Source organism: Homarus americanus, unplaced genomic scaffold (assembly GCF_018991925.1).
Source record: "Homarus americanus isolate GMGI-L3 unplaced genomic scaffold, GMGI_Hamer_2.0 scaffold22017, whole genome shotgun sequence".
Classification (NCBI taxonomy): domain Eukaryota; kingdom Metazoa; phylum Arthropoda; class Malacostraca; order Decapoda; family Nephropidae; genus Homarus; species Homarus americanus.
Window position 1 is genome coordinate 1 of NW_024717507.1, and position 54,721 is coordinate 54,721.

Below are 54,721 nucleotides of genomic sequence, written 5' to 3' on the forward strand. Positions count from 1 at the left end.
CCTGAGTTTTTTAAAACATAACCTAACCTTATGTAAGTGTTAAACCTTGATTTCTTCTAACCTAACCTTACGTAAGTGTTAAACCTTGATTTTTCCTAACCTAACCTTAGGTAAGTGTTAAACCTTGATTTTTTTCTAACCTAACTTGACGTACGTGTTAAACCTTGATTTTTCTTTTCCCTGGTACAGTATATTATTCTCTTATTGATATTTCTCTTCTATATTATGTGTGTGTGCATACCATCATAAAGTTAAGATGTTATTTTTACTACAACGTGCGTATTGTGTCGGGAAAAAGATGAGTTTGGGGGTCGGCCCAGTCTCTATTTCAATTAATCCCATATGTTCTGTTGGTCCATTTACGTGTTTCCCGTTTTACTCGGGCCTCCGCGAGTTCAATTGACCGCGTAATTCGGGGTATATATATACAGTAATACCCCGATTTACGCGGTCAAGTGAACCCACAGAGGTCTGTGTAAAACTAGAAATGATTAAATGGAATAACAGAACATATGGGATTAATTGAAATAGAGACTGGGCCGACTCCCAAACTCCAGTTTTTCCGACACAATACCTATGTTCTAGTAAAAATAACATCTTAATTTTATGATGGTAAGCACACACAATTAATATTTAAGAGAAATACAGTCGCCAGGTTAGTGTCCATTCAAATAATGGACTCAACTCCCCCCCTCTTCCCACACTCACTGGCTCCTCCCTCTCTGAGAAATGTTTGGGTGAAAACACTAGATTTTAAGGTATAGTAATAAATAATACCTCAAACTAAATTTAGGATAATTTCATTGACATTGCTGGATTCCTTGCAAGACCAGGAATATCGCGAATATACACGTCATATATTTTGCACAAAAGATAACATATTTGCTCTGAGTAAACAAAATACTTACATTAGATCTAAAATTTGTATGTCTAATGCAAAATCTATGATGTTTATATTCAAAATGATCATCAAATTGTAAGAATTCCAGCAATGCAAATTATATTGTGGCCGGGTAATTTGTATGAATTTTATGAGCAAAATAAAAAAAATTATACTTCACCCGAGTATATGAGTAGATGCACCTTGTAAAGTGGGAATTCCGGTTCTGGCAGGGTACAGCGTAAATGTAGAAACGAGTAAAAAAAGTAAAAAACAAAAACAAAAAACCATGTAAAGCGGTATTACTGTGTCTGTCTGTGTGTGTGTGTGTGTGTGTGTGTGTGTGTGTGTGTGTGTGTGATAATAATAATAATAATAATAATTAACGGTTTATTGAAAGAGCTTGGCAGCCAGAAGGCTGAAAATATACAGTTACATATTTGGGGAATGGGTTACGAATTACAAATAATATACAAGTAACATAAGTGACACAAATAAGACATATAATAACTTAGATGGGGAAAAGCTCAAACTACAGTTCATTTCAACATAGTGACAGTGTAAGGAGCAGTGTTTACTGGGAGTGAATACACTGATTTATTACAAGTTATTGATAATTTTTACAATGGTTGGGACTGGGCTGTTCTTATAGTGATCAGTTCGTGCACGTATGGGCTGGATGCGGTTGTGGTGTCGAACAGCAATTCTCGGACAAGGGATCTCAGGTGGTAGTAGGAGCCGGTGTCGGGGATGGTGTAGAAGCTTCTTACCAAATTTGCAGATGAGGTCGTGGTGATGGTCAGTGAGAGTCGAAAGGGTCAGTGTGTTGAGCGCTTCTTGATATGTGGAGTAGGAAGGGGAGAGAATAATCTTGCATGCCCTCTTTTGCACTTTTTCTAGGTGTTTACGTTGTGTGGCATTTAGAGAGGAAGACCAGGTGGGGGAGGCATAGGTGAGCTTGGGAAGTATGAATGTTGTGTAAACACTGAGGAGCTCGTGTGCAGGAACTCCGAGGGACTTGAGTCGGCGGAGGAGGTGGAGACGGAAACTGGAGGATTTGACAACTTCACTGACGTGTGGTTCCCAATTTAGTTTGTTGTCTATGGTGACGCCGAGGAGCTTCGTGGAATCTACCACCTGGAGTGTGTTCGAACCTAGAGGAATGGAAGGAGGTGGGACAATGTCGGAGGAGAGGTTGATGTGCATAACCATGGTCTTGGTATGGTTGATGGTGACATGGTTGTTGGTGGCCCAGTTTTGGAGACTGTTCAATAAATCCTGAAGGGCGGTATAGTTGGGAGCAGAATTGTTGACGCTGATCCCAATGGTGGAGTCGTCGACATATTTCCAGCGAGCAGGGGTTTCTCTTAGGGCATCATTGATGAGCATAAGGAAGCAGAGTGGTCCCATCTTGGTGCCTTGGGGGACACCACAGGTGAGTGACTGAAAGGTGGAGACAGCCCCTCGGAAGCGTACAGCTTGTCGTCGGTCACTGAGGAAGTCTGTAAGCCATGGTATGAGACTTCTCCGAAGCCCAGGTCAATAGCTTTGTTGATGATTATATTGTGGTCGACTAGGTCGAACGCTTTAGTGAAATCAATGAAGGCGACAGCTACAGACGTTTTTCGTTTCTCGAGATGGCGGTATATGTAATCGAGAAAGCTGACAAGACAGTGAGTGGTGGAGGAAGTTTTCATGTTGCCAAATTGCTGAGGGTCTACGACTCCTGCAATATCAGCATAAGCCCAGTCAAACACAAAACTTTCACAGATTAGGCTGGGTATTGGGGTGATTGCAATAGGTCGTAGCTGATTTAAGGATTGTGGGCTGGTTGACTTGGGCACTGGTGATACATAAGAGGTCTTCCAGTCAGCTGGGCATCTGGCTTGACTGAGAGAAGCATTGATGATGGAGCAGAGGGGTTTAGCAAGCTCCGGGGAAAACTCCTTGAAGAGTTTCATTGGTAAGTCAATGGGGGTGGTAGAGTGCTTTAATTTCAGTTTGTCCAAGCGTTTTGCTACTTCAAATTCTTCTACTAAGTCAGTGGGAAGGGGGGCTGGTAGGTAAGCAGGGAGAGTGGTTGTGTCAAGTCGGGGAGCGTCTGGCATATAGTAGCGAAATGGTTATTTGTTTGCTCAGCTGCGTCAACATTAGTGAGATGGTTAAGGAAGGGGAGGGAGTGTGTCTTATTGTTTAGTCCACAGAGTTCTTTAAGCTTACCATACCATTGACTGATGTTGGTCTGCTTCAGGTGTTGTAATTTGGTTGGGTAGTGGGACTTCTTTGCAGTGCGTAATTCGCGGATGACTCGGTTGCGAAGGGACCTGTAGCGGATGTGGTCATTGAGATGAAAGGCTCTGTCTCTCTGTTGCATAAGTCTTTTGATCCGAGGTGTGATCCAGGGCAAGTCAGCTGGGTGAGATCTGACGGACTTCTCGGGGAAGAAGTGGTGGTGAGCTTCCGTGGTGGTGTTGGTATAATTTATCCATTTGGTTTCCACGTCATCCACGCTAAGTACTTCAGTCCAGGGATGGTGAACTATCCACTGCCCGAAGAGGCGCACTGCAGAGTCAGTAATCGGCCTGTAGGTCTTGATGTAGGGTCTCTGTACTTGAGTGGGAGTGGCAGCTGGGGACCAGAGCACTGATAAGTGTGTGCTACACCCGATAGGAGGCATTGGTTGAGGTGGTTGGTACTGGTCCGCTAAGTCAGTTAAGATAAGGTCAAGGGTGTTTTGACCGTGTGTGGGGAAGGTCACAACTTGTGATAGTGATAGCTGGTCCTGGATATCAGTGGTGTCAATTTCATTTAAATCCCCACATAATACTAACTTGGCACATGGGTACCTAACTCTGAGGTGGTCTGAGGTGGTGATGAGATGATTGATAAGAGTGTCTCTGGTGGGTGATCGAGGCGGATGGTATGCCACACAGATTATAATGGAAGCAGTGTTGCGTGGGTGGGCCCGGAGCACGACACGTACCCATAATGCTTCCACATCTGCTGGGACTTGAACATCCAGGCGTGACGGGCGTAGGTCATCTTGACAGAAGAGGGCAACGCCCCCTCCGCGTCTTTGTGAACGAAGGTGATGAAAGAGTTGATATCCCTCAATATGACACGTTTCAGGTACAATTTGCCAAGCCTCACATATGGCAACGACGCTCGAGGCGGTTGACCTGACTGTAGTTGCCAGCTCGTCGAACTTGTTAGCTAGGGAAGTGACGTTGGATAGCAGTAAAGACGGGAGATCATACCATATCAGTGGAACTTCAGTGTGGTGGTATGGTCTGTCAGGGGTGGGTTTCTCCGGTTTCCTAGTGGAGGTTACGGTTCTAATGGGCTTATGTGCATGACGGCCTTGTCTACGGCTCCGCGCGTGGAATATGTTCAGTGACTTGAGTAGCGCGATAACACTGCCATCAGGATAACCGTTCCCACGCTTTAGATGGTACAGAGTGCGTCGGGAGTAAGTGATTGGTGGCCATCTGTTGAAATCTGTTGTGGGCGGACGGAAGTGTTTGTCACTGGCGGCACTTTGAGGGACACTGACACTGGTAGACATCTGTTAATATTTGTCAGTCGTAAAGACCTTGGGTCTTTGTCCCTGGTGCTTGGGGTTGCCGACACAGTTTTCACGATATATGTAAACACCGCGGTGGTCCTTGTCACTGGCACTTTAGAGGTGACCGATAAAGTGCCCACTGTCTGACTTTTCCTTGGGGTGCACTATCGAGCACTGTATGTTAATCACTTATTGCACTGATGACTAGTGTGTGTGTGTGTGCTTGGGGATTGGGTCGGTCCGGATTTTCGGATTTTCCGGATTCTCAGGCAGTACTTTTAAAATTCAAATTTAATGAAGAATAAAGAAGAAATGAACAGGTACATTTTGATAGTTTATTCATTTGCAAATATAGCATGCTTCATTTATCAAAACGAGCAGTTTTAATGAAAAAGCTGTGAATTCTAAATTTTATTCTTTGCCTTTTATATATCATAAATTGTAGACTTTCCAATGTCGTTTGTTTCCATTAGAACAGTATTGCTCACACCACGATTTAGTTTCTTAATTATTTCAAGTTTGTCACTCAATTTCAATGTGTTCTTCTTTCTCTTCACACAACGAAGTTTATCTACTTTAGGAGCCATTATTATGGGCTTGTACAGTACTCTGTAAATGGAAAGAGTAGGACTCAAAATATTGTTATATTACAATGGTATTCTATTCATACTGTGCTTGATATAATGCATTCACGGAAATGTAATATTTTTGCTGAACATACGTATTACAGTGGAAAGTGGGATAAAATCGTGATGAAAACAATGACTCGCTTTCTTTCGTTCAAAATATGTTACCGTAATCGCTTTTCGAATGGTTTTCAGTTCAAAAACTGTTGTATTACAATAATATTCTATCCTAATTGACTTGAATAAATACTACGATACCATATTTCTGAATATTTTCATTAAAATCCATCAAAATCATTTTCCTTGTCATCGTCTGCAGCACCAAACAGCTTCTCCCAGTCCTCTCTTTGAACAGGGCTAGAGGGTACGTGTTTTTCGAATCGTTTTCAGTTAAAAACTATTACATCACTCGTCTATTTTACCTAAACTGCGCCTGAATGAATATATTCTCGGAGATAAATAGTAGTTTTGCTGAAACGTGACGTATTTCAATGTAAAATAGGATAAAATACATGACGAAAACAAAAGACTTTATCTAAGCTTCCGATGTTCTTGAGATGTTACTCGTTTTTTTAATAGTTTTCGGTAAAAATTCTGATATATTACAATGATATTCTATTCATACTGTGCTTGATATAATACATTCACGGAAATGTAATATTTTTCCTGAAATTACATACGTATTACAGTGGAAAGTGGGATAAAATCATGACGAAAACAATGACTTTCGCTTTCTTTCGTTCAAAAGATGTTACCGTAATTGCTTTTCGAATGGTTTAGTTTAAAAACTGTTGTATTTCAATAATATTCCCTCCTAATTGACTTGAATAAATACTTGAATGGAAATATACAATATTTTTGTTGAAACTACCCGGGTTTCAGTGTAAAGTGTCGTAATAATAAATGGTAAACAATTTGCCTTCAGCACTTGTGTTTCATGCACGGAGAGCCTCAGTTTATAGGACGTAGAGCGTTTTTAGTGGTTTTGTTGTTCCATTACCCTCAAAAACGTGGGTGGAACTATAAACGAGGAATATCATAAATTAACGATTTCTTGGTCAAAAAATCAGGGTCGACTGATAACGAGGGGGGTTATAGACTAGTATATACGGTATGTTGTCACAGTTTGATTGCCCATTTTAAAGTGGCGACCACGTGGTCGCTTGTTGTCGCTGTGCAGCTGTGGCGCTCACGCATGCGCACATGCACACAAATGCCCGCTAAAAAAAAATCGTTTTTGAAAAGTCCGGATTCTCGGGTGGTCCGGATTTCTGGCATCCGGATTTTTGGACTTTTACTGTGTATATATATATATATATATATATATATATATATATATATATATATATACACATACACTTAGACTCGATTTATTTACTACATGGGACTTCACGACCGTCCGGGACTTACGTCACGCCTCAGATATAGATATATAAAAAAAAAAAAAAAAAAAATTTAAATGACACACATTTTCTATACCGAAACGTTTCCAGTTAATGTAGTCTCCATGTATAATTAGAAAATTATGGGGGCCCCATGTGCATTCAGCTGACTACATTAAAGGTTAAGTGCTCAGTCACACTGTATCCATTCATCATTATTCATTACTTTTACTGTACTGTATTTCATTGTAGATTTTTTATTAAAAAAAAAAAATAATAATTTTTTTTATTTTTTTTTATCTATGTCGGACTTACGACCATGTCGGACTTACGACCTGGATTTGGGTCCCTAACCCTTGTCAAATATATAATATATATATATATATATATATATATATATATATATATATATATATATATATATATATATATATATATATATATATATATATATATATATATATACACACACACACACACACACACACACACACAGACAGTAATATATTCGCCATGCCAGTCAATTGAACCCACAGGGTACTGCGGAAAGTGAAAACCTCGTTAAGTGAACAACGGAACATATGGGATTAATTCCAATAGAGACTGGCCCAACCCCCAAACTCCACCTTTTCAGACACAATACCTACGTTGTAGTAAAAATAACATCTTAATTTTATGATGGTATGCACACGCAATTAATAATTAAGAGAAACATCAATGATATTAGGTTTTTTAACACTTACATTAGTAGAAAAGATGGCTGGGCACACAGGGATGGGGGGTTGGTTCCGTGGCAGAGGGCAGATTATTGGCCCTCACCTGTATCACTTGTATCAATTGTATCACTATCCACCACATAGGCTTGCAGGGCCTCTTTGTCAAACCCCTCAAAGTCCATATAAGTCCATATCCTCACTATCACTAACTTGGGCCGGCTGTGGTGGGTGGCGGGTGAAGAACTCGGTAATGTTTTGATGACTGGGCGACCTTGTGCGCATCCTGCCCGCGCCGCTTCCCTCGTATATGAGTAGATGAACCGCGTAAAGTGAAAATCCGGTTCTGGCGAGGTTACTGCGTAAATGTAGAATTTCGTAAAGCGAAACCGCGTAAAGTGGGGTATATATATATATATATATATATATATATATATATATATATATATATATATATATATATATATATATATATAATATATATATATTCCAACCCCGATTTCATTTAATTATACTGACTATTATCCAATGGTACTTCATTACTTGCTTTGACCGTATCGTTCATACGGGACATACGACGTGATCGATTGCACGTAATTTTTTCAAATGACTAAGATTTTCTATATCAAACGTCGTCCCGGAGGAGAGGGAGGATGGCTTGGTCGCTCATGGCTGCACTAATTCCACTCAGTGGAGCTCAGTGGAGCGCTTTGTTTGTGTTTGGCTATCGTATCCTATACTGATCGCGCTGTGAACTTTAGTTATTATTGTATTTAATTGACTTTATAATGACTGGAAAGCATAAAAGTGAGAGTGCTGGTGGTACTCCAAGGAAAAGGAGACAGGCAATTACTTTTGAGATGAAACTGAAGATAATAACACAGTATGAGAATGGAAAAACAGTAGCAACAATCTCACGCGACCTAGGTTTCTCACACTCGACTATATCCACTATTCTGAAGGACAAGGAACGTATTCGTGAAGTAGTGAAAGGAACAACACCTATAAAGGGAACTATAATAACAAAGAAAAGACAAGGTCCTATCCACGATATGGAAAAATTATTGGTGATATGGATAGAAGACCAGATACAGAAGCGTGTACCCTTAAGTGTTCTAACCATACAGGCTAAAGCAAGAAGCCTGTTCCAAAGCCTGAAGGAGCAGGCAGGAGATGAATGTGATCAAACCTTTACAGGAAGTCAAGGGTGGTTTGATAGATTTAAAAAACGCTACAGTCTACACAGTGTTAAGGTGAGTGGAGAGGCAGCTAGTGCCGATGTTGGTGCTGCCGAAGCTTTTAAGGAGGAGTTAGATGATGTGATTGTGGAAGGGAATTATTTGCCAGAGCAAATATTCAATGTGGATGAGACTGGATTATTGTGGAAACGCATGCCTGACCGGACATACATCCACAAAGAGGCAAAAAAAATGCCCGGATTCAAGGCATTCAAGGACAGAATTACACTTCTGTTGGGGGGGAATGTTGCTGGTTTCAAGCTAAAGCCCTTCATGATCTATCATTCAGAGAACCCCAGGGCTTTTAAACATGTCAGCAAGCACACACTGCCAGTGTTTTATCGCAGTAACAAGAAAGCCTGGATGACCCTAGTACTATTTGAGGATTGGTTCATGACTTGTTTCATTCCACGAGCCAAGGAGTATTGTCTGCAACAAAGGATTCCATTCAAGATTTTACTGATTTTGGATAATGCTCCGGGACACCCACCACACCTGGACGACATGCACCCTGATGTTAAGGTAGTCTACATGCCACCTAACACTACCTCTATCATCCAACCCATGGATCAAGGTGCTATTTCTGCCTTTAAAGCATATTATTTACGCACGACCTTCGCTCAGGCTGTTGCTGCTACTGAAGGTGAGAAAACGCTCAGACAGTTTTGGAAGGAGTACAACATTTTGTCATGTATAAAGAACATTAGTGCAGCATGGGATCAGGTTACAAAACATTGCATGAATGGAATATGGAAGAAAATCCTGAAAAGATATGTGAACAGTTTCAAAGGATTTAATGAAAGTGAAGTTATTTTGGATATTAGTAACAAGATAGTGGACTTAGGTAAACAGCTGGAGTTAGAAATTGATACTGAAGATGTTGGACAGTTGGTTGAAAGTGTAGCAGAAGAGCTCAGTAACGAGGATCTTATTGAACTAGATGCACAGAAAGTTGCAGAGGAAGAAGAGAGACAAAATGTAGAAGAAGAGCCTGCACCCCCCAAAAAGTTTTCAGTGAAACATATGGCAGAGGCATTTGCTACAATTAATAAAGGAATGCAAATGTTTGATGGCATGGATCAAAATTATGAGCGTTATGCCAAAGTTGACAGAATGATCCAAGATTCACTTGCTTGCTACAGAGAAATTTATAATGAAAAGAAAAAGAAAACTGTGCAGTCTAAATTGGACACCTATTTCAAGAAGTCCCCCAGTACTGGCTCCTCACGCCCCACCAGTGCTGCCTCTTCACTCCCTCAAGATGATCCAATACCTTCAACCAGCAAGTTACCACAGTACATAAACCTGTCTGAAGGAAGCGACATTGATGACCCACCCAGCCCTGTCTCCTCTTCTGCTTCTTCCAATTAATATAGTCTCCATGTATCCTGTAAATAGAAAATTATGGGGGCCCTGTGTGCATTCAGCTGACTACATTTAAGGTAAGTGCTCAGTCACACTGTATCCATTCCTCATTATTTATTACTTTTACTGTACTGTATCCATTCCTCATTATTTTTTACGTTTAGTGTACTGTATTTCATTGTATATTTTTAAAAAAAATTTGAAAAAAAAAAAATTTTGAATTTTTTATTTTTGAAAATTTTATTTCTTTTATTTTTTATTTTATCTATATCGGACTTACGACCATATCGGACTTACGACCTGGATTTGGGTCCCTAACCCCGTCGTAAGTCGGGGTATATATATATATATATATATATATATATATATATATATATATATATATATATATATATATACACACACAGTCATGAGCCGGTTAATGTCCTAGACACGTTCTTGGAAACGTGATGTTAGCCGAAATGGACGTTGTCCGATCATCACATAAACTTTTTATTTATACTTATGTGTATGTGGAATACTATATACAGTATGTACATATACACTTATATTCTTAAATCACTACTGTAATGTGATACAGGTGATTAATTTTTATATCTTGTGCAAAATACATGACGTTTATATTAAAATTATTCACTGTTTTACAAGGATTCCAGCAACGCCAGCAGATGGGGGAGAGAGAGGGTGCAAGGGGGCGTGGGGGGAGGGGATGTAGTACGTTTGACAGTTGGCACAGGCCCAGGTCTAACGCGTGTATACCGTATATCTCGGCCTATAAGGCGTCGGGGTGCATAAGACGGCCCCCCAAATTTCCATTTAAAAAGTAGCTTTTGAGCTCTATTCCCTGTATAAGACCAGTACCCCAAATGTGACACTTACCCACTGACTCAGTAGTCCTTTACCAACCATCCTTGGTTTTTTAAAATAAGGCCAATTCACTTCAAGTAATGTCATCAAATGTTACCCGCTGGTGTAGTGTAAACATTAGTGACGTCACTGAAGCGTCTGCTATTTACCGGTAACTGGAACTAATGTCGGTGTCGAGTAAAATTTTTCCATTTACTTGAAATGGATTTACCGATTTATTTGTTTATTTATTTATTTATAATATACTGTAACATATTAAACACACTGCAAGTATTTTCTTTAATTTATACGCTTGCTTCGCACGAGACGATCGGTGGTGGGAGTGTTACCTCGTCTCGGTGGTGGGACTGTGTTCCCACTGTTTATACAACAGCTACCACTGTATTCTAATTGTGGTGTTTCATTAGGATTTGAGTGAAAAAGGTTATATATATATATATATATATATATATATATATATATATATATATATATATATATATATATATATATATATATATATAGTGGGGTATGCTATAACGAACGTAATTGGTTCCAGAACCTCGTTCGTTGTAGCATTCGTTCGTTATAGGATTAATCCGTTCCAGGCCCCCAAATACAACCACTTAACACTGAAAAAATTCTGTGGAAAATGTAAAAAATACGGTACTCTATCTTACCTTAGTATTATTCAGCGTGCAGGTACCCCTAAACACTGGCACATCACTATCACTTCCACTGGGAGTCTTGGCTTTAAGGTCCTCAAACAATTGTCTGGCCTTCTCACAAATTATAGTTTCACTAATGTTACCACCTGCCATTTCTTTCTCCTTTATCCACACTAAGAGTAAATTTTCCATCTCTTCAATCACATTACACCTTACTTTGCTAAGTCTAAAGATTCCCTTAGCCACTTGCACAGTTTTTAACTCCTCTTTATTCTTCAAAATTGTACATATAGTCGATTTAGCCATCCCATATTCATCACTAAGTTTCGCAATGCTCCTTCCATTCTCACGTTTCTTTATAATTTCTTTCTTAGTTTCAAGGGTTATTAGCTTTCTCACTCGCTTTGGACGACTCATTGTTACAATTGTATACTTGTATAACAAAATAGTTATACAAATAACGCGAATTTCCACATCAAAAGACGAAATTTCAACAATAACAGTGGTGCACTGGCTACACAATGAGACAAAGATGGCGCCTGACGCTCTTGTTGTGGGTCGCGGTACAACAATATTCATGCGCCAGGCGAAATAGTCCGGTATTCATCCGCGTTCGTTGTAGGAGTTGCGTTCGTTATAGCATTCTCAATTTTATAGGTAAAACCGTTCGTTATAGGAATATTAGTAGTAGGATCCATTCGTTATAGCATACCCCACTGTGTATATATATATATATATATATATATATATATATATATATATATATATATATATATATATATATATATATATATATATTTATACTGTATATACTGTATATATATGTCTTGAATAAAATATTAAAAGCTAAAGTGGCAATCTCGTTGTTTCCATTTTTCCGTGATTTTATCAAAATATATATATATATATATATATATATATATATATATATATATATATATATATATATATATATATATATATATATATATATATATATATATATATATATATATATATATATATAACAGTGGGTATGCTATAACCTAACGGATCCTACTACTAATATTCCTATAACTAATCTATTTACCTATAAAATGAGAATGCTATAATCTAACTAAACTCCTACAATGTATATTATTTATTTATTTATTTATTTTTTATTTTTTTTTTTTTACTAATTTATTGTTTTTTTATTACAAGTATTAATGATACTCATTATTTCAGGGTTTAGATGCATATTTATGCACTTTTTTACAATTTTATATTATATTTTTCAGTGTTATGGTTGTATTTGGGGTTGAAGGATTAATCCTATAACCTAACTAATGCTATAACGAAAGGTTCTGGAATTGTCAGATGTTATAGCATACCCTATATATATATATATATATATATATATATATATATATATATATATATATATATATATATATATATATAATATATATATTATATATATATATATTTACAGTGGGTATGCTATAACGAATCTGATCCTACTACGTAATATTCCTATAACAAACGGTTTTACCTATAAAATTGAGAATGCTATAACTTAACATTATTTAAATTTTTTTTCCCTTAATTTATTGATTTTATTACATTTATTAATGATATTCTTATTTCAGGGTTTAGATGCATATATGCACTTTTTACAATTTTTACAATTTTATATTATATTTTTCAGTGTTAAGGGTTGTATTTGGCCTGGAACTAACCCATCCTATATCTAATCTAATGCTATATAAGCAAGGTTCTAGAACCAATTAGATTCGTTATAGCATACCCCACTGTGTGTGTGTGTGTTATATATATATATATATATATATATATATATATATATATATATATATATATATATATATATATATATATATATATATATATATATATATATATATATATATATATATATATATATATATATATATATATATATATATATATATATAATATATATATATATATATATATATATATATATATATATATATATATATATATATATATATATATATATATATACAACAAAATATATGTAAAAAAAATAAATGTTAAATGAATTATTTATGTGCATTAGTACTGGTCACTTCAGACACAAAGACGGGCTATAAATAGCCTTCTTTATCTCCCTCCATCTCACCCTGAGCCAGAGGGAAGGGTCTTGGTAAATAACATTTGTTTGCTTATTTTCCATTTACTTGAAATAGATTTACCGAATTATTTGTTTATTTATTTAAAAGCCATTTACTGAATGTTCTATGTAAAAAATAAATTTTAAATTAATTATTTATAGGTGATAAGTATTATGATCAGTAAATATATGGTATTACTGGCCACTTCAGACACAAAGACGGGATAGAAATAGCCCATTCTTGCAGCTGCCAATGGGAAGCATCTGGTAATTAAATTTGATGTTTATTTTCATTGTTTGTCTAATTTATCATGTATCAAAGTAATATTACTAAAATTGTGTAGGTAGTAGGCAGCTACCAAACAGGTAGATACTACCGCCTGGGAAGATATTGGAAGCATAATGTGTTGTCTAATGGTAGACCCTGCTGCCATATGGCATCCTGAAAATGTGACCAAGTCCCAGGTTCAGCACTGACCTGACTTTCTGCCTCATTTACACACAATTGCAGTTCATTTGTTCCTCTAACTTTGACAACACAACATACATACAGTATATTATTTTCACTTTTGATCTTTTTTTCTTTTTGTATTTATTTATGGTTAGTTACTTAAAATGGCCAATTCACTAGTAATGGCATCAAATGTTACCAGCTGGTGTAGTGTAAACACTAGTGACGTCACTTAAGCGTCTGTATTTAACTCTCGGTAGTTTCAAGAATTAATGCAGTCATTTACTGAATATTCCTTGTAAAAAAAATTTAAATTAATTATTTATGGAGATAAGTATTATCAGTAAATATACTGATATGCATTTCTGACCACCTCCACGGCTAAAATAGCCCAATCTCATGGTCACTTTCCTTTCTTGTTTCCTCACTGGCAAATGGGGTGGGGGGGCATGGGAGGGGTGTGTGATGATAGCTGTGTTTATTACAGGGTATAATGTTCTTTACGGTATGTTAGACAGGTTTATAATACATTTTATTATTTTAATATACCGGTAGGACCTTTGGAGTGGCTTCGATGTTTCCATCACCACTCTTGACACTAAACCACAATATTTAGAGGTAAGAATTTTATACTTGGTGATTAAGACACCCCTAACTTTGGGCAGATTTTTTAATGTTCAAATTCCGTCTTATAAGCCGAGTATCAGTATTTATCAGTTCTTAGGTGACTTAGCTTCTCTCTTATAAAAGCCAGTGAAATGACCTGGGTGAATATAATTAACATAGCTGGGATTCTTGTAACACTGATTAATTTGAATATAAACATGCTATAATTTGCACTAGACAAAACAATTTTAGTACCGTAATCAAATTAGTACATGTGTACTCCAGGTTTGCACTAAGAAATCTATGTAAATCTACAAAAATACAGTTGAAAAACTTTTTATAAAATGTACTACAGTACTGTACATTGGGAGTGACAGTTTTGCAAAAGTTTTCAAAATCAAGTGGCTTGGGTTGGATTATTTGTCTATCGGCCACGCTGGTTCCGAATATGTTTGAGTTTTTTACATCATTGCATTAGAAGGTTTGTGGATACTTTTGGGTTTGGCATGAAAAACGCGAAAAAACTGTAAATAATAAAGGGACTGGCAATGTGGCACAACCTGTTAAAATCAAGTTATTGAATTGGATTATTCGACTACTGTGTACACTGGTTCATAATATGCTATTGTTTTACAACTCAATGCGCTACAAATTATGCCGATATTTTTGCTGCAAGTCACCACATACGTATATTTCGAAAACCAGGGCCCAATATTACCAACGGCGTGGATAGATTCCGTGGGATGAATTCAGGACATTCCCGCTCATGGAACATTACCAAACTCCGTATATGTGCCAATGGCAGGCCAATGGCAATATTTACAGAGTTTGTTGAGGCTCCCTGGACGGGAATCCCCTGAACTTTTCTTTTTTCTGTTCTCGTGACCTCTTCCTGACTCTCTCCACTTTCTTCCAGTTAGTCACTTTAGACTTGTCCCCTTCAGTTATGATGTTGTCTGCAGCTCTGATGGTGTTTGCGATGTGGGCCACTGCATCATTGGATACCTTGAACCTGTCAGCAGTTTCTCCGATCCTGTCCTCGGCTTCTTTCTCCCTTTTCCTTTTCTCTGATCTTGCTCTCTTGTCGACCATAGCCTTGAACTCATTGTCATTGACATCCTTATAATCACTATCTTCTTCCTGAGCACTGTCATCCACTGCCGACACTTTACACGACATCCTCTCCATTTCCTCCTTACTCTTTGACCTCATCTTCTCAGTTTTCCTCTCTTCCTTAGCCCTTTTCTTTGCCCTCTTCACTTCCTTCTCCCTCTCTTCTTTCAGCTTGGCAGTCACAATTTTGTCAACGCCATCAATGCAGCCCTCCCTTCCCGGTTTCCTCTGGGCTGCCAGGAAGCTTTTCTCTCGTTCGTGCACTTTGCTGTCGTCTGCCACATCAAACAACTTCTCAGCTATATCCTCGAACCTCATCTTCAGCTTCCCGTTCTTCGTTTTCTTCCTTTTCTGTTTCTGTCCATTTCCCTTCATCATCATCGTCTCCCTCCGCATCCTCCACAGGTCGTGGACTCTCATTTTCACCCTGATTTCAGAGATAGTGGGGACAGTGGCCTTCCTATACACATCCAGTACCTTCTCAGTCACCTTGTTGGTGGCATCCATATAATCAAAAGCATTTGTTCTTCTCCTTAACCTCTCGTTTTCTGCTTCATAAGCCAGGGCACTTCCAACTTCCTTGTTCAGAGGCAACTTGTTAGATGGCAGAGGCATCCGAACCCGAACACCTTATCGTTACCCTGGCGCAGCTGAGTGTTGCTAATCTTAGGACGACCCATCTTGGTGGCGGCCCTTTGAACTAACTGCAAAACAACACAGAAAAAACAACTTTCAGCACTTCAATATCACCACCTATTGAACAATATTTTATTCAAAAGTACGGACTGAGATTTTGTCCTTAACTGTCCAAGTCAAGCTACTTGGGCTGAATTCGTTGATCAGTCCTGGGACGAATATTACCAACGGCGTGAATAGATTCCGTGGAATAAATTCAGGGCATTCCCGTCCAGGGAGCCTCAACAAACTCTGTAAATATTGCCATTGGCCTGCCATTGGCACATATACGGAGTTTGGTAATGTTCCATGAGCGGGAATGTCCTGAATTCATTCCACGGAATCTATCCACGCCGTTGGTAATATTGGGCCCTGGTTTTCGAAATATACGTATGTGGTGACTTGCAGCAAAAATATCGGCATAATTTGTAGCGCATTGAGTTGTAAAACAATAGCATATTATGAACCAGTGTACACAGTAGTCGAATAATCCAATTCAATAACTTGATTTTAACAGGTTGTGCCACATTGCCAGTCCCTTTATTATTTACAGTTTTTTCGCGTTTTTCATGCCAAACCCAAAAGTATCCACAAACCTTCTAATGCAATGATGTAAAAAACTCAAACATATTCGGAACCAGCGTGGCCGATAGACAAATAATCCAACCCAAGCCACTTGATTTTGAAAACTTTTGCAAAACTGTCACTCCCTACTGTACACTAATGTACAACAATTTTTATCTCTTGAGCAAAATATATGACGTTTATATTCAAATTATTGGTTGTCTTGCAAGGATTCCAGCAATGCAAATTACAATCTCCTAACTTTAGTCTGCGATATTAGATAAGATAAAAGCTGTAAGCCTAAAAGCCTGGCTGGGGGGGGGACTGACGGCTCCGCCACCCAGCGAGGGGTTGGGGGGGGTTGAGGTGATAAGTTTGGGGTGAAGGTTTCTGTGTGTTTATTTAACAGTCCTACTAAGCTTCTCTCATTTTAAAATGCCAGTGATATGACCTAGGAAAATATAATTAAAATAGATGGGATTCTTGTAAGATACTGATTTATTTGAATATAAACATGTTGTAATTCGCACTAGACATAACAATTTTAGTACCGTACGCTGCTGTCGCTGACACTGTAAGACTGCTTAGAATGTCTGTAACGTGACAACGTCGTAAGTGAACTGAACTCAGAACTGCAGAATTACACAATGCTGCTCAGCTGCTGCAGCTCGGCGTCGACAAATCATGTCTTGTCACGTTTACATGTACTAACACGCAGTCAGCCAAGCCTGACTGACTGGCTGTTGGAGACACGCGTCGCGGCGTCACACGCTTACAACAGACAGGAACAAACATGTATAAATTTTGTTAGCAGACTTAAAGTTAGCGCAACTAAATTTAGCGGAAGCTAATTGGTCCACTAATGGTTTCCAAAGTTAGCGAAAACACTAATCCGCTAACGAGAAAGTTAGCTTCGCTAATTAGCGGAACCCTGCCCACGACTGGACTCTGAGATACTACTCTTTAATGTACAACCATACAGTAAACCCCCGATGTAACAGTGAGTGTTGGTGATGATGGTGAGTGTTGGTGGTGGTGATGGTGAGTGTTGGTGGGTGATGGTGAGTGTTGGTGGTGGTGATGAGTGGTGGTGTTGAGTGGTGGTGGGTGATGGTGAGTGTTGGTGGTGGTGATGGTGAGTGTTGGTGGTGGTGGTGGTGAGTGGTGGTGGGTGGTGGTGGGTGGTGGTGAGTGGTGGTGGGTGTTGGTGGTGGTGGGTGTTGGTGGTGGTGGGTGTGTGAGTGTTGGTGGTGGTGGTGGTGGGTGTTGGTGGCAGTGTTGGTGGTGGTGGTGATGGTGGTGGTGGATGGGTGTTGGTGGGTGATGGTGAGTGTTGGTGGTGGTGGGTGTTGGTGGTGGTGTTGGTGGTGGTGATGGTGGTGGTGGAGATGGTGGTGGTGGTGATGAGTGTTGGTGGTGATGATGAGTTTATGATGAGTGTTGATGGTGAGTGTTGGTGGTGAGTGTTGGTGGTGATGGTGAATGTTGGTGGTGAGTGTTGGTGGTGAGTGTTGGCAAGTGGTGGTGATGGTGAGTGTTGGTAAGTGGTGGTGATGGTGAGTGGCGGTTCGTGTTGGTGGGGTTCGTGTTGGTGGTTCGTGTTGGTGGCGGTTCGTGTTGGTGGCGGTTCGTGTTGGTGGCGGTTCGTGTTGGTGGTGGCGGTTCGTGTTGGTGGTGGTGGTTCGTGTTGGTGGTGGTGGTTCGTGTTGGTGGTGGTGGTTCGTGTTGGTGGTGGTGGTTCGTGTTGGTGGTGGTGGTTCGTGTTGGTGGTGGTGGTTCGTGTTGGTGGTGGTGGTTCGTGGTGGTGGTTCGTGTTGGTGGTGGTGGTCTGTGTTGGTGGTGGTGGTTCGTGTTGGTGGTGGTGGTTCGTGGTGGTGGTTCGTGTTGGTGGTGGTGGTTCGTGTTGGTGGTGGTGGTTCGTGTTGGTGGTGGTGGTTCGTGTTGGTGGTGTGGTTCGTGTTGGTGGTGGTGGTCTGTGCTGGTGGTGGTGGTTCGTGTTGGTGGTGGTGGTTCGTGCTGGTGGTGGTGGTCGTGTTGGTGGTGGTGGTCGTGCTGGTGGTGGTGGTTCGTGTTGGTGGTGGTGGTCTGTGCTGGTGGTGGTGGTTCGTGCTGGTGGTGGTGGTCGTGTTGGTGGTGGTGGTTCGTTGGTGGTGGTGGTCTGTGCTGGTGGTGGTTCGTTGGTGGTGGTGGTTTGTGCTGGTGGTGGTGGTTCAGTGGTGGTGTGGTGGTTCGTGTTGGTGGTGGTGTTGTGTTGGTGGTGGTTTCGTGTTGGTGGTGGTTCGTGTTGGTGGTGGTTCGTGTTGGTGGTGGGTCTGTGTTGGTGGTGGTCTGTGCTGGGTCGTCTGTGTTGGTGGTGAGTGTTGGGGGTAGTGGTGAGTGTTGGGGTAGTGGTGAGTGTTGGGGATAGTGGTGAGTGTTGGGGATGGGTGGTGAGTGTTGGTGGCAGAGTGTTGGTGGCGGTGAGTGTTGGTGGCGGTGAGTGTTGGTGGCGGTGAGGTTAGTGGTGGTGAGTGTTGGGGTGTGTGAGTGTTGGGGGTGGTGAGTGTTGGGGGTAGTGGTGGAGTGTTGGGGTAGTGGTGAGTGTTGGGGGTAGTGGTGAGTGTTGGGGGTAGGTGGTGAGTGTTGGGGTGTGTGGAGTGTTGGGGTGGTGGTGGAGGTTGGGGGGTGGTGGTGAGTGTTGGTGGCGGTGAGGGTGGTGGTGAGCAGGGGTGAGTGTTGGGGTAGTGGTGAGTGTTGGGGGCAGGTGAGTGTTGGGGGGGTGGGGGGAGTGTGGTGGTGGAGGTTGGGGTAGGGGAGTGGGGGGAGTGGGTGAGTGTTGGGGTGGAGGTGGTAGTGGGAGTGTTGGGGGCAGGTGAGTGTTGGGGGTGGTGGTGAGTGTTGGTGGCGGTGAGTGTTGGTGGCAGTGGAGGAGGAGTGGTGGTGGTGAGTGTTGGGGCAGGGTGAGTGTTGGGGTAGTGGTGAGTGTTGGGGGTAGTGGTGAGTGTTGGGGGTAGTGGTGAGGTGGTGGTGGAGGTGGTGGTGAGTGTTGGGGGGTAGTGGTGAGGTTGGGGGTAGTGGTGAGGTTGGGGGTGTGGTGAGGTTGGGGGCAGTGGTGAGTGTTGGGGGTAGTGGTGTGAGGTTGGGGGTAGTGGTGAGGTTAGTGGTGAGGTTGGTAGTGGTGAGTGTTGGTGGCGGTGAGGTGGCGGTGAGGTTGGGGGTGGTGGTGAGTGTTGGTGGCGAGGAGTGTTGGGGAGTGTGTAGTGGTGAGGCTGGGGGGTGGGTGAGTGGTGGCGAGTGTTGGGGGGCAGGAGGTTGGGGTAGTGAGTGCTGGTGGTGGTGGTGAGTGTTGGGGGTAGTGGTGAGTGTTGGGGGTAGTGGTGAGTGTTGGGGTGTGGTGAGGTGGGGGTGAGTGGTTGGTGGTGGTGAGTGTTGGTGGCGGTGAGTGTTGGTGGCGGTGAGTGCTGGTGTGGGAGTGTGGTAGTGGTGAGTGTTGGGGGTAGTGGTGAGGCTGGTGGTGGTGGGAGGCAGGCGGTGAGTGTGGTGGTGGAGTGTTGGGGGTAGTGGTGGGAGTTGGGGTAGTGGTGAGTGTTGGTGGTGGTGAGTGTTGGTGGCGGAGTGTTGTTGGTGGTGGTGGGAGGTTGGGGGTGGTGAGTGTTGGTGGCAGGAGTGTTGGTAGTGGAGGTTAGGTAGTGGTGAGGTTGGGGGTAGTGGTGAGTGTTGGGGGTAGTGGTGAGTGTTGTGAGTGGTGAGCTGGGGGTAGTGGTGAGTGTTGGGGGTAGTGGTGAGGTTGGGGGTAGTGGTGAGTGTTGGGGGTAGTGGAGTGTTGGGGGGTAGTGGTGAGTGTTGGGTAGTGGTGAGTGTTGGGGTAGTGGTGAGTGTTGGTGGTGGTGAGTGTTGGGGGTAGTGGTGAGTGTTGGTGGTGAGTGTCGGGGTAGTGGTGAGGTTGGGGTAGTGGTGAGTGTTGGGGGTAGTGGTGAGTGTTGGGGTAGTGGTGAGGTTAAGTGGTGAGGTTGGGGGTAGTGGTGAGTGTTGTAGTGGGTGAGTGCTGGTGGTGAGGTTGGTGGTGTGAGTGTTGGGGGTAGTGGTGAGTGTTGGGGGTAGGTGTGGTGGAGTGTTGGGGTAGTGGTGAGTGTTGGTGGTGGTAGGTGGTGGTGGTGAGTGTTGGTGGTGGTGAGTGTTGGGGGTAGTGGTGAGTGTTGGTGGCGGAGTGTTGGTGGTGAGTGTTGGTGGTGGAGTGTTGTGAGTGTTGGTGGCGGTGAGTGTTGGGGGGTGGTGAGTGTTGGTGGTGGGAGTGTTGGTGGAGTGTTGGTGGTGGTGAGGTTGGTGTGGTGGTGAGTGTTGGTGGTAGTGGTGAGTGTTGGGGTAGGAGTGTTGGTGGCGGTGAGTGTTGGTGGTGTGAGGTTGGTGGTGGTGGAGTGATGTGGGGGTAGGGGAGTGTTGGGTGGTGGTGAGTTGGTGGTGGTGAGGTTGGTGGCGAGGAGTGTTGGTGGTGGTGGTGTTGGTGGTGGTGGTTCGTGTTGGTGGTGGTTCGTGTTGGGGGTAGGTGAGGTTGGTGGTAGTGGTGGAGTGTTGGGGGTAGTGGTGAGTGGCGGTAGTGTTGGTGGCGGTGAGTGTTGGTGGCGGTGAGTGTTGGTGGTGGTGTGGTGAGTGTTGGGGGTAGTGGTGAGTGTTGGGGGTAGTGGTGGAGGTTGGGGGTAGTGGTGAGGTTGGTGGTGGTGAGTGTTGCGGGTAGTGGTGGAGGTTGGGGTAGTGGTGAGTGTTGGGGTAGTGGTGAGTGTTGGTGGCGGTGAGTGTTGGTGGTGGTGGAGTGTTGGGGTAGTGGTGAGTGTTGGGGGTAGTGGTGAGTGCTGGGGTACTGGTGAGTGCTGGTGGTGAGTGTTGGTGGTGGTGAGTGTTGGGGGTGGTGGAGTGTTGGGGTAGTGGTGAGTGTTGGGGGGTAGTGGTGGAGTGCTGGGGTAGTGGTGAGTGTTGGTGGTGGTGAGTGTTGGTGCAGGTGAGTGTTGGTGGCGGTGAGTGTTGGTGGTGGTGAGTGTTGGGTAGTGGTGAGTGTTGTGGGTAGTGGTGAGTGTTGGTGGTGGTGAGTGCTGGTGGCGGTGAGTGTTGGTGGTGGGTTAGGTGTTGGGGAGTAGGTGGTGAGTGCTGGTAGTGGTGAGTTGGTGGCGGTGGAGTGTTGGTGGTGGTTCGTGTTGGTGGCGGTTCGTGTTGGTGGCGGTGGAGTGTTGGTGGTGGTTCGTGTTGGTGGCGGTGAGTGCTGGTGGTGGTTCGTGTTGGTGGTGGTGGTTCGTGTTGGTGGTGGTGGTTCGTGTTGGTGGTGGTTCGTGCTGGTGGTGGTGGTTCGCGGTGGTGGTTCGTGTTGGTGGTGGTGGTTCGCGTTGGTGGTGGTGGTTCGTGGTGGTGGTGGTTCGTGCTGGTGGTGGTGGTCTGTGCTGGTGGTGGTCTGTGCTGGTGGTGGTCTGTGTTGGTGGTGGTGGTCGTGCTGGTGGTGGTGGCTGTGCTGGTGGTGGTTCGTGCTGGCGGTGGTTCGTGCTGGCGGTGGTTCGTGCTGGTGGTGGTCTGTGTTGGTGGCGGTGGTTCGTGTTGGTGGCGGTGGTCTGTGCTGGCGGTGGTTCGTGCTGGTGGTGGTGGTTCGTGCTGGTGGTGGGGGTTCGTGCTGGTGGTGGTGGTTCGTGTTGGTGGTGGTGGTTCGTGTTGCGGTGGTGGTTCGTGCTGGTGGTGGTGGTGTCGTGTTGGTGGTGGTGGTTCGTGCTGGTGGTGGTGGTTCGTGTTGGTGGTGGTGGTGGTTCGTGTTGGTGGTGGTGGTTCGTGTTGGTGGTGGTTCGTGTTGGTGGTGGTTCGTGCTGGTGGTGGTGGTTCGTGCTGGTGGTGGTGGTTCGTGCTGGTGGTGGTGGTTCGTGTTGGTGGTGGTGGTGGTCGTGTTGGGCTGGTGGTGGTCTGTGCTGGTGGTGGTTCTGTTGGTGGTGGTTCGTGCTGATGGTGGTTCGTAGGTTGTGGTCAGTGCTGGTGGTTGTGGTTCGTGTTGGTGGTGGTCTGTGTTGGTGGTGGTTCGTGTTGGGTGGTGAGTGTGGTGATGCGTTGGGGGTAGTGGTGGAGTGTTGGGGGTAGTGGTGAGTGTTGGGGGTAGTGGTGAGGTTGGTGGCAGAGGTTATGGCGGTGAGTGTTGGTGGCGGTGGAGTGTTGGTGGCGGTGAGCGGTGAGTGGGAGGTTGGTGGTGAGTGTTGGGTGGGTGATGTTGGTGGCGGTGGAGCGTTGGTGGTGGTGGCGTTGGGGTAGTGGTGAGCTGGGGGCAGTGGTGAGTGTTGTGGGCAGTGGTGAGTGCTGGGGGTAGTGGTGAGTGTTGGGGGTAGTGGTGGCGTTGGGGTAGTGGTGATGTCAGGGGTAGTGGTGAGGTTGGGGTAGTGGGTGATGTTGGGGTAGTGGTGAGTGTTGGGGTAGTGGTGAGTGTCAGGTAGTGTAGAGTGTTGGGGTAGTGGTGAGTGTTGGGGTAGTGGTGAGTGTTGGGGGTAGTGGTGAGTGTTGGGGTTAGTGGTGAGTGTTGGGGGTAGTGGTGGAGTGTTGGTGGTGAGGTTGGTGGTAGTGGTGAGTGTTGGGGGTAGTGGTGAGGTTGGGGCAGTGGTGGAGTGCTGGTGGCGGTGAGTGCTGGTGGTGGTGGAGTGCTGGGGTAGTGGTGAGTGTTGGGGGTAGTGGTGAGTGCTGGGGGCATGGGTGAGTGTTGGTGGTGGTGAGGCTGGTGGTGGTGTGGAGGTTGGGGGCAGGTGGAGTGTTGGGGTAGTGGTGAGTGTTGGGGGTAGTGGTGAGTGCTGGTGGTGGTGAGTGCTGGCGGTGAGTGTTGTGGCGGTGAGTGTTGGTGGTGGTGATGCTGGGGTAGTGGTGAGGTTGGGGTAGTGGTGGAGTGTTGGTGGCGGTGAGTGCTGGCGGTGAGTGTTGGTGGTGGTTAGTGCTGGGGTAGTGGTGGAGTGTTGGGGGTAGTGGTGAGTGTTGGTGGCGGTGAGTGCTGGTGGTGGGAGGTTGGGGGTAGTGGTGAGCGTTGGTGGGTGAGGGTGATGTTGGTGGTGGTGAGGCTGGTGGGGTGGGCGGGGAGGTTGGGCGGGTGGTGGCAGGTGAGGGGGTGGTGGCTGGTGGTGAGGCTGGTGGCGTGAGCTGGTGGCGGAGTGCGTGGTGGTGGCGGTGGTGAGGCTGGGGGTAGTGGTGAGTGCTGGTGGCGGTGAGTGCTGGGGTGGCAGGTGCTGGGGGGGGTTGGTGGTGGTGCGCGTTGGTGGCGGTGAGGTCGGTGGTCGTGGTGTGCTGGTGGCGGTGAGTGCTGGGTGGTGGTTCGTGCTGGCGGTGGCGCTGCGGTGGTCTGCTGGTGGTGGTGGTTCGTGCTGGTGGTGGTGGTGGTGGTGGTGGTGGCGGTGCTGGTGGTGGTGGTTCGCGGTTCGCTGGTGGTGGTGGTGCGTGGTGGTGGCTGTGCGGTGGTGGTTTGCTGGGGTGGTGGTTCGTGCTGGTGGTGGTGGCGTGGTGGTGGTGGGTGGTGGTGTGGTGGTGGTCGTGGCTGGTGGGTGTTGGGTCGTGCTGGTGGCGGTGGTTCGTGCTGGTGGGCGGTGGTTCGCTGGTTGGTCTGTGCTGGTCGGTGGTTGCTGGTGGTGGTTCGTGCTGGTGGTGGTTCGCGGGGTTCGTGCTGGCGGTGGTGGTTCGTGTTGGTGGTGTGGGTTCGTGTGTTGGTGGTGGTTCGTGGTGGTGGTGGCTGGTGGTGGTTCGTGCTGGAGGTTCGTGGTGGTGGTACGTTGGTGGCGTGGTGGTGGTTTGCTGGTGGCGTGGGTTCGTGGTGGTGGTGGCGGTGGTCGTGCTGGTGGTGCTGGTGGTGGTGGTGCTGGTGGTGGTGGTTCGTGTTGGTGGTGGTGGGTTCGTGCTGGTGGTGGTTGCTGGCGGTGTTCGTGCTGGTGGTGGTGGTTCGTGCTGGTGGTGGTGGTGTGCGGTTGGGTGGTGGTCAGAGTGTGGTGGTATGGTGGTGGGTGGTGCGGCTTGCTGGGGCAGGTTCGTGCTGTGGCGGTCCGTGCTGGTGGTGGTGTTGGTGGTGGTGTGGTGGTGGTGGTGCTGGTGGTGGTGGTGGGTGGTTGAGGGGTTGAGTGGTGGTAGTGTTGGGGGAGTGGTGGTGCTGGTGGTGGTTGGTGCTGGTGGTGGTGCGGTGGTGTTGGGTCGTGTGGGGGTCGCGGTGGTGCTGGCGGTGGGTTCGTGCGGTTCGTGTTGGTGTTGGTGGTCAAGGTGAGTGTTGGTGGTGGTGGGTGAGGCTGGTGGAGGTGGGGGTAGTGGTGAGCGCTGGGGGCGGTTGAGTGAGGTGGCGGGTGTGGGAGCGGGTGGTGGGAGTGTTGGTGGCGGTGATGTTGGGGTAGTGGTGAGCGAGTGCTGGTGGTGGCGGTGAGTGCTGGTGGTCTGTGCTGGTGGGGTGCAGGCTGTGGTGGTCTGTGTTGGTGGTGGTGGTGGTCTGTGGTGGTGGTGGTGGAGGTTGGGTGAGGGGTGGTGGGCGGTGAGTGCTGGGTTGCATGGTGAGGTGAGGCTGGTGGTGAGGTTGGTGGTGGTGAGTGTGGAGTGTGGGTGTTTTGATGCTGTTGGGGTGTGAGTGTTGGTGGCGGTGAGTGCTGGTAGGGGTCATGGGTGGTGTGCTGGTGGGATGTGTGTGGCGGGAGTGGGTGTTGGTGAGTGGTGGTGGTGAGTGGTGGTGGCGGCGGAGGTAGAGTGATGTGGGTGCTTGGTGGCGTAGTGTAGTGGTGGTGGTGGTGATCTTTGGGGCAGGGTGAGGCTGGTGGCGGAGGTGGTGGTGCTGGGGGTGTGGTGAGGGTGGCTGGGCAGGGTGAGTGTTGGGTGGTGAGTGTTGGGTATGCGGTGGTGGCGGTGAGTGCTGGTGGTGGTGATGGTTGCGGCGGTGGCGTTGGTGGTGGTGAGGCTGCGAGTGCTGGTGATAAGCGGTGGGCGATGGTGGAGTGCTGGGGGCAGCGGAGTGCTGGGCCAGTGGTGATGTCAGGTGAAGGAGCTGGGGCGAGTGGAGGCTGGTGGGCGGTGATTGCTGGTGGCGGAGGCCAGGCAGTGGCGGGAGGCTGGGGGTATTGCGGCGATGGGTTGTGGGTGGCGGCGGGAGTGTTGGTGGCGGTAAGGGTTGCGGTGGAGGTTGTGTTAGTGTGGAGGCAGGTGGTGAGTCTGGGGGTGGCGGTGAGTGCGTTGGTGGCGGGCGTTGCGGCGGGTGATGCGGTGGTTGGTGCTGGTGGGCGTGGAGGTGAGTGCTGGTGGTGGGTGAGTGTTGGGGCGGTGAGTGCTGGTGGCGGGAGGCTGGTGGCAGGTGTAGGTGGCGGTGAGTGCTGGTGGCGGTGGAGGTTGGTGGCGGTGAGTGTTGGGGCGGTGGAGTGCTGGTGGTGGTGAGTGTTGAGTAGTGGTGAGTGTTGGGGTAGTGGTTCGTGTTGGTGGCGGTGAGTGTTGGTGGTGGTTCGTGCTGGTGGTTCGTGCTGGTGGCGGTGTGGAGTGTTGGTGGTGGCTCGTGCTGGTGGCGGTGAGTGCTGGTGGTTCGTGCTGGTGGTGGTGGTTCGTGCTGGTGGTGGTGGCTCGTGTTGGTGGTGGTTCGTGCTGGTGGTGGTGGTCTGGCGGTGGTGGTTCGTGCTGGTGGTGGTGGTGTTGCTGGCGGTGGTGGTCGTGCTGCGGTGGTGAGTGTTGCGGTGGTTGGTGTTCGTGCTGGTGGCGGTGGTCGTGCTGGTGGTGGTGGTTCGTTGGTGGTGGTGGTCTGTGCTGGCGGTGGTCTGTGCTGGCGGTGGCTGCTGGTGGCGGTTCGTGCTGGTGGCGGTAGTTCGTGCTGGTGGTGTGGCTCGTGCTGGTGGTGGTTCGTGCTGGTGGTGGTTCGTGCTGGTGGTGGTGGCTCGTGCTGGTGGTGGTGGCTCGTGCTGGTGGTGGTGGTTCGTGCTGGTGGTGGCGGTTCGTGCTGCGGTGGTTTGCTGGTGGTGGTGGTTCGTGGTGCTGGTGGTGGTGGTTCGCGGGTGGTGGTTCGTGCTGGTGGTGGTGGTGCAGTGGTGGTGGCTGTGCTGGTGGTGGTGGTTCGGTGGTGGTTCGTGCTGGTGGTGGCTCGTGCAGGCTGTGGTTCGTGCTGGTGGTGGTGGTTCGTGCTGGTGGTGGTGGTTGCGGTGGTGGTTAGTGCTGGTGGTGGTGGCTCGTGCTGGTGGTGGCTCGTGTTGGTGGTGGTTCGTGCTGGTGGTGGTCTGTGCTGGTGGCGGTCTGTGTGGTGGTGGTCTGTGCTGGCTGTGCTGTGTTGGCTGGTGGTGGTTCGTGCTGGTGGTGGTGGTTCGTGCTGGTGGTGGTTCGTGCTGGTGGTGGTGGCTCGTGCTGGGTGGGTGGTGGCTCGCTGGTGGTGGTTCGTGTTGGTGGTGGTGGTTCGTGCTGGTGGTGGTGGTCGCGTGGTGGTGGTCGCTGGTGGTGGTTCGTGCTGGTGGTGGTTCGTGCTGGTGGTGGCTGTGCTGGTGGTGGTCAGGTTGGGGGTAGTGGTGGTGTTGGGTGGCGGTGAGTGCTGGTGGCGGTGGAGTGCTGGGGTAGTGTGGAGTGCTGGGGTAGTGGTGAGTGTTGGTGTGGTGTGAGTGTTGTGGTGGTGAGGTTGGCGGGTGAGTGCTGGTGGCGGTGAGGTTGGTGGTGGTTATGTTGGGGTAGTGAGTGTTGGGGGTAGTGGTGAGTGTTGGGGCGGTGAGTGTTGGTGGAGGTTCGTGTTGGTGGCGGTGAGTGTTGGTGGTGGTTCGTGCTGGTGGTGGTCTCTGTCTGGTGGTGGTCAGTGCTGGTGGTGGTTCGTGCTGGTGGTGGTCGTGCTGGTGGTGGTTCGTGCTGGTGGTGGTGGTTCGTGCTGGTGGTGGAGGTCTGTGCTGGTGGTGGTGGGAGTGCTGGTGGCGGTGAGTGCTGGTGGCGGGTGAGTGTTGGTGGCGGTGAGTGCTGGTGGCGGTGAGTGCTGGTGGCGGTGGAGTGCTGTTGGCAGAGTGTTGGTGGTGGTGAGTGCTGGTGGTGAGTCTGGGGGGCAGTGGTGAGTGTTGGTGGTGGTTCGTGCTGTGGTGGAGTGTTGGGGTAGTGGTGGTGCTGCAGTGGTGGTGAAACATTCTGTATTACCTAAACACCACCCACGCAAGCCCACTAACACCACCCACACACACCTCCACGAACCACACACACCCAACACCACCCACACACACCCTCCAACACAAACCACACACACACACCCTTCAACACCACAAACACACACCCTTCAACACCACAAACACACACTCCAACACCACCCACACCCAAACACCACCCACACACACACACACACACCTCCAACACCACAAACACACACCCCAACACCACCCACACACACACCCTCCAACACCACCCACACCCCCAAACACCACCCACACACACCCTCCAACACCACACACACACACACCCTCCAACACCACAAACACACACCCAACACCACCTACACACACCCTCCAACACCACCCACACACCCTACCACCCACACACACCCTCCACCACAAACACACACCCAACACCACCCACACCCCAACACCACCCACACACACCCTCCAACACCACCCACACACGCCCAAGACCACGACACACACCCTCCAACACTAACCCACACACACCCCAACACCACAAACACACACCCAACACCACAAACACACACCCAACACCACCCACACCCCCAAACACCACCCACACACACCCTCCAACACCACACACACCTCCAACACGACCCACACACACCCTTCAACACCACCCACACACCCTCCAACATCATCCACACACCCTCCAACACCAACCCACACACCCTCCAACACTAACCCACACACCTCCAACTCCACCCACAAACATCCTCCAACACCACAAACACACTCTCTAACACCACCGACACACCCTCCAACAATACCCACACATCCTCCAACACCACCCACACCCTTCAAAATCACCCACACACACCCTCCAACACCACCCACACACCCTCCAACAATACCAACACATCCTCCAACACCACCCTCACACCCTCCAACACCACCCACACACACCCCTTCAATACCACCCACACACACCCACCAACCAAACACCTCAAACATCACCCACACACCTTCCAACATACTCACACCTCCAACACCACCCACACACACCCTTCCAACACCACCCACACACACCCCACCACCCACACACACCTCTCCAACACCACCCACACACCCTCCAACACCACCCACACACCCTCCAACACCACCACACACACCTCCAACACCACCCACACACCCTCCAACAATACCAGCACCACCACACCCAACACCACCCACACACACCTCCAACACCACCCACACACACACCCTTCAACAACACAGCACCACCCCACACCTCCAACACCACCCACACACCCTCCAACAATACCAGCACCACCCTCACACCCTCCAACACCACCCACACACACCCTCCAACACCACCCACACACCCTCCAACACCACCCACACACACCCACACACGCACACACACCTCCACACCCACACACACACCTCCAACACCAAACACCACACACACCCTCCAACACCACCCACACACACCCTCCAACACCACTCACACACCAACACCACCCACACACACCCTCCAACACCACCCACACACACACACACCCTCCATCATCACCGACATACACCCTCCAACACCAAACACCACAAACACCCTCCAACACCACATACACATACATCCCCTCCAACACCACCCACACATACACCCTCCAACACCACCCACACACACCCTCCAACACCAAACACCACACATACCTTTCAACAACACACACACACACACACTACTACTTTGCTGTCACTCCAAATCGAGTATGACGATCATCCATCTTTGATACAATGATACGAGTTATTAAGGACGTCGCCTCCATTGGTAAGTTCTGAGGTGACTAAAGAGGCCGATACCAGAGGGGCAGCAGCAGTGTTTTTCTGGCATTGGCACGTGTCTGCCTTGTTATGCAGTCGGGCTAACTCAAAAGTATTGACACCTTCTTGTGTGGTGATCCTACAAGCATTATGGTGTGGAGTAATTGTCTCCCAGGTGAGGGGGTCGATTTGACACTTTTTCAGGTTTGTCTTAAGACTATCTTTATACCTTTTCAGTTGCCCGCCAGTGTTACGTTTCGCATTCATTAGGTGTCTGTAAAGTAGCTCCTTTGGTAGTCTACTGTCGTCCATGCGGGTAACATGGCCAGTCCAGCATAGTTGATCATGGATAATGGTAGCCTCGATGCTTCTACAGTTGGTGTCAGCAAGAATACTGGCATTTGTTCTCATCTTCCCAGTGGACTAGGAGGATGGAATGTAGACTACGTAGGTGAAAGTTTTCAAGTGCCTTTTTCTCATTAGTTATTAATATAAACGTACGATCGATCACCCCATAGTATACCGGTCATTGCCTGTACAGTATACGGTATACAGTATCTCATAGATAAAAAATAACATCATCAGGAATGCATCTCCATATAGGAAATGGTACCAAATTCATTTTCTCTAACACAATTAGAGATGTTGTGAATAAAAGTTTATACACTTTTTTTTGCTAGCCATAAATATATTCCTGCTTTGCTTTTGTTTTTATTCAAGACATCTTCAGGCCATGAGACCCACTAATCCTCCACCTGACATTGAGTAGATCAGGTCAGTAATATGAGAAGCACTAATCCCTTACCACACCTCCATTGCAACATTTCTTACATTTTTTCTTAGAAGAATTGAGTCTCCATCATTATTATCATGTTTTTGTGAATGTGAAGTGAGCAGTGTATTTTTGAAAATGACTGGCAAGTGTTTTGCTCACCATCTTTAAGGCTAGGACGAAGGCTATACCTCCAGTCCCCACTCTTCAGACTTCTCAAAGTATGTGTGGGACTCAGGTTGATGTCTCTACTCCACCTTAAGAGTCCCCTTAGCCTCAAAGGGGAGATGTGATGATGGCTAGACATGTTCTAGTAGTATTGTAGGAATTTTTTTATTCGGTGAAACAGGTGGGTGTCCGACTAGCTAGAAATCTATCCCACTGAAGCCCATGTTATAATAACCGTGATTTGTGATATTTCAAACTGCGACGGGGTTTTCAGGAACCTAACCCCATTGTAAATAGAAATTTACCTGTATGTATAGAACTGTAGGTTCTATTTTTATTTGCCGAGTTGTATATTTTATGTGATATTCAGACTACAGTACAGTACAGTACAGTACAGAGTGTACTCATATTTTACCAAATTAACCTAACAGCCACCCCAACTTGAGATGACTGTAACAAGGGGGGAAGGAGGCTAATGAACAGTGTAGGATCACTATTTGATTATTACAGGGTTACGAATGGGTTCCGTTCCTGAGGACATTCTTAAGCCGGATTTGTATGTAGTAGGAACACATGCTATATGCATACTGTATTTACAAAACAATGTTTAAAATCCCACTATATCATAGCCTAAGTCTTTATATACATCTAAAATAACTTAATTTAAGACAAAATAAGAAATGGAATGATAAAATACAGGAAATGAAAGTAAAAAATAAGTCTTCAGGTAAATAAAATACTGTAAATTTTAAGTTTAACCCTATTTGTATCGGCGGGCATTCGTAAGTCGGAGAGCCCCTGTACAGTACTGAAAAAACTTACCGGTACATTTTTTTATGTTTGTGTTGCCAGGTATCTATTATCTTGAGGCTCAGGGAATTTGCAAGGTAGAGATGGAGATCGTAAAGTAACACTAGCGGAGTATCGTACTCCAGCAACGTCTACTTCGTAATCACCATCCATCACATAGTCAGGTGTGACGTATGCCATTTCACCATTTTCATCATACTTTCGCACAAAGCCCAGACAAATCTGTAATAATGGAGTGCCCCAATGATGATCTGTTAAAATATTAGTTTGAAACCAATGTTATTGCAAGACCAGACTCCAGTCTTGCTAATTTGACACATCATTTGAAAAGATGAACAATTACATGAGGTAAAGTAAAACATTTACCATCTTTTTTAAGCTGTGGTTTACAATACTGTACAGTACATTAACTACCAATATTATAGAACAGAAACTAAAACTGTTTATGATATACACTTAACTTTATTTCTCTATTCTCTTATCCTTAATATTTCTATTGTTTTATACAGACGTTTTACATTTGGCAATATTGTTGATAGCAAATTCTCTTTGAGATCTCTGAAAAAGACTGTTAACTAAAACTGGAATTCAGAAAAACAGAGACATGGTCAACATCTCGAAGCAACAAATGACTTTTTGAAGCTGTTTACAGTTATCGAACAATTGCATTCATGAAAGTAGAGGTAAATTTGTCATTAATTTTCAGTACTTACTGTGGTTCTCATCCGTCATTACTGTTACATTTATCACTAGATAGTAAGTTGCTCCACATCATCTACTTACCAAATTATTTAGTGTGTAGCCATACCCAGTTGTGGTCGTGATGCCAACAAAAACATCATTTCGATAAATAGGTTCACCACCCCAAGCCCATGGATCCACTTCTGGGTTATGATCTTGGAGTTGCAATTGTACATATAATCTTCGGACGCCTTCCTTCTTCTGCCTCTCTAAGGCCTCTCGGCCTATGAAGTCAATTTTTTTCTGTAAGAATATGAATAGAAAATTTTTAATATTTATACAGTGATCCCTCGGTTAACGAACGCCTCGGTTAACGAATTACCTTCCATAAGAATATTCAATTTGGTTAACGAAAAATATTTGGTTAACGAATTCCTTACGAATTCCTCTCAACATGTTTTCGCTTGCTCACCAGCTGGAATATTAGTTCGCAAAATACAGTAATCGGTTCTAGGGCTTAAATTCGTTCCCATTTGAGTAAATATCAAGAAGGTTATACCATTCAAAAAAATTTCAAGTTTTATATTAAAATTTTTAGTCATTTTAACAATTATTCAACATAATTGAAGAACAGGAAACTAGTTTTTAGTGCGCCAAACAGCCACTTGACTCACCCAGCATGGCGTCAGTTTGTGTCTGTTCAGTGGAGGTAACATCTTGCTTGAGACTCTCTTGAGCATAAACTATTTTTACGTTTTTACAGTACAATTATTGGTCATTCTGAAATTTATTTTACATATTGACAATATTTAGTGCAGTGCAGTGTTGATTTAAAGAAAATAATCTTGAATTACACCTAGTGAGCTTAAAATTTTATGGGTGAAATGATGGCATGAAGCATGGGGTGATTTTTCTTCCACCCCCACTTCCTTCTCTTCTCCCTTCTCCTCCACCCCCACTTCTAATTCCCATCATCATCATCATCAACCAGGAGCCTTCTACATACACACCTCAAAGAAAGTGTACTTTATGCATTTATTTTTACTTTGTTTGTAATTTTTGGTGAGCTGGAACCAATTACCCAAAATCCCATTGAAGCAATGGTTTCGGTTAACGAATGACTTTCTGGAACGAATTGTGTTTGTTAACCGAGGGATCAAAGGTAGATGTGAGGGCCTAACTCACCCACAGCAGCACTAAAATGTAAAGAAAGCAGGGGCAGATCCAGGATTTAATGAGGAGGGTTCGGATTTTGGTCGCACAGACAAAAATATACACTGTGCAAATAAATACAGTGGTGTTTCAATAATTCATGAAATACAAATTAGTGGGTACCTCTCTTACTACTTTTTTTTTTTAAATTTTGCTTCTCAAATATTCATAATTTGCAGCCGACCAACAGTGTTTGTTTACATAAGAAGCCATAAAAGTTGTGGAAATATTACTTCATTGCTCTAATTTGCCTTGGAAATACTAAAGAAAATATAATATAAAACTATAAAAATAAGAAAAATGAAAAATAGTAAGTGAATTATATGTAGAATACAGGGCAGTTGGGTGGTGGACTGAGGCAGGGTCAACGAGATGGTGGGGAAGGCAGGGCATTGTCCAAGGGCCCATACCTGATTGAGGAGACCATGCTTTTTTAGGGGCCAAGAGGTTGTACAAGTGATGAAGGCTGGTATGGCATGATGTAATAATTAAAGAGGATAACTCGATAAAATATAACTAATTTCAAGTTTCATGATCTAAACATGTTTAATTTGTAAAACCCCATTATGATTATTACGTTTGGCTGTGACCACGGGCAGCCCCGGTGGGTTTAACCTTCAAATTTACTGGTCTGGGGCAGAAAATTTGCAGTCTTGGGGTTGGTTCTTAGGGGTTACAGGCGGGAGCACGCTTCTAGAGCTGTGGTTGGCTGTTGATCACATTATAGCTCATTTAAGTCTGGAGCTTTTCACCCACAAGAGTTGTGTTTGCTGATTGCTCTCAGCTGACTTGATCCTGAATACTGCCATCAAGAAGATTATCCTTAATCCCCACCCTACCTCAACTCAGAAGACAGGTCATGTGACCTGATTCCTTTGTTCTGTCTTTCTCCCTTGTTTTATTCTGTTAGTTGGCTGAAAATTGATTGATTGATTATGGTAATTACATCCCTGGTGACAACAGCTTAGGTCATATGTTTCAGAATAATAAATAAATAAAAATAAAATAATAAATAAATAAATAAAAATAAATTAAAATAATAAAATCAAATAATGCAAGGTAAAAAACTTAAGTTATAAATAACATAAAACTTTGTAAATACCATTTAACCATTAAGGGATGCAAAATGGTCTGTTGACTAGCGATCAGCTGATGTGAAAGGGTAGTTGCACTGGTGCCACTCACCACTCGACTGACTCACCCAGCACTCACTTTCCTCTCAACTTATTTTTTAATTATTTTATGCCACCTAATATAGATTTTCACTCAACTTTAGTTAGGCAATTCATCATCTGAAGATGCAGAGCCCAACTCGACCAGCTCATCATCCACATCACTGTCTAGGGCTGTGGCTGTGGAAGCATCTGACATGCGGGAAACACCATTTCCATGCTGCAGTGTTTCCAGCACCTTGTTTTTTCTGCTCCAGTGTACCTGCTTGCCTTGATTTCTTTGTCTTTGGGGTAGCTAATGATGTAGAAGCTGGCCTCTTGGACAAGTGGCGATGGTTGGTGCACGTGGTAGAAGGAGATAGTGTCACACAATATGTCCGTTCACTAGAGTCAGTGAGAGAACTGAGGTTCTTGAGGGTGTGGGAGGGTGGCGGGCAGCTATGTAGCGTGCCCAGAGATGCGTCTGGTGGGAAACATTAGGCACCAAATTGACTCGCGCAAAATAGGAAAGATTCGCTTTAAATTAAAACATTGTCCTTAGTAATTGTAGTGAGAGGTGTAAGAATAGAATTTCTAGATACGGAAATTTTTGAAGAGCAATCATTCAGATAATAAGGGATACAAGGGTACCTGTACCATATTCCTGCAAACGTATTTTACTCAGAACTGAAAATTGACAAACACTAAGGGTATGATAAAAACAAAGTCATGCTATGGCTGTTAGAAACAGCCTAAGGCAGCAGTAAATGGCCTTCACTTCAGGAATTGCCAAGCAGCAGTTCTTTTAGTAATGGTAACCAAACAAAGGGTATTATTACAAACTGAATGTAGGGAAAACTAAATCAGCTTATCACAGGAATAGTTCAGTGTAATCTAACAAACTATAATCTTTATGAAAGAGACAAAGAGGTCAAGGAAAACTCATCTACACAGGAATCCACTTATAACACAAGAAGATTCTCATAATTGAAACAGAAAAGAAATAGAAAACATACTGTAATAAGAAAGGAACACAATTAATAAACATGATTTAAAGGAACTCACACTGAGTTTAACTCTGAAGCCTCGACCACATTCAAGAGGAGTTGTAGTGGAGTCCAGGTCTTGGCCCAAAAATGCGTAGAACTTCTCAATCCTCAAGGAGCGCATAGCATAGTAGCCAGCATGAAGCATGTCATATTTCTTCCCAACAGATACCAAATTGCTGTATACATGTAGAGCATACTGAAATATGTAAAAATATAGAATAAACGTTATGCTTACAAATATCCCAGTGCACTTGTCTTAGGGCAGATCCACTGGGAAGAGCAGGAACAGAGGTGGAAAGTGGGAGGAAAAAAGAAGAAGAAATGGAAGAAAGTGGATAGAAAGTGCAAAGCTCTTCCAGGGACAAGATATTTACGGGTAACAAAATGACTTTTTCAAACCCCCAAAATTTCCATATCCCCGGAATTTTCCGGGTACTGTAATGGGAAAAGTTTCCGAGTGTTTAAACTACGTACAGTGAACTCTCGAGACCTGTTCACTTGAGACCTTGTAAATCTGGAGTCCTGCTGCACGCAGTCATCTGAAATTGCTGCCGACAAGCCATCCCTTGGCCTCATTCCTTCTTCATACCCGTGAGTGAGCAGTTTATTCCCCCCTCTTAGAATGGACTTGCCTATAATGCTGCACTGTGATTGGTTAACTATAAGTTCAACACATATTCAGCCACAGAAAAATGGTAAGATTTTAGGTAAAATAATTCAAACAATGGTGATGCTAATCCTCCCGGGAAGAGCAGAAGACTAGCGAATATTATGTCATGCAGGCACGCATGCACATGCCCGCCCGGCCACACGCACACACACAGAGCTGGCCCAGTCCATCAGTCTTCATTATTTTAAAGTCAAATTACATATTATATGTTGTATTTTCCTATTATTTAATACTGTATCTATATATATTTTTATTTTATTTATTGGGCACCCCCCCCCCCACAATATTCATATTATTAATGACGAAACATACACCACAAGAGGCTGATCATACGAGAATATAATGAATAAAAAAGTGAACGCGGCAACAAATAGTCCTACCCCCACCGACATGATCGTCATTTTACTTGAACTCAAATTATACAGTAATATTTCCGTTAGCCAGAACCCCTCACACCCGGAACTCTCCAATAGTCGGAATTGAAATTTTCTCGGAAAATCTTTCCCAAAGCCGGAATATTCCGGGAAACTCCTGCTTTGGGAACGATTTCCTGAAGGGCACATTTTCTGCAAAATTCTGAGAAAAATTTCCCGATACCCCAAAAATTCCGGAGATGGGGGAGTTTTTTCCGGGTTTGAGAGATGATGTAATGGGCAATTTCTGGAACTTCCGAGAACATTTTTCAGTAATCCGGAAAATTCCGGGGATGAGGGATTTTTTCCGGCTAACAGAGATATCACTTTCTATTTTTTTCTATTACAGGTGCTCCTCTACTTACGAATGAGTTACGTTCCTGAGGCTTGTTTGTAAGTCCAATTGTTTGTAAGTCCAATTTTACTCTTGTAGATACCAAACATATTGTAAAAAAGTTAAAAGATTATGGAAATTTAGTACAGCTATACCCTTTAATACAGCCTTAAAACCTGACTCACTCTGTTCTGGCAGGTAACCCCCCCTCAGTGATGATATTTGTATCTCTGAAAGTTTATAAGTTGAACGTTCTTAAGTACAGTAAGCCCTCCTCCAATTTAGGGGTTAGGTTCCTCAAAAACAGCGTGTTAGGGGAATCTGCATTTGAGGAACTTAATATTTAATGAGATTAATAAGAATTGGGGAACGCTATAGCATAAATTCTCATCATCTGACTCACAGACATGCGGCTGCCACCGTGTCGCACCGGCTGTGTATGCTGTGACGTCACATCGAGAGGGGGAGCAGCCATTCAGTTAAACAGTAAGGTCTCCGTCAGCCAGAATCCCTCAAACCCACAACTCTCCGATAGCAGGAATTGAAATTTTCTCGGAAAATCATTGTCAAAGCTGGAATTTTGAGAAAATTTTCTTGATACCCAGAAAATTCCAGAGATTTTTTTTCGGGTTTGAGAGATGAAAATAAGGGGCATTTTCCAGAAATTTCAAGAAAAATTTTCCGGTAGCCTGATAATTCCGGGGATGGGGGATATTTTTCCGAGTTCAAGAGATGATGTAATGGGCAATTTTTGGAACTTCCGAGAAAATTTTTCCGTTACCCGAAAAATTCTGGGGATTAGGGATTTTTTCCCGCTTTGAGAGTCATTTCGTTACCCGGAAATCTCTCATTCCCAGAAGTGCTCTGCACCAATTGTTCCAATTGTTCATTTTTCTTATTTTATAGTTTTATATTATATTTTTTTATTTCATTAGTGTAATGTAGTGATTTTTCCAAGATTTTTATAGTTTCAATACAAGTAATAATAAACGAGGCTGGCGAATAGGACACACAGCTATTAGCTAAGGCTTTGGCTATAACCGCCTCCATACACGGTCACTTCTCACACATACAAACCCATGCTCTTCATTTTTCTTGTTATACATTATATTTCTTTATTTCTAAGCCACATTAGAGTATTGCAATGATTTTCCCACAACTTTTATAATTTCATAACAAGTTAACAACACACACTAGGCGGGTGGTGCTGCTGCACTAATGCCAATTTGTAACTTGTCAAAAATTTGAATTTTCTCTTCTAATGTCATCACTTACGGCTTTTCTTTACTACGCCATCACTTGGAGATAATGGACGTTTAGGAGCCATACTATTTAAGGCAGTGATTCCTAACCTGGAAGGTAGCACCCCCCAAGGGGCCTTTGCCACCACTGTTCCAAGAAAGGGGGGCATTTAAATGAGAAAGATTGGGAACCATTGATTTAAGGGTTTGTTCCCCCCCCCCAAAAAAACAGTAAAAATAGCTAAAAGTATATCAACATGGACAGCACAGCTCTTCCCCCAACTACAGCTTACACTAGACTGAGGCTACTCGCATTTATATTTGTTTGTATACAGTTGGTCCTCACATTAAGCGGTCCCGCAATCCGCGTTTCACCGTTACCGCGGTGCCTTGCCAGAACCTAACATTTTCGCTGATGGCGCCATTCGTGAGTGTGTCGGCATATTTTTGGCATACCGCCTGCGCCTGCCCGCCTCTCTCCTCCTCCTCCTCTCCTCCCTCCCTCCGCTTGGCAGCGGCGGTAGGTTAGTGTGTCTTTTCGCGTTATCACTGGCGTCAGGCGTATCAGACCTGTGATTGGCCGCCCTTGGCGTATAGAACTGTGATTTGGCCGCCATCCCTACCCTCCTCTGCTGCTAGCTGTAATTGGCTTAAAGTATTATGACGTGTCCACCCGGGGGAGGGAGGGAGGGAGGGAGGAAAGACGACGCTTGACCTAGCCGCGACAGTTTCATCCCTCAAGGCCACTCCGTGTTAACGCGCATCCATTGTTCCGTAAAATGGCTTCCGCCGGACCACCACCCCCAGAGAAAAACCTTTCCTTACCTGGACCCAGCGGCACTAAGCCAAAGAGGACACGACGCTCCTTAAGCTACGAGGTGAAGTACCAAATTATTCAAGATTTGGAGAAAGGAACACGGCAAGTTGATCTCGCGCGCCAGCATGGCGTCAACGAATCTACGATCCGGACTATAAAGAAGGATTCAGCCAAGATAAAGGAGCACATGAAGATCACAAAGTCTACAGGTGCTTCTATGATCAAGTATTTTCACAACCGGGTGCTTCTCAAGACAGAAAAATTACTTGTGAGGTACTTGGTGCGTCAGGCGCGACGCAACATGGCGGTCGACACGCGCTCTGTGAAGGACTACGCACGTGAACTGTACATGGCAGTGGCACGAAAGATGGGAACTTCAGAGCCCAAACCCTTTACTGCTTCCTCTGGGTAGTTACAGAGGTTTAAGATCCGGAACAAGATCACCAATATAAACATTGGTGGTGAAGAAGCGAGTGCTGATCGTGCTGCGGCTTCGGAATTTCCTCCGTTTTTACGTGAGATTATGGAGGAAGGACAGTACACCGACGACCAGGTGTTTAACATGGACGAATCTGGTCTTTTCTGGAGAAAACTACCTTCCAAGTCCTACATTGTGAAGAATGCCAGCAGGATTCGGGGCCGGAAAATGCAGAAGGAACGCATCACCGTCCTGTTTGCCACCAATGCCTCTGGTACCTGTAAGCTCAAGTTATCGGTGATTCACACAGCCCGCAAGCCGCACGCCTACAGAACCATGGACATGACCAAGCTAAATGTCCACTGGCTGACAGCACGTAAGGCATGGATGTTCTCTACACTGTCCCTCTCCTGGTTTGATGACTGTTTTGTTCCCGATGTAAAAAAATTCTGTGAGCAACAGAATGTCCCATTTAATATTTTGTTGCTGCTGGACAACGCACCAGGACATTCGCCCCTACTGTTAGATAGTCACCCCAACGTAAAAGTGGTCTTCCTTCCTCCCAACACTACGTCTATATTACAGCCCATGGACCAGGAGTTGATTTGCAATGTGAAAGCTGCATTCTGAACAAAAAAATTCCAGCTCCTGAACGACTACACCAACACCAGGGAAGAGTTGCGTGACCTGAGTGACACCACCACCGATAGCAAGAGCGACGAAGATGAGGAACAACGGTTAGAACAGCAAAAAATACTCTTCAAACAATTCTGGAGAATATTTAACATCAAGAAAGCTGTGGACATCTTGGTGGAGTCATGGGATCAGCTGTCTATTGCTACAATTCGTCACGCATGGAGACATGTGTTGCATGGAATACCAGGTGAGAGGAGGAGTCAATCTGTGACTGGTGAGGTTCAGAATGTTGCAGTAGCAGTGGACCTTGCCAGAGAAGCTGCGCAGACTGTTACAGTTCCAGGCTTCTCCGAGACCACCAACGACGACATCCTGGAGGTGATCAGAAATCCTGAAGTGACTGCCGACGAGATGTTGGAAGAAGAACACGTCAGTGAAGAGGAGGAAGAAGGTGCGTCAGTCTCCGAAGAACACAGTTTAAGTCATAGTGATATTAAGTGTGCCATGGAGTTTGCAGAGAAAATTAAGTCCGTCCTTTCCCGCGACAATGACGATGACCGCTATGAAGTCTTCCATAACCGGCTGGTGCAGGCTATGGAGCCGTACATCACGGTGTATCACGACAACATCAACGCCAGCCGTCAGCAAAGCATAACAGATTTCTTCACCCGCAACCCACCACAGCCAGCCCAAGCCAGTGATAGTGGCAGTGAAGTTGACTTTGAGGGATTTGTCAGGGAAGCCCTGACAACTGTAAGTGACAGTGATGATGATTCACCTAGTAATGGTGATTCACCTGAGGGCCAGTAATCTGCCCTCTGCCTCGGAACCAGCCTCCATCCCCGTATGCCGACCCATCTCTTCTACTACCGTAAGTGTTCCACAAAATTTTTAGTTTTTTAACCTATTCTTTATTTTTCCTATGTTAACCTTTATCTTTCCTAACCTAACCTCTTCTATATTACTTGTTTTTTCATACCATCATAAAGTTAAGATAAATTTTTTACTACAACATAGTTGTATGTCGTCAAAAAGTGGAGTTGGGGATCGGCCTGGACTCCATTTCAATTAATCCCATATGTTATGTTATTCACTTTCCGCGTTCCTCACTTTCCGCGGGACCCTCTGGGTTACATTAACCGCGTAATGTGAGGACCAACTGTAATTGAATTGTGTTGTAAGAATACGCATTGGAAGAAGGCTTACTGTGCTGTACAGGAAGTTCTCGCTTAACATCGTGGTTACGTTCCTGAAAACGCGACGTTATACAAAACAACGTTAAGTGGATCAATTTTCCCCATAAGAAATAGATAAAATATGGGAGTTAAATCCCAAGTCTCCCTTTGCTCGATGAAATACATTACATACTGTATACTGAAAATTATTGCCATTTCTATAGAAAAAAAAAGAAAAAGAAAAAAAATTATATATATATATGTAACCGGTCGGAATTTACTGGACTTTAATTTCTCACTTGACTTGGGGTTTATTAAAAATTAATAGATGGTAATGGCAGTGGAAGCGCCCCTTTGAGAAAAATCCCGAACCAGCACAAGAACACTTAAATCTACTAAACAAAATGAATGGTCCGTGACCCATGGAAGGATAGCGTCTGTGACTGGGATGAATGAGACACACTGTAAAATTTAGACACTTATATTCCCTCCAACACTACAAACACAATCAAATAATGGTACACCAATATGCGCACCTCTTAACTTAAACTTAAAACACTACTCTGGGGAATAAAAATTATACATGATATAGAAATTATTAGAAACTCAGGCAACAATAAATTTGAAGTATTAAGAAATGTTGCTTGCACACATGAAACAGGACTTAAGGGCTTTCACAAAATAATATCAGTCACTTAGGAAATGGTATTAAAAAATAAGAAATTAACTACTCTACAATGAATAGGCCTTAAGGGCTTTCAACAAAATAATATCAGCCAAAGGAAATGGTAATAAAAAATAAGAAATTAAATACTCTACAATGAATAGGCCTTAAGGGCTTTCAACAAAATAATATCAGTCACTGAGGAAATGGTAATAAAAAATAAGAAATTAAATACAGGTAGTTCTGCTATAACGCGATAATTGTGTTCTTGTAAAATATCGTGTTATAGAAAATCGCGTAATAGAAATAACAGGGCTTATGGAGAAAATAGGGTTAGGTGCAGATTACTCGAAATCGAAAAAATTTAGTAGTTAGCCTAACACAAAGGATAGCACAGTCTAAATAAATGTTACATTCATATCTAATAATGAAATCATACAGTAAATTTAACACTTTACCTTGAAAAAATATGAATGTAACTTGATGGGGGAGAAGGGTGATTTTGAGGTTGAAAACATCGAGCTTCTCTTCAAGTGTTATATCCTTTCTTTTACGATAATCACCGGGAATTCTATCATCAGAACGCTTTTTGGAGATATTCTTCTTTACCATATTCACAGTTAATACCACAAAATTGGAGAAATAGTAAGCAAAAATCGCGTTATAGCAAACAAGCGTTCGCGTTATACAAATATTGTTCCGAATTCATAAATCGCGTTAGAGCAAATTCGCGTTATCAAAACACGCGTTATAGCAGAACTCACTGTACTCTACAATGAATAGGCCTTAAGGGCTTTCAACAAAATAATAGCACCCCAACAGATGCACACTTCCTAACCTAACTTAACCACTACTCTGGGGAACAAGGTTATACCTGAGATCAGAATTATGAAGAACAATTAGATGCATTAAAAGAATCAAATCACAGTATCACTCTGGTTCCACTTAATGGCACAAACATTAAAAAACAATACTATCAAAATTATTTAGGACTATTAAACTACACACGTCAAGATAATATCAGTCTGAGGAATGGTGTTAACTACACCCGTAATAAAGGAGGAAAGATGTTCCTCTAGGTATCTCCTAGAGACCTAGACTCACGGTCTCAGTGTGTGACCATTAGTTTACTCAGATAGCCTCAGTGTACTCCCAGTGCGTCCATAAAGCGGAAGGGAGTGAGCCAATCAGACCTTGTACAGCTGAGAGAAACTTTAGCTTCCCGTTAGCAAGAGGGTTTCACTAAGCTGCTCGGGACATGTGGTGTTGTGCACCCGAGTGGTAAGAACTGATCACCCACTGTGGATGCTGGTCCCGTCGTTTTAGTTGTCGGAAGCACTCGTTCACTCAAGAGATCCTTTGCTACCCCGCTAAACAGTGACAGGCCTACACTGATCGGTCCAATGGCGACAATCGCCACCCTCAATCATCAACGGCAGTCTCAAACGGCAGTCAATCTCTCGCAGTCAACTCCGGTCAACTCCGGTCAACTCCAGTCAAGTGGGTTCTGACGGAAACCCTGAAATGAACTCACTGTTAGCTCTAGTTAACTTTACCACTGCCCTATCTAACCCTGTCTGAGATCGCATGAGACTTACTTGTTATACGGCAATAGCGCAACACAGGTGACTAGGCCACGTGACTATTTCTGTGACAGACGCGCAGGGACGTCTTGTTTTGTATGAATCCTCCCCGCGACTGAGGGCCAGCCAGCGTTGCGTCCTCTCAAGGCGTTAGCTTAGGCCTACGTGACATATTTTCCGCCTAACTAATAACTCCTTGGGACACCCGTAACATTATTCAGACTGATAAACGATCTATAATAATTTCAAATTCAATAATAGTCCCTTACTTCATGAATCGCATCATTATTAATTCGGTAAATTACATTTAATATCATATAGGCCTAGTTCCGCTATATATATATATATATATATATATATATATATATATATATATATATATATATATATATATATATATATATATATATATATATATATATATATATATATATATATATATATATATATATATATATATATATATATATATATATATATATATATATATATATATATATATATATATATATATATATATATATATACACACACAGTATTACCCGGCTTAGGCTTTCATAGCGCGTTTTGCATATCTGTGATTGCCTTGCAAGCTGAACTTTCATAGCATTTTTCATCATATACATCATATGCGGTGAGTGTCCGGCTCGGAGCTATTTTTAGATTCGCACCACCCCCACCGCCACCCTGCCTGACTGCCTGTTTTAGCTCATAAAATTCATACAAATTACCCAGCCAGAATATAATTTACATTGCTGGAATTCTTATAATTTGGTGATCATTTTGAATATAAACAACATATATTTTGCATTAAACATACAATTTTTAGATAAAAATTGTTCTCTAGTAATGATAAAAATTGTTCTCTAGGCAATTATGTTATCTTTTTGTCAAAATATAAGACATTTATATTCAAAAATATTCTAGTCTTACAAGGAATCAGCAATATCCATTATATTATCCTAACTTTAATCTGAGGTATTATTTAATACTAAATGTTAAAAACTCTTGAATGGAGGATTGGTGGGGGTGGGGAGGGTTAAGGACTGACCCGCAGCGGTTGGAAAGAGGGGAAGGCAAAGGTGGGAGTACTTTTGATTGACAGATAGTGGTCGAGAAGAATATTTTTATTAACACAGAATGTTGTTTTAAGCTCATAAAATTCACAAATTATCGGCCAGAATATAATTTACATTGCTGGAATTCTTACAATTTGCTGATCATTTTGAATATAAACAACATATATTTTGCAGTAAACATACAATTTTAGATAAAAATTGTTCTCTAGATAGTGTAGTATCTTTTGTGTCCAAAATATATGACAATTTATATTCAAAATATTCCTGGTCTTACAAAGGAATCAGCAATGTCAATTATATTATCTAACTGTAGTTGAGGAATTATTTATTACTATTTCTCAGAGGGAAGAGCCAGTGAGTGTAGTGTGAGAAGAGGGGGAGGAGTTGAGTCCATTATTTGAATGGACATTAACTTGGCGACTGTATTTCTCTATTTCTCTTAAGTATTAATTGTGTGCATGTACCATCATAAAATTAAGATGTTATTTTACTACAACATAGTTATTTGTCGTCAAAAAGTGAGTTTGGGGTCGGGCTGGGTTCTATTGGAATTAATCCCATATGTTCTGTTATTCATCTTGCGGTTTCACTTAACAGGACCCTCTGGGTTCAATTGACCGCGTTAAGTGGGGTACAACTAACATATATATATATATATATAAATATATATATATATATATATATAAATATATATATATATATATATATATATATATATATATATATATATATATATATATATATATATATATATATATATATATATATATATATATATATATATATATATATATATATATATATATATATATATATATATATATATATATATATATATATATATATATATATATATATATATATATATATATATATATATATATATATATATATATATATATATATATATATATATATATATATATATATATATATACACACATATATACACACACACAACAGTAGTACCCATACTTAGCGGTCAATAAAACCCACAGGGTGCCCTGTTAAGTGAAACGTAATGCAACCATCAATAAACTGACCGATCCCCAAACTCCACTTTTTCCAACACAATACCAATGTTCTGGTAAAAATAACATCTTAATTTTATGATGGTACATGCTAATATTACTTAAAGAAATAGATACAGTCGCGAAGTTAATGTCCATTTAATGAATATCCCTCCCCCTCTTCTCACACTACACCTGCTCTTCCTCTCTCTGGAGAAAAACCACTAGAAATTTAATAAATAATACCTCAAACTAAAGTTAGGATAATACAATTGACATTGCTGGATTCCTTGTAAGACCAGGAATATTTTGAATATAAATGTCATATATTTTGCACAAAAGATAACATATTTACTCAGAATAAACATTATATCTAAAATTTGTATGTCTAATGCAAAATCTATGATGTTTATATTCAAAATGGTCACCAAATTGTAAGAATTCCAGCAATATAAATTATATTCTGGCCAGGTAATTTGTATGAATTTTATGAGCTAAAACAAATACCTTCAGTTAATAAAAAAAAAAATATTCTTCACGACACTATCTGTCAATCAAAGTACCCCAACTTGCCTCCCCCCTCTTCCAAGCGCCAGGTGGTCGGTCGGTCCCAACCCTCCCCCCCGCACCCCACCAATCCTCCCTTCAAGAGATGTTGGGTGAAAAAACTAAATTTTAACATTTAGTATTAAATAATACCTCAGATTAAAGTTAGGATAATATAATTGACATTGCTGGATTCCTTGTAAGACCAGGAATATTTTGAATATAAATGTCATATATTTTACACAAAAGATAACATATTTACTCAGAGTAAACATTATATCTAAAATTTGTATGTCTAATGCAAAATCTATGATGTTTATATTCAAAATGATCATCAAATTGTAAGAATTCCAGCAATGTAAATTATATTCTGACTGGGTAATTTGTATGAATTTTATGAGCTAAAACAAATATCTTCAGTTAATAAAAAAAAAAATATTCTTCACATGGTAACAGATGGTCGGTCGGTCCCTTCCTACCCCCCACACCCCACCAACCCTCCCTACCAGATGTGTGGGAAAACCAGAATATTTACCTTTTTAGTAATAAATAATACCTCAAACTAAAGTTAGGATAATATAATTGACATTGCTGGATTCCTTGTAAGACCAGGAATATTTTGAATACAAATGTCATATATTTTGCACAAAAAATAACATATTTACTCAGAGTAAACATTATATCTAAAATTTGTATGTCTAATGCAAAATCTATGATGTTTATATTCAAAATGATCATCAAATTGTAAGAATTCCAGCAATGTAAATTATATTCTGACTGGGTAATTTGTATGAATTTTATGAGCTAAAACAAATATCTTCAGTTAATAAAAAAAAAAATATTCTTCACATGGTAACAGATGGTCGGTGGTCCCTCCCTACCCCCCACACCCCACCAACCCTCCCTACCAGATGTGTGGGAAAACCAGAATATTTACCTTTTTAGTAATGAATAATACCTCAAACTAAAGTTAGGATAATATAATTGACATTGCTGGATTCCTTGTAAGAACAGGAATATTTTGAATACAAATGTCATATATTTTGCACAAAAAATAACATATTTACTCAGAGTAAACATTATATCTAAAATTTGTATGTCTAATGCAAAATATATGATGTTTATATTCAAAATGATCACCAAATTATAAGAATTCCAGCAATGTAAATTATATTCTGGCCGGGTAATTTGTATGAATTTTATGAGCTAAAACAAATATCTTAAGTTAATAAAAAAAAAAAAAATCTTCACGACACTATCTGTCAAACAAAGTACCCCACCTTGCCTCCCCCCTCTTCCAACCGGGCGGTCAGTCCCAACCCTCCCCCCCACCCCCCACCAGGAGAAAGAGTGGGTGAAAAAAATAAATTTTAACATTTTGTATTAAATAATACCTCAGATTAAAGTTAGGATAATATAATTGACATTGCTGGATTCCGTGTAAGACCAGGAATATTTTGAATATAAACGTCATATATTTTGCACAAAAGATAACATACTTACTCAGATTAAACATTTTATCTAAAAATTTTATGTCTAATGCAAAATATATGATGTTTGTATTCAAAATGATCATCAAATTATAAGAATTCCAGCAATGTAAATTATATTCTGACCGGGTAATTTGTATGAATTTTATGAGCTAAAACAAATATCTTCAGTTAATAAAAAAAAAAAATATTCTTCACGGGGTAACATATGGTCGGTCGGTCCCTCCCTCCCCCCCACCCCCCACCAACCGTCCCAAGGAGATGTGTGGGAAAACCAGAATACTTAACTTTTTTGTAATAAATAATACCTCAAACTAAAGTTAGGATAATATAATTGACATTGCTGGATTCCTTGTAAGACCAGGAATATTTTGAATATAAATGTCATATATTTTGCACAAAAGATAACATAGTTACCCAGAGAAAAAATGTTATCTAAAATTTGTATGTCTAATGCAAAATATATGATGTTTATATTCAAAATGATCACCAAATTATAAGAATTCCAGCAATGTAAATTATATTCTGGCCGGGTAATTTGTATGAATTTTATGAGCTAAAACAGGCAGTCAGGCAGGGTGGGGCAAATCTAAAAATAGCGTCTCGAGCCGGACACTCACGCGTATATGTGGAAAAAATCCGTGTTAAGTGAAAGTTCAGCTCTGGCGAGGCACCGCGTATATGATAAAACGCGTTAAGTGAAACCGCGTTAAATGAGGGTATATATATATATATATATATATATATATATATATATATATATATATATATATATATATATATATATATATATATATATATATATATATATATATATATATATATATATATATATATATATATATATATATATATATATATATATATATATATATATATATATATATATATATATATATATATATATATATATATATATATCATTTAACGAACACCTCGGTTAACGTAATTTTGATTAACGAACTGCCTTCCATAAGGATCTTCAATTCGGTTAACGAAAAAAAATTCGGTTAACGAAGTTCTTACGAACCGACCTCAACATGTTTTCGCTTGCACTGACCGGGCAACCAGCTTTAGTATCAGTCCGCCAATACATTAATCGGTTCTAGGGCTTAAATTCCTTACTATTTTAGTAAATATCAAGAAGTTTATACTATTCAATAATTTTAAAAGTTTAATATTCAATTTTTTAGTCATTTTAACAATTATTGAACATAATTGAAGGTAAAGTGACTAGTTTAATGCGCGGCATCCAGCCTCTTAACACAGCAAACAGGAGTTAGTCTCTCTCTGTTTTCACTGGAGGTAACATCTTGCTTGAGACTCTCTTCAACTAAACGCTTTTTTTCTGTGTTTCCAAGCAAATTATTGGTCATTTTGAAATATATTTTACATATTGACAATATATAATGCAGTGCAGTGTTGATTTAAAGAAAATAATCTTGAATTACACCAAGAGAGCTAAAATTTTATGGGTGAAATGGCGCCATGGGGTGACTTCTCTTCCACCCCAATGCCTTCTCTTTTTCCTTCTCCTCCACCCCCATTCTAAATCCCATCATCATCATCATCATCCAGGAGCCTTCTACATACACACCTCAAAGTAAGTGAACTTTTCTACCATTTTTGTTGAATTTAGGAAATTTTCGGTGAGCTGGAACCAATTACCCAAAAACCCATTGAAACAATGGTTTCGGTTAATGAACTTTTCGGTTAACGAACGACCTTCTGGAACGGATTGAGTTCGTTAACGGAGGGGTCACTGTATATACATACAGTCAACCCTCACTTTACGTGGTTAATTCAACCCACAGGGTACCGCGGAAAGTGAGAAACGCGTAAAGTGAACAACATAACATATGGGTTTAATTGAAATAGAGACCGGGCCAACCCCCAAACTCCACTTTTTGACGACACACAACTATGTTGTAGTAAAAATATTATCTTAACTTTATGATGGTATGCACACACAATTAATAATTAAGAGAAATATCAATAATATTAGGTTTTTTAACACTTACATTAGTAGAAAAGATGGCTGGGCACACGGGGATGGGCGGTTGGTTCCGAGGCAGAGGGCAGATTATTGGCCCTCACCTGTATCACTTGTATCAATTGTATCACTATCCACCACGGAGGCTTGCAGGGCCTCTTTGTCAAACCCCTCAAAGTCCATATAAGTCCATATCCTCACTATAAATATCACTATCACTGACTTGGGCCGGCTGTAGTGGGTGGCGGGTGAAGAACTCGGTAATGTTTTGATGACTGGGCGACCTTGTGCGCACCCTGGTTTCGCCGCTTACACAACATGGCGGATGGCGGGAGGTTTAGATCCAAAAATGGCGCGGCTCTCCGCGTAAAGGGGTACACGCACCGCGGAATGTGAGCATTCCGGTTTCGGCAGGGTACCGCGTAAACGTGGAAACGCGGAATGTGGGACCGCGTAAAGCGAGGGTATTTTTGAGGCGTTAGGCTGCCAGCATAAAAATTTATGGCTAGTGAAAAAGTATTTTAACTTTTATTCACATGTCTAAAATGAAAGGTAATGTGTGTGTGCATTTGTGTGTATTTTTCTTTACAAGTTAGACAGACAGCAATTTTCATAAATGTTCTATAAAGTACTTTTTAAAGGTTTAACAAATGATCATTCAAACAACTAACACTTATCAACTTGAGAATTTTAAACATCAAACACATAAGTGACATTTAAAAACTAGTAAAATTCTCACCTCATTGGGAATATATAACACCCATCCAAGCTCTCCAGTGTGGGTAATATTCATAGCTCGAATGCCGTTGGTAAGGCCTACATCTATCTCTTTAAATGAGAAGAAGGGGAAAGCCTTTGTTGAGAGGTCAACATCTGTTAGTTCGGACAGTACCTGTCGTGCCAGAGGACCTGAAATAATTATCTTGATTGAGAAAGATACCATGTTATTAGACTGTAGAATAAATATGAGCAGAAAAGAATGAGTACTAAGGATTTTATCCAATCCCAAAAATTAAAAAACTAGCTACATACTTTAAAAGCATATACTGTACGTACAACAGTACCATGTTGATGATGTAGGATGGTACAGTTTGGAGTGGGATTGGACAAGTTTCTATATCAGCGTGTGTCGAGTGTGTAGAATAATTGAACAGTATGGCTGCCCAGGCAAAGATAAGAGCCTTGTGATGTGATACTCAGGAGTAGTCTGCCCGCGAGTGAAGGTGGTGATGGGTGGTTCCTTTAATTTTCAGGCAAAATTTAAATTTTTTTTAAGACGATCTAAACTATTTACACTATTTTCTTTGTATGTATAGAGTGGGGTATGAAGATACAGGTACCCCTCGCTTAATTAATGGGTTAGGCTCCTAGAAATCCATTCATAAAGTTAATTTTTGTAATGCATCTTGAAAAACTGAACAAATAGGAAAAATAGGGTTTGATTCCCCAACAACAAGAAAACTCCAATATAATACAGTACCCCCAAATACATGAATTCGATTCATGACCAAAAAAAAAATACCCATCTAACTGACAAAAAATAGTACCCATCTACAGTAAATTATATACTACCAGACACAGACACAGTAAAAAAAATAACATCTAGATAAAAATATGTAGGAACACCATAAGGAAATGCAAAATCAATGTTTAACACAACTGCCATTTGCATAAGATCTAGCCATGTGGCCTCAAAGCTGTCATAGCAGCTCAACCCAGCTGGGATGCTGCCTCTGCTCCCCCCTCCAGCTCCCTCACTTAGCGTGCTAACTCTTGCACCTAGAGAAATGTTTAGTCCGGACCACCCGAGAATCCAGACTTTTCGAAAACTCAAACTATTTTTTTTTTTTTTAAATTTAGCTGGCTTTTGTGTGTATGTGTGCATGCATGTGTGCCACAGCTGCACAGCGTCAACAAGCGACCACACGGTCGCCACTTTAAAACAAGCAATCAAACTGTGACAACGTACCGTATATACTCGTGTATAGTTCGAGTTTTTAGGACCAAATTTTTAGGCCAAAAATTAAGGGTCGTCCTATACAAGCGTAATAGTTTTGTTAGGTTGAACCCGTGCATGATGGGAAGGGCGAGGAGCAACTTTTAGCTTCAGACATGAAAAATATTTACCATTTACTGCCGGTAAACAATGGTAACGTAAAATATGTACCAATTAGTAATGAAAAGTTGTGCAGTTCCTTCAGCAAATGAAGCTCACCAACTTACAATAGGCTAAATTACCTTACAACGCGCTTTCAGTAGTCTATGTTGAAGTTCTTAGCACAGGCTAACTTATCTTATCATATACAGTATCACAGTTCTCATTGATCTACAAAAAATACCGGGAATAAAAACCTTTTCTAGTTTTCACACTTAATATAATACCCGGTAATCTACTTCAACCTCCTATTGTTTACAACGACGCATCACGCACTACCAGCTGTTGAGTGTATCAGCTAGACGGTACACGTGTTTTTCGAATCGTTTTCAGTTAAAAAACTGTTACATCACATGTATATTTTACCTTAACTGTGCCTGAATGAATATATACTCGAAAATAAATAGTAGTTTTGCTGAAACTTGATGTATTTTAATGTAAAATAGGATAAAATACATGAAGAAAACATAAGATTTTACCTAACCTTCCGATGTTCAAGAGAAGCTACTCGTTTTTTTTATAGTTTTTGGTTAAAATATTGTTATATTACAATGGTATTCTATTCATACTGTGCTTGATATAATGCATTCACGGAAATGTAATATTTTTGCTGAAATGACGTACATATTACAGTGGAAAGTGGGATAAAATCGTGATGAAAACAATGACTTTTGCTTTCTTTCGTTCAAAAGATGTTACCGTAATCGCTTTTCGATTGGTTTTCAGTTAAAAAACTGTTGTATTACAATAATATTCCCTCCTAATTGACTTGAATAAATACTTGAATGGAAATATACAATATTTTTGTTGAAACTACCCGCGTTTCAGTGTAAAGTGGTGTAAAGTGTCGTGTCGTAATAATAAATGGTAAACAATTTGCCTTAGGCACTCGGTGTTTCGGGCACGGCGAGCTTCAGTTTAAAGGACGTAGAGCGTTTTTACTGAAGGTTTTGTTGTTCCATTACCCTCAAAAACGTGGGTCGACCTATAAACGAGGAATATCATAAATTAACGATTTCTTGGTCAAAAAATCAGGGTCGACCTATAAATGAGGGGGGGTTATAGACGAGTATATACGGTATGTAATTTTCAGTGGCGTGTCGTGAGAAAATGCTAGGGTAATCAAATGACGCTTTCTTACTTGTAAAGTCACGAGATCTAAAAGAATTCTTTAGTAGATCACATACAGTCTGTGATCTACTAAAGAATTCTTTTAGATCTCGTGACTTTACAAGTAAGAAAGCGTCATTTGCTTACCCTAGCATTTTCTCACGACTCGCCACTGGTAATTTTGAGTCCTACTCTTTCCATTTACAGAGTACTGTACAAGCCCATAATAATGGCTCCTAAAGTAGATAAACTTCGTTGTGTGAAGAGAAAGAAGAACACGTTGAAATTAAGTGACAAACTTGAAATAATTAAGAAACTAGAACGTGGTGTGAGCAATACTGTTCTAATGGAAACATACGACATTGGAAAGTCTACAATTTATGATATAAAAAAGGCAAAGAATAAAATTTTAGAATTCACAGCTTTATCTTTAAAACTGCTCGTTTTGATAAATGAAGCATGCTATATTTGCTAATGAATAAACTATCAAAATGTACCTGTTCATCTCTTCTATATTTCTCCTGAAATTTGAATTTTAAAAGTACTGCCTGAGAATCCGGACCGACCCAATCCCCAAGCAGTGCATCTACTCATATACACGGTAAAGTATAATTTTTTTTTTTTTTATATATTTAGCTCATAAAATTCATACAAATTACCAGGCCAGAATATAATTTACATTGCTGGAATTCTTACAATATGATGATCATTTTGAATATAAACATCATGGATTTTGCATTAGACATACAAATTTTAGATCTAATGTAATAAATTGGTTTACACAAAGCAAATATTTTATCTTTTGTGCAAAATATATAAAGTTTACATTCAAAATATTCCCTGACCTGCAAGGAATCCAGAAATGTCAATTATATTATCCTAACTTTAGTCTGAGGTATTATTTATTACTAAAAGTTAAAATCTAGTTTTTTCACCCAACATTTCTCTGGTAGGGAGGGAAGGTGGGGGGTGGGGTGGGAGGGTTGGGACGGACCGACCCAGCTGGTGTGAGTGTGAGGAGGGGGGGAGGCAAGGTGGGGTACTTTCATTGACAGATAGTGTTGTGAAGAATATTTTTTTTTTTTTATAACTGAAGATATTTGTTTTAGCTCATAAAATTCATACAAATTACTCGACCAGAATATAATTTACATTGCTGGAATTCTTACAATATGATGATCATTTTGAATATAAACATCATGGATTTTGCATTAGACATACAAATTTTAGATCTAATGTAATAATTTGGTTTACACAAAGCAAATATTTTATCTTTTGTGCAAAATATATGAAGTTTACATTCAAAATATTCCCTGACCTGCAAGGAATCCAGAAATGTCAATTATATTATCCTAACTTTAGTCTGAGGTATTATTTATTACTAAACGTTAAAATCTAGTGTTTTCACCCAATCATTTCTCAGAGAGGTAGGAGCTAGTGAGCTGGGAAGAGGGGGGGGGGGGATTTGAGTCCATTATTTGAATGGACATTAACCTGGCGACTGTATTTCTCTTAAATATTAATTGTGTGAGCATACCATCATAAAATTTAGATGTTATTTTTACTACAACATAGGTATTGTGTCGGAAAAAGTGGAGTTTGGGGATCGGGCCAGTCTCTATTGGAATTAATCCCATATGTTCTGTTGTTCACTTTACGCGGTTTTCACTTTCCACGGTACCCTGTGGGTTCAATTGACTGCGTAAATCGGGGTACTACTGTGTGTATATATATATATATATATATATATATATATATATATATATATATATATATATATATATATATATATATATATATATATATATATATATATATATATATATATATAAATATATCTGACCTATATGTGGGGGGCATAAAG

General features: G+C 42.5%; 1 protein-coding gene across 1 annotated transcript; it reads right to left on the reverse strand.

The window, feature by feature from the left end:
- Nucleotides 1-16,218: 16,218 nt before the first annotated feature.
- LOC121858906 (pyruvate dehydrogenase phosphatase regulatory subunit, mitochondrial-like) lies at nucleotides 16,219-50,550 on the reverse strand. The gene is made up of 5 exons (XM_042355560.1): nucleotides 50,332-50,550; nucleotides 35,540-35,719; nucleotides 32,214-32,414; nucleotides 31,443-31,652; nucleotides 16,219-16,273 (listed from the first exon to the last, which is right to left on the reverse strand). Exons 1-4 carry the CDS (start codon nucleotides 50,533-50,535, stop codon nucleotides 31,455-31,457), a joined length of 783 nt encoding a protein of 260 aa, XP_042211494.1. The 5' UTR covers nucleotides 50,536-50,550; the 3' UTR covers nucleotides 16,219-16,273; nucleotides 31,443-31,454.
- Between the last annotated feature and the right edge of the window lie 4,171 nt (nucleotides 50,551-54,721).

Coding starts and splice junctions, on each gene's coding strand:
- LOC121858906 (XM_042355560.1), bottom strand. CDS start 50,535: ATGGTATCTTTCTCAATCAAGATAATTATTTCAGGTCCTCTGGCACGA. Junction 32,415..35,539: donor GCTTCAGAGTTAAACTCAGT/GTGAGTTCCTTT, acceptor ATATTCTTACAG/AAAAAAATTGACTTCATAGG. Junction 31,653..32,213: donor GCTACACACTAAATAATTTG/GTAAGTAGATGA, acceptor CCATTATTACAG/ATTTGTCTGGGCTTTGTGCG.